Source organism: Poecilia latipinna, unplaced genomic scaffold (genome assembly GCF_001443285.1).
Source record: "Poecilia latipinna isolate Pla-1442-1.1 unplaced genomic scaffold, P_latipinna-1.0 Scaffold111, whole genome shotgun sequence".
Taxonomy (NCBI): domain Eukaryota; kingdom Metazoa; phylum Chordata; class Actinopteri; order Cyprinodontiformes; family Poeciliidae; genus Poecilia; species Poecilia latipinna.
Window position 1 is genome coordinate 88,934 of NW_015112727.1, and position 70,113 is coordinate 159,046.

The 70,113-nt window shown below is 41.1% G+C and overlaps 6 protein-coding genes across 8 annotated transcripts in view; 3 read left to right on the forward strand and 3 right to left on the reverse strand.

The window, feature by feature from the left end:
* Window positions 1–1,613, reverse strand: part of tesk1b (testis associated actin remodelling kinase 1b) — a 27,995-nt gene extending 26,382 nt beyond the window's left edge. The window contains exons 1-2 of the mRNA XM_015027936.1: window positions 1,381–1,613; window positions 114–766 (exon numbers count right to left, since the gene is read on the reverse strand). Of these exons, the coding sequence (XP_014883422.1) occupies window positions 114–305 (192 nt within the window). The 5' untranslated portion in view covers window positions 306–766; window positions 1,381–1,613. The remainder of the gene's footprint in view (window positions 1–113; window positions 767–1,380) is intronic.
* A 9,890-nt stretch (window positions 1,614–11,503) lies between these two features.
* Window positions 11,504–20,234, forward strand: faah2b (fatty acid amide hydrolase 2b). Of its 2 annotated transcripts, none has more exons than XM_015027939.1 (11): window positions 11,504–11,808; window positions 12,409–12,491; window positions 13,710–13,846; window positions 13,956–14,165; window positions 14,266–14,385; window positions 15,079–15,214; window positions 16,054–16,171; window positions 16,285–16,404; window positions 17,843–17,954; window positions 18,056–18,244; window positions 19,589–20,234. In XM_015027939.1, the coding sequence occupies exons 1-11, from the start codon at window positions 11,626–11,628 to the stop codon at window positions 19,762–19,764; spliced, it is 1,584 nt and encodes a 527-aa protein (XP_014883425.1). In that variant the 5' UTR covers window positions 11,504–11,625; the 3' UTR covers window positions 19,765–20,234. The 2 variants fall into 2 exon arrangements, with proteins under 2 accessions (XP_014883425.1, XP_014883426.1); XM_015027940.1 differs by having other exon boundaries at window positions 13,974–14,165.
* Window positions 20,235–22,842: 2,608 nt separating this feature from the next.
* On the reverse strand, window positions 22,843–28,153 carry nelfa (negative elongation factor complex member A). The gene is made up of 11 exons (XM_015027938.1): window positions 26,935–28,153; window positions 25,224–25,395; window positions 24,954–25,115; window positions 24,749–24,838; window positions 24,520–24,647; window positions 24,272–24,341; window positions 24,087–24,175; window positions 23,875–23,983; window positions 23,450–23,778; window positions 23,261–23,360; window positions 22,843–23,079 (listed from the first exon to the last, which is right to left on the reverse strand). Exons 1-11 carry the CDS (start codon window positions 27,142–27,144, stop codon window positions 22,895–22,897), a joined length of 1,644 nt encoding a protein of 547 aa, XP_014883424.1. The 5' UTR covers window positions 27,145–28,153; the 3' UTR covers window positions 22,843–22,894.
* A 443-nt stretch (window positions 28,154–28,596) lies between these two features.
* nicol1 (NELL2 interacting cell ontogeny regulator 1) lies at window positions 28,597–32,961 on the forward strand. The gene is made up of 4 exons (XM_015027941.1): window positions 28,597–28,709; window positions 28,934–29,069; window positions 29,578–29,666; window positions 32,003–32,961. The coding sequence occupies exons 2-4, from the start codon at window positions 28,955–28,957 to the stop codon at window positions 32,072–32,074; spliced, it is 276 nt and encodes a 91-aa protein (XP_014883427.1). The 5' UTR covers window positions 28,597–28,709; window positions 28,934–28,954; the 3' UTR covers window positions 32,075–32,961.
* A 7,100-nt stretch (window positions 32,962–40,061) lies between these two features.
* nat8l (N-acetyltransferase 8-like) lies at window positions 40,062–52,792 on the forward strand. Its single transcript, XM_015027942.1, has 3 exons — window positions 40,062–40,740; window positions 41,979–42,143; window positions 51,560–52,792. Exons 1-3 carry the CDS (start codon window positions 40,431–40,433, stop codon window positions 51,925–51,927), a joined length of 843 nt encoding a protein of 280 aa, XP_014883428.1. The 5' UTR covers window positions 40,062–40,430; the 3' UTR covers window positions 51,928–52,792.
* A 9,129-nt stretch (window positions 52,793–61,921) lies between these two features.
* The window catches only part of poln (polymerase (DNA directed) nu), a 50,611-nt gene continuing 42,419 nt past the window's right edge, over window positions 61,922–70,113 (reverse strand). Inside the window, exons 23-28 of one of the 2 annotated variants that reach the window (XM_015027944.1) lie at window positions 69,282–69,413; window positions 65,798–65,908; window positions 65,505–65,583; window positions 65,021–65,088; window positions 63,781–63,842; window positions 61,922–63,406 (exon numbers count right to left, since the gene is read on the reverse strand). In XM_015027944.1, coding sequence (XP_014883430.1) covers window positions 63,326–63,406; window positions 63,781–63,842; window positions 65,021–65,088; window positions 65,505–65,583; window positions 65,798–65,908; window positions 69,282–69,413 — 533 coding nt within the window. In that variant the 3' untranslated portion in view covers window positions 61,922–63,325. Of the gene's footprint in view, window positions 63,407–63,780; window positions 63,843–65,020; window positions 65,089–65,504; window positions 65,584–65,797; window positions 65,909–69,281; window positions 69,414–70,113 lie in introns of those variants that run through there. The other variant, XM_015027945.1, reaches the window with a different exon arrangement.

The following is a 70,113-nucleotide window of genomic DNA, read 5'->3' on the forward strand; positions in this document are numbered from 1 at the left end:
TTAAAGAGGTAAACATTGAGTGCATTATGTCTATAAAGCTTAGTTTTAATGAGGATGTGAGGTGAAAACCGCCCTGATTCTCAGGAAAAAGGGTGCGCTCTCCTCTCGCTCACCTTGAACACCTCGGAGAAGAAGCCAGCCCCGATCTTCTCGCAGCTGAAGTCGTCCAGGCGGGCCAAGGTGGACACGGCGCTGCGCAGGGCCCGGTACGAGGACGGCCGGATCCGGTTGGTTCCGTGGACGCTGTGCATGGGCGGCTCGGCGTCTCCCTCCCGCTCCTCCGGGTCGACCCTCTCCGTCTCCATCTCTGACGGAGGAGGTGTGACCGAGTGCGTGGTTTAAAATCCAGCCCGACTTGTGTTTACATTTCCACAGCGAGCCAGCCGAGGGGCCGCGGCGTGCGCTCCCCCTCCGTCCCCCGAAGTAGGAATGGCGACGACAAGTCCTGGAAACGCGCCGCCGCTGTGGTCAGCGACCGGTCGGACCGAATTCCTCTCCTCTCTCTCCGTCAAATTCCTGCAGCGTGTCCGCCTTCAGCGAGCGGCGCAGCTGCAGCGGTGCATGTTGCAGAGCCAGTCCCACATGCCGTGCAGCAGAGCAGGCCCTCCGATGCTGCAGATAGTGCTGCTGCTGCTGCTGCTGCTGCTTCCTCTGTCGGGTTTCCTGCGGTGGAAAAGGCCGGGGCTCCCTCTCTGGTTCCACCAATTGAATTTCCAGCGTGCAACCGTCCGAGCCGCCTCGCTGGCGCTGCTGCAGCCTATTCGCGCTGAAGAGGGGGGCGGACACACACACGCATACACACACACACGCACACACACGAGGCGTTAATTCACTAAATCATGTAGTGATGCGAGCAGGCTGTCAGCAAAAACTCCAACCCATCCCTGCAGGGTGATGAGCTCCATCTCAATAGAAACATGGGCAAGAAAATCATTAAAAACAAAGAAAAGGTTTGCATGCAAATAAGCGCAACTCCAAAATTAGAGAGAAAGAAAGAAGCTGATAAGGAGACCAATATAATCCTTTTATCATTGCTCGTACTTTAACCCTGCTCCACTCAATTTGACTAATGGTTTTAACAAGTCAATCACTTTACGTGGAGGTTTCAACGTGTCTGCAGCCCCCCAAGGCAAAACTGCCCCCCCTCCCACCTCCAACCCCCTAAGCATGACTGCAGCTTGTAAATTATGGACGCCAGAGTGGAGCGGACTTCGAGGGCTCGTCTGTCACGCAGTCCACGCACGCCCTTCAGAGTCTATAATCTAAGCAGAGCAGAAAAAAAGAAAAAGAATCAAAAAAAAAAAAAACCCGCTGACGCACGACTACCCTGACACGGAGCGGAGACACGCGTGGCTGCCCGCAGAGGAAGAGCCGACTTACCTGGCTGTCCTTCTCTACAGAGAAATGTCCTCCCGAGTCCGTCCGCTGAGTCCCGGTTCGGGCTTCTTGGTTCAGCTTTGCGTTACTAATTTATGTTGTCGCCGGAGCGCCTTCTGCACGCACGCAGGACCCGCTGGTTTCGTTTTACGTCCGCTCTCCGTCGCTCTGCCGCGTCGGCCCTCTCCGTGTGGGGCTGACTGGTCGGTGGAAGCGGAGCGACGACTTTTGCTGCGTTTTAATGGAGGGCGGCGGGGCGGGGCGTGTCCACACGTGATCACCACAAAAATGCACCTGTGGGGCCGGTCTCGAGTACTAGCTGCAAACACTGTGCATCTGCTGGGTGACTTTAGCAAATAATATTCGAAAAAAAGATCAGTTTCATAGTTTTGGATAGGTTTTATTTAATATCCCTCTGACTTTTAAGCAGAGCCAAGTAATGTGCTGTAAATGCGGCTTCTTCGAGCCCAAAGGACACCTGACATAACATTGTACTAGTTGTAAACTGCTATTAAGTATCTGGGGAGGTCAACTTTAAGGCGGTATTGCTCTTGGTGTTGCTCACCTAGCTTTAGCAGCTACATTGTATCTTCTCCGAAACTAATTGAGGTTTTCTTTGAATGTGTGTTGGGATGCTTTTTTGTCTTCCTGGAAAATCCACCCTCAGTTTCTCAAACTGATAGTGATTGCTCATTGTTAAAAAAAAAAAAAAATCATGACCTGCCACATTTCAAGAGTTTAGCTTGAAATGTTAAACTCTGTTGGGTTATCCACATGTTCTGCAGCTTCAAACTATAAATGAGCTCCAAGCTTGGCTTTCCTTCAGCAGTGGAGTCTTTGTGCAGTGAGTGTGAAGAGGTTTGAGTGAATTACTGTGTTCATGGAAAATGTTTTCTACTTCTCTCCAGAACTTTATGGAAGAGCTATGAACAATTCTCCTGAATATATATTTTTTAATTCTACTATCACATGTCTTTCCAAAGGCGCTCGGTGGTGATTGGTTTATGGTGAAATAATTCCCCCCCCCCCACCTCAGTGGTGCTAATGGCAACATTAATAAAAGTAGAAATACATTTGCAGCCAATGCCATGAGTGGATTTTGCTAAACAAACTCTATGTAGGTCTGAACCAGCTGATGATAAGGGGGAATGACTTTGAGCAGAAATGCTCAATCCACAGATTTAATTGATTTGTATGCCTTTAAATGCGTCTTTTATTTATATGTTCAATAAATAATGTTTTTCCCTACTTTGTTACAGTTAGCTTGTTTTATAGACACATTTGTGTTGATTTCTTCACATATGTGACTTACATATGTGAAGAAATTTATTGTGAATTTTATGCAAAACATATGACTCTTAAGAGTAAAACATTGATATTAATTCTCCCATCTGTATGAAAGATAGTGACCGCTCATTGACCTCTCGACCGAAGCTTAAAACCCTGAACGTTCTCTTTAAGGAATCCGTCGTTTAATTGGATGTTTCCATCAACTAACCCGGCATTTGTTCCGTTGCGCTTATTGTGAAATCCGAATTAAAAACGCTGGTAACGATCTGGGGACCAGCGGTGAAAAACAACACACTTCAAAAACATATTTTGTTTAAAAGAAAAAGGAAAAAGAAAAAAAAGTGTTGCAATCTTCAAACAATACCCAAAGATCTTTGAACCATCAGAGATTAAAAGAATATGAGCGTTTCATCATGTCCTGTTAAAAAGATGAAAAGGCTCTGTGTGTGGCGTGGACAAAAGGAGAGACCTGAACCGAGCTGCTGGGATCTGTAACAAGTAGAGGAAATTCACTTCAGCTTCACCGATCTGCATCGCGCCGAATCCCTGCAGAAAGTTCTCTGATGCTACTTTGCATGAAGACAAACAGATCCGGCTCCAATCCAATCACACTCAGTCTCTAATCAACATTCAGTCCACTAACAATGAAGTCCAGCCTGATCCAATCACTCTACAAATCATCGGCGCTCGCTCGGGTTGTTTTTAGAGGCAGTTCAGACTCAGATGGAAGTGCAAAAAAAAAGAAAAAAAAAAGTGCAAAATGTGAGTTTTGCATAAAGATGGTCAGATATTATGTTTTTATCAAGCAGGAAGTGATAAACAATTCAATGTTTTCTTTGAGTGGTTGTTCATACTACTAAATGTGACTGTAATCGGACTTTAGTGTGAACACTTTACAGCTCACAAAGCCAATGACATCATAATCTTGTCTTTCCAAATTTGCTTAAAGTCACGCTAATCTCACATTTCTTAATTTTGATGTCATTTAGCATTTAGATAATAATTATGGTAATCTGAAACGAGGAAAGCGTTCAGTTGATCTCAGCTTTATTTATTTTCCCCCCAAACATGTCTCATCTCAAAGTAGTTTATGACACAAACACTCGACCGATTCATATTGGAAATCAATTAAAATCCTTCCAGACTTCCATACACACCAATGCAATCGTAGTTATAATGCAGTTCAACAATCTATTTAAACAAAAAAACAAAAACAAAAAAAAAACGAAAGGCTGCATCAAATCAAATCAAGCTGTCATTTTGGAGAAGCACAGGGGGATAGTGGAGAGGAAACACTTGTTTTCAACAGGGGGAAAAACCTCCAGCAGAACCAGAAGTGAAGCGGTTGGTATCTGGAAAAAGAACGAAACAAATGGCAACAAATACCAGCAGACAAAACCGAAATGAGAGGATGGTTCCATCTGGAGGTGACGGATGCCTCTGAGCCATAAAAAAAAAGAAAAGAAAGAAAGTTAAACAACAAGGCGCCGCCTAACGCCTCCCAGACAAATACTGCGAGCGTTTGACACATTGGGCTGGAGGAGTGCGACTCCCAGGACCAGGTTCATGTCGGTCACTGCTGGATCTGTCCAGAAGCCAGAGGAGGGAAAAAAAAAAAAAAACGCCCCAGAGGTGACCGATAATAATCATTGCTATTTATTATTTAGAGGCGATGATCACTTATTCATCATGCGGAGCGTTGTGTGTGTTGTGAGTTCACCCGGGGTCTCTCTGGCAGGATTATGAGCAGGAAGTCATGCATGACGGCGACCTTGGCTGACCTGTCTGTGCCGCTGTCATTCATGACTGTAATGAAGAAAACATAACAAAACTTTGAGAAGGCATTCATAACTCTTTGATGTTTTAATATATTTTGTTGCATTTTTAACTTCAATAGATTTGGTTGAGATTGAGAAAGCTTTCTGGTCAAATGAGACCAGAATTTGACTTTTCGGCCAAAATATGTGGTGGAAACCTATCCAAACATGGCGGCTATGGCAGCATCAAGCTGAGGGGAGGAAGATTTTCTGCAGCAGAAGGAGGAGAAGTTGGTCAAAGTTTATGGTAAAAGTAGAAAAACAAAATCTATTAGAAGCTGAAAACATCTTAACTCTTGGATGGAAGAGTTACGGTTGTCTAGTCAAAGTCCAGGCGTAAATCCCATTGAGAATCTGTTCAAAGACTTGTCTTTCCTTTCGTTGGGGGAACAATTTCAGTGTCTAAATGTACAACACTGGTAAAGACACCTCCAAACATCTTGCATCTGAAAAATTCATGACCTATGAAGTATTTATTCAGAAAGCTGATTACAAAGGCCGACTGACCTTTGCTATATTTCCTTCCTCGTCACAATTCTGCACATTTTTGGTCAGATGTGTCGCCTGGAGTTCCAGTGAAACACATTAAAGTTTGTGACATCGATACATTTGCAAGTTGCTGTTTTCATTTGGTCTTTTGCTAACGTTTATCTTTGGGGCGTTTCCTTTTCCTTCCTCGGATTGCTTTAGCAGAAATCTAATGGGGCGGAGGTGTTTTAAACGGAGTCGTGTCACTTTAATCTCCTCCGCTTGAGTTCAGGTCCTTCAGGGTAAATTTTTCCATCACCCACCATTAACCTCTCAGTAATCAGCCAAGCCTTCTTTGACGCTCAACAAAATCTCCATCCTGATGAATGAACTGGGAGTCCTGTCAATAAAACCGATCAAGGACCGGGGTCGATATGTATATAATCTGCGTTCGTCGTGGTTTGTGGGTTGAGGACACGACAACCAGCTAACTCAACTGGTAAAATATTTGTTTGCAGACGGAAACAAATCCAGCAGAAAAGACTCTAATTATTGCGGAATCGATTTTTATTCGCCGTCGTGAATTGCGGTGATAAACGAGGCTGGCTCCTGCCTCGGCGACCCCCTGCTGGGAGATCTGAGGAGTTTTTTCTATAGGAGGAGGAGGATCAATAAGCTCCGTCCTGCTGCTTCCACCTGAGACACTCAGGTCGTCCTCATGGGAGAGATCAACCTCCGAAAGAGGAATGCGTTAAACACGAAAGCTTTGCTTTCATTCCACTCAACATTAACCCTCCTACTGATAAGCTAATCCCACTTCTTCTAGGCTGATGGCCCACTCTCACAAGACAATGCCCATTTCGGATTACATCAAGATATTTTTCAGGAGGTGTTTGCCTTGAATTCTGAGTCGCTGAGTGTAAATAAAACATGCAACACCGGTCTGACCTTCTGAAATTGCCAATTTTCACCTCAGCAGCCAGCTCCTCCTCTGATGGTGCCCCCATCAAAGCTCGACTGGGGGTCCTAACGATCACACCCGGCCTTACAGGCTGCCAGGTGGGGGGCGCCAGGGTCGTAATAATTGGCTTCTTGCAGCACACCAGCTGTTATTATGTGCCTGCACTCAGGTCCCTGAAGCACAAGGAGACGGGGAGTGGAGGAGGGATACAGGGGTCACCAAATGGGACACTACACCCCCTGCAGCCCCCAGCCCTCCTCAGTCTCTCTCTCTCCTTCTGAAACTCAATCAAATCCGGCTGTCAGAAAATAGAAACGGGTCACGGAGTGTTTTTTATTTATTTATTTTTTGTTATGACGTTTTCATTAAGCATAATAACGACTGTAGGCAAAGAAAGAACATGTGCAATAAATGGAGAATAAACACGTGGCCGTTTTTATCAAAATGTTTCAAAAGGTGAGGAAAATAAAAGATTTTACAAAACAAGAAGAGAAATATGTTTTTTTTTTAATACTTATCAGCTAAAATAAATAAGTAAAAGAAGAAAGTTAAACTAATTGATCAAATTATTGTCACGTTTTTTGGGGCTGTAGTTTCTTAAAAGATAAACATTAATACTATTATATTAATATACATTATTATTATTATTATTATTATTTATATTAGTCCTGAAGTAAAATAGTTAGTCTATCATATGTGCTCACAGGCAGAAATTTAATTTTTTTTTTTTTTTTTTTTTTTCAGAGAATATGGACGGCAATACAAAAACTTTTCTTCCACTCTTGGTTAGTGCTCTGGTGAAGCCATTTATCATCAGTGTTGATAAATAGATCACCCTTGATCTATTTGATCTATTTATCAGCCTTAATGATAAATAGATCACCCTTGAGGAAGGGTGATGACGATGATGAATAGATGATGATCTATTCATCATCGTCATGATGAATAGATCATTCATCGTCAGGGGTGATCTATTTATCATCAAGGCCGATTAGTAGATCACCCTTGACGATGAATAGATTATCGTCAAGAGGGGACGATGATGTATTCATCGTCAAGGGTGACGTCATAATGACGGTCTAAAGTTTACAAAGTTCAGTTCCTGATATTGCTCAACATCAGCTTGAAGTCTTTTGTTGTATTTGTGGATTAGACAGTTTATTTTCTCACATTTCTACCAGTTCTGGCAAAGAAAGCCTCCAAATTCCTGTAGTTTCTTGGGTTGTTTCACATCAACCGCAGCAAATTACACTTATCTCACTGTCAGTTCTGATCTTGTTCTCTGTGCCTTTGGTGTTCACAGTTCCCCAAACCATCAATGATCCACCTTCATGTTTCACAGTAGAAATATTGCACTTTTTTTTTTTTTTTTTTAATCACCCGAGATACTGACTCAAATTTAACGTTTATGGTTGAGGCTAGCCTTAAAACTTCATCTAGTTTTGAGACTTGTCTCTGCGCGGTCTGCTGCACTGCAAGTGGCTGTTACGCGGCATCGGCATAGCAACAGATTTCTTTTGGCCGAAACCATCACCTTCCCCTTCTCAAATGGAGTTTGAACACTGCTGACGGGCAATTCCAATCACTTGGATGTCTATTATTACATAAAACTGCAAATTTGATAATCATTCCGCCTTCTCTGCCTCTCTGAATCCAGCAACACCATCAATCAGAACCAGAAAGAAAAGGCAGGAGTCTCACAAACTCACATCAATTGAAAGCAAACAGATCACAGATGATAACACTGTGTAGCTTCATGTGTATCAACTTGTTGCTATGAGTGCAGACCAAAACTTATATGTCATAAAAACCTTAGATCACAGTAATTTTAGCGGCTTTTATTGTCATTATGACTCACCATGCAGCCTTAATTACAACCACAACTACAGCCTTAATTATTTTTGCTGTCTGCTAAACCTTTACGCTGAAGCTGATGTGTTTGTTTCTTTCGGATACTAAATTTCTTCATCATCTTCTATTACACGTTACATCTGTTAATTGAGTTTAGCATTGGGTTAAAGACATCTACATTAACCTTTAAACTAAAAAGCATCATAAATTCATAAAACTACATTTTAGGATGTATTTGAGGACACTACAGAATGATCCTGAATGACCCTGGAGACCCACAAGTCAGTCTGCCTGGGCCTCTGGGGGAAAGACTGAAGGTGCTGTAAAGTGGATGAAAGGGAAATTTAAGCTCCAAACAAACAGTAAAACTAAATTACGGCCCACTCAGAGGGAAGTAGGAGACAGAGGGGGTGTGGATGTTGAACTCATTTGGTAAATTAAATGTGTGGTTAATGCTGCACGTAAGGTTATATAGATATATATATATAAAAATATATCATCAGCCATGTTATTAATTGCGCTGCAACATGTCGAACATGTTTGTGCTGCAGACGTCAAAGCGTCACAACGTTGGGTGTGTGTGCAGTGTCCATCAGCAGACGGGCAGCAAGGCAGAAATCAATACAGAAGTGCCTGAAGTCATTCTGCTGTTGTTCGCTGATCCTATATCATTCTGACCTGAGGGCACGCATTCATAAAGCTTTCAATGATTCATGCACGCAGCACCCCGTGCAAAACGCAGCGCAGCCTGCAACGAGGAGGAGTCGGAGCACAGCGGCGTTTTCTGTTGCAGCTCCAGGACATAAACCCTGCAGATTGAGTGTTTCCTCCACTTTCCCCTCTTGTCTCAACACGCTCGGCAGACGTGCGAGTCTCAGGTTTCGCCTTACAGGTGATCAGAGTGTTTTTCTTCACCCGGCTGGGATCGGGACATGTTTGTGTTGTGCTTTTTTTTTTTTTTTTTTAGACTGGGGCGTTTCCCTCTGGCAGAGCATTTATCTTTTGGTTCTCTCAGCAACACTTGAACACTTTTTTTTTTTTGTCTTTTATTTACCCAAGTAAAGCCTCTCAGGTATGCACTAATGGGACAGGATGGTTGCAGCTCTTGAAGCGTGCCTCATATTTACAATGTCTTGCAAAAGTATTAATGCCGCTTGGACTTGTTCCCATTTTCTCACACAATACAACCAATGTACTTTAACAAGGTTTTGTGGCAAACAAATAATTGTGAAATGGAAGGAAAATTACAAGTTTTTTTTTTAATGTTTAAGAAATAAAAAATGTAGTTTGCATTTGTTTTTAGCTGTGCTGAGTCAACATTCCTTAGCACCAGTTTTTTTTGGGGAGGGAATGCCCATCAGCTTAAAACATATAGCGTCTTATAAATTTCCTCGTTCTTCTTTTCAAACTTTACAAAATATTGTTTCATGTAATCATTTTAACTGTAGCTCTCCTGAGTTCGCCAACAGTCTTCATACAGTTTTGTAGCATTCTTTTCTGGCTAGCTCTGACCAGCTTCCTGTCCATCCTGAAGAAATTCATTCCAACAGCATGATGCTGCCTCCACTATGTTTCACCATAAGGATGGTGTGTTCAGGGTGATGTGGGCTTGCGACTTTACCACCACATGCAGCACTCTGGATGTAGGACAAAAATAATAAACCTGCTTTCATGCCGTCTGTGTGATATGTGCCTGCAGACAGGAATTGTTTTGTCCTCCTTTCAAAATTTTAACAATATTTCTGCTGTTCCTTAAGAGTCAAATTTGTGAAGTGCACAACAAATGCCTGTCCTGTCAACACATCATCGAACAATATTCAATAATGTACTAAATAAAAATCCTACAAAAGTAGATTAAAGTTTAAACGCGATAAAGTGCGGAAAGAGTCAATGGATGCGAGAACATTTCTAACATCTGTTTCTGAGGCGTCATTCCCAAACTATCACCGAAATGAAGCTCATTCTGAGAAATGAGCGTCAATAACAAAAACTCAACTGAAATGATCACAATCTTCTATTATTCACACAATCAAGCAAAAAACAAACAAACAAACAAAAAAAAAAACTAAACAAAAAACAAAACAAAAACAGAGGATGTTCTTTGTGTACACACCCTTTTCTCACTGCTGGAACCACAATAACTGAAGAAACCAAAAAATTACTAAAATATTTTAATGCACATAAAGTCACCAAAAAGTGTTGCTACAAGAAAGAGGGTGAGATATTTCTAACTTAGTGAGCAGTCAGCATAAAGCTGAACATAAAGTTTAATTGAAGTGAAATTAAATGAAATTAAATTATGTACTATAAAACAAGGCTTTTAATAATAAAGCTCACGTTTAAATATGCTCAACTCTAAATTCTAAAATAAATTTATTGTTTAAGATTCATTCTTAAATCTACCTAAATCTGTAGAAAACAAAATCTAGCGTTGAGGCGGTTTCCGTGAGACGTAGTAACAAAGAAATAAATTATTTTCTTATTGCAGTAGATAGAGGACCAGAGTTAAAGTGTGACCCTCCAATGATTTGCCCCAAAGGCTTTTATTTTGGTAAGTGTGACTCAAAAACAAAGTGTGTTGAGGAAAAATGAGCAGAATCAGCAGGTCTGTCCGAAACAAAACACAGTATGGATTCTCCACTAAAACCAACCTGCAATGCAGTGGTTCTTCTTTGTCTCAATAGTTTTCATTTCAGAGCCCAGAGTGGTTGAAGTTTTCTCTGCAGTGCTTCCCTCTAGCGGTCACGCATAGTTACTGCACTATAAAACCATTTTCTTGTCGAGTCAAGAGTCCTACATGTATGGAGATATAACCTCACTCTGCTCATTTCAGTCGCTCTGTTTCGGCAGCCATGTGCTTTAATTTAATGTTGCATCAGATGATAAAGGCGCTGCTGATCGATTTATTGATCACTTAAAATGCGCATGTGCATCTGCAGAACGTAAAGGGATGAATACTCAGTGCACAAATAGAACTTCACTTTTTTAAAAAGTGCTTCCTATTGGATATTTACTACGGAGCACAATTGCACATTAATTGAGACGATCTTTTAATCGGGGTAGGTCAATAAATACAAGCCTTGTCGGAAAGAAAATAATGACTTTGCTGTTTAATGATTGTGCTAAGAGTTTTGCTGTTTTTCATTAGTGACTATTTATGTGGTTATATTGTTTTATTATCACTACCGTGCTTTTGATGAAAACAAAACACAATTTTAATCAAGCTCGGCTTTTATTTTCTGATATATATATATATATATATATATATATATATATATATATATATATATATATATATATATATATATATATATATATATATTAAAGAAAAACTAATACACCAACATGCAGCTGTATTAAATTGAAATATCAAATAACACAAAGCAAAAGCGTTTTCAATTCAACTTTTACATTTGATGTTTGTGATTGAGGTTCAGATTAGGAAAACCACTTGTATGCTACACATTTTCCGGAATGGATTTTCAAAGTATGATCGTCTTCATTCGTCGACTGAAACCAACTTTTTACGGCTTTTTACAGCTCTCCTTCACTTACAGTAATATTTTTTTCCTTTGAATTAACATGTCTGTTGATTAAAGCCAGAAAATTTCAACTCATAACTATGAACATTTTTATACAAAAATAATAATAATAAAAAAAACTGGTTTAACCAATTTGAAGAGTAGCAAAAACAACTCAGTTTGATCTTATTTTGAAATCTTCCACCCTACATCCGGTTGGTTCCTCCAGCCTCTCTAAGCTGCGCCATCTTGACCAGCAGGAACAGGTACTCTACATCAGGAGCGGCTCACCGCGGTCGAGCAGCCGTTGACCTTCCGTCCTCCAACTCGCTGTGGAAACATGGCTCTGAGCCGCCTGGAAAAGGTTCAGGCGTGGCTCTTCAGAGCTGTCACGTCCTTCTTCTTCATGATTTTCCAGCTCCTCTCCAGCCCCGCTGCCTCCTCGAGGAAGTTGCCGCCCGTCAGCAACCCGCTGCTGCTCCAGTCTGCGACGCAGCTCGCTAAGAAGATCCGGAGAAAAGAGGTGTGCACCCAACTTAGCCAGGCCGGACACCAGTTCATTTATCCCTCTGTCTTTACAGAAATGTTGTAAAGCTAGCATTGACTTGGCCTCACTTATATTTAGCTTTCTTTATTACCTCAGGAATGAGCTCAACGGTTATAGAGCCGTAACGTTTCATTATAATTAAAGCGGCAGTGCTGCGACTTGAACAGGCGAAGTAGTTTAAGTGACACCACGGCACCTGTTGAATAACAACACACCTCTGTCACTGTTTGTACAAGAGAAATATGATTAGTTTGTCTTTAGTGACAGAGAGCATGGAGGTGTTGCTTTCTGTTGTTTGTAAACTACACATTCAGGTCATTTTTACACTCAGAGGCCAGGTAATACTGGTTGTCGGTCATCAAAACGCTCAGGGGATATTACCCAGACGTTAGAGGTTGTTTTTTTTTTTTTTTTTTACATGTTTATAACATACATATTTGTAGCTTAAACTGCAACACTGAACTGGTTTAAAATGCGATTAAAAACTCTTTACTTGCATACATGTCCTGTTCTTAATGTGTTCTTGACTCGTCTTCACACAAACTCTTTAATGGTCTAAATGTTGTGTATCTGCAGGTATCCAGTGTGGAGGTGGTGCAGGCTTACATTGACAGGATCCAGGAAGTTAACCCTTTTGTGAATGCTGTTGTGAAAGACAGGTGAGAAAGAAGAACATTATCGAACGTTTTGTTATATGCACTCTTGATGTCAGACTGAATGTTGTGGCTAATGGTGGGCGATATGAGCCTGGGGTCTTATTGTGATATTTTGTGGTACTATTGTGATAACATAACGTTAAAAAAATTATGATTAACAACTACTTATTACTTTTTTTTAGGTCTCTATGTGGCTATGACTGTATGGCACTGCATTCATAGCACCAAAAACACAAATACTGTTCATAACATTCCTATTTGAAACATATATAAATGATAATTTTTGAATGTACTGATATTTATTGATGCTCTTGTGAAACAAGCAGCGGAGAAGATGGTAAAAATAACATTTCTGATGATTCTGCAAGATTTTACCCAGAAAAGCCTGGTGGTTGGGTGTTAGAGCAGTCATTCATCCAGCGGTCTGTCATGTTTTTGAGTTAAAAAAGGTTTAAATTTGAAGACATCACTTGAAATTTATGTGAAGATTAACACCTGAACACAAACTATAAAGTCTTAAAAAATGCAAACATTTAAAAAAAAAAAAGACTTAAATAAACAAGCAATGCTTAGCCTGGCAGGGGCACAAGTAAAGCCTGGTGACCCACCAGGCTTATAATACACTGAAGGAAACCCTGGTGTTTAGTTTAGTTTAGTTTTTTATTTATTTAACATCATTAATTGAAATTTATTGAGAACATGAAAATCGAAATTCTTATAAAAACACTTGCATGATAAATGATAAACGTGTCTGTGTCTTTTCCAGTTAAATAACTTTCTTCTTGTTATTTAATGAATGGTGCTACATATTTATTTAAAACATTTTTGTCACATTACATCTGCAAACCTATGTAGGATTTAGCTCCATCAACTCTGAGCAGCTCATTCGAGGGAAAACATCACCACAGTATGATGCTGCCACCACCATGTTTCACCATGGGGACAGTGTGTTCCAGGTGTTGTGTATTTTGCCTGTAGATGGACATTACTTACACGAATTGGACTAAAAAGGAGGTGGATACAAACGCAGGCCACACTCTTCAGTTTTGCATCGGTTGAAAACAAACACTATTGGCACTATTTTTACGCTGGCCTCCCACTAAATTTCAATAATAATACATTAAAATTCTTGTCAGTCAAAAGATTTGATGTATAACCAATAAAGCCAAACTTACCACCTTAACATGAATCGCATGAGGACATTGGCTTGTTTCCCTTCAGGTTTGCGGCGGCCCTCCAGGAGGCGGCGCAGGTTGATAAGCTAATAGAGGAGGAGACGGGCGGAGAAGACGTTCTGGAGGACAGACTTCCTCTTCTGGGCGTCCCACTGTCCGTCAAAGAGTCCTATTCCCTGCAGGGTAAATGCTCCGCTTAACATCCACACCCACATTCCTGCGACATGATGCAGCTACTTCTGACCAACCAGCCAGTGTTTTTTATTTATTTATTTTTTTTCCCCTTCGACAGGCATGCCCTTATCCACAGGGTTGCTATCCAGGCGGGGGGTCATCGCCTCCGTCGACGCTCCCCCCGTGGCGCTGCTGAAGAGAGCCGGCGCCGTCCCTCTGGGCGTCACCAACACCAGCGAGCTGTGCATGTGGCTGGAGTCCCACAACCACCTGTACGGAATCACTTGCAACCCGTACGACCTGGAGAGGATAGCGGGAGGAAGCTCAGGTCCTTGAAACGTTTCATCTCGTGGTCAGGTCGCCACCTCCTCTGCTTCCAGGAATGATCTCATCACATGTGGGAGTGTCCTTTGTCTTTGTGTCCTCAGGAGGGGAGGGCAGCATTCTGGGAGCAGCAGGAGCGGTCATCGGCGTGGGCTCGGACATTGGCGGCAGCATCCGCATACCTTGTTTCTTCAACGGCGTGTTTGGCCACAAAACCACTCCAGGTAAAAGAAGCTGCCTGATGCATTTCGTACTCCTAAATCTTCACTTTATGTGGATTTCCAAATAAGAATGTGTGTAAAAAGACTCGCACCTGCTGGGATTTATAACCTGAATTAGCGGCTATGTCGCTCAAAGGTGTATTGGAATTGACTGGTGCAGTTTTTAAAGTACGTTTTGCTAAAAAACTGTTTGACTTTTCATCTGTTGACTCATCTATCTTTGGATGTAATGCGATAATTAAAAGAAAAGTCAGATTTTAATCGATTTTCTTTCTTTTCTAAAATAAAAAAAACAAGTGATTGGAAATATTTTCAAAAAGTGACTTTTGTTTCAGTCATCCCTTCTACGAGTCGTATAATTGAGTCATTACGGCCAGGCTATGATAATTGTTGTCTAATTACAAGAATATAGTCATAATATTAGCTGAACAAAGACACGATTTTAATTACAAAAATGTTGTTTCAATGAAGAAAAAGCTCAGAGTTATCAGGATCTGAAGCTACCAGCTCAGTTCATGTCGTTCCTCCTCTGAAATAGTCTCAGCTGTTTGCACAATCGTTTCGAAGTTTCTCTACCGTAAAACCTGGACCTTTAACTTTTCTGATTCTTCTTCAAAGGCAGGAAATCGTTAAGGTGAAACGGTGAAACGGTGTGTGTTTCTGGGGGAGCTCAGAGTTGTCGGTGGTGTGTTTCAGGTGTGGTGTCCTGTGAGAACCAGTACCCTCCCACCTCTGGCACACAGCACGAGTACCTGAGCTCTGGGCCCATGTGCCGCTACGCTGAAGACCTGCTGCCCATGCTCAAGATCATGGCAGGACCCAACGCTCACAAGTAAGACATCTGCAACATTTCACTTAACTCTTTTTTTTTTTTTTTACCAGTGTGTGTTGGTGTGAAACACAAATGAGTGTTAGGATGACATTTCTCCATGTGCTGCTCTCTGTAAAGTCACATAGGAAGAATTATGTTGAGCTAAATTCAGTTGCGAGTCATGATGTGACCCTAATCACAGAGTGGGGATGTGTCAGGGTATAAATTATAACATTTTAATACTGTGTGTATATTCAAATTACTGCGGTCAGAGGCTAATGCATGTGGATAATTATTACAGCTATCAGCTTTCCTTGTAAAAAAAGACAAACAAAAAAAACCCCACACACAGCTGCCTCTGTCTTGGATGTTTCTGTTCATTATCTCTGCAAATGTTCTGTAAACTGCTGTTTTTTTTTATATCTTCCTGTTTTTCCTCCACTGATTAGATAAGGTAGGAAGACCTGCAGCACTTGGAGCTGGAGAGGAAAAAAGAAAAGCTCTTGATGTTTGACTGCATAAAGTTTGATACAACTCCGGAGAAAATTAAGAGACCACTTAAAAATAATCAGTTTCTCTGATTGTACTTTTTATAGGTTTATGTTTGAGTTAAAATGAACATTGTTCTTTTATTCTATGAACTACTGATTTTCGCAGTGCACTGTGTTCTTTCCCATATAAAAGAGCGAGAGCGACTCTCTTTACAGCGACTCAGCTCAGCTTAGTTTAGCTCCTGAGCTAACAAGCAGACACTGCCAGAGCCTGGAGGGTTTTCCCAAACAGTGATTTTTTTTTTTTTTTTTTTTTTTTTCTTTTGTTTTTATCAGCGCGCTTTAATCAGCTTGCATGTGTCCGATCAGGCTGTCCTTAAATGCAGCTGTGGACCTGAAGAAGCTGCGGTTCTTCTCCGTCCCTCACGACGGCGGCTCCCCCTACTCGTACCCCGTCAGCAAGGAGCTGCTGGATGCTCAGGAGAAGGTCTGCGCAAAAATAAAATAAAATAAATGAAACACCTACAGATAAGCAACACACATACACACACCAAAAGCCGGGGAAGTTTCTCTCTGATTTCTAGATGTGACGTCCTGCAGGTGGTGAAGCGTCTGGAGGCTGACCTCGGGGTCAAAGTGCAGGAGGTATGCCTTCCTGAGCTGCGCTACAGCTTCCAGATCTGGGACACATACATGAGTCTGCCTGATGAAGAAGGCAAGGTACGAACGTCTGATGGAGCGAGCGTGCTAAAATAAACTCACCTAGCACTCGCAGCTGCGCCGATCACATGGAAATCACTTTAAAATTTTACTGCGAAGTGGGACTCTTTAAAACAAGCTTGTAAAATGGTTTTGTAGAATTTAATTGCTTTTTAAGCTTCACTAAACACTTAAACACTGAATTTAAAGAAGGATAAACGGTTATGATTTTTATAGTAACCAAAAAAATGACCAATTACATCCTTTAGTGCCTGTTTTGACAGTTATAAAGACAATTTCTTCTTTTTTATTTTTTTAATCTGACTTTTAGGTTTTGAGATCCTTGTTCAAGTTCTTTTGTCCAGCTTAACACAAGCGTACCTTTTCCTGAACTGGTTTCTGAATTAGTAAATCGGTAAGATTAAGAAACAATAATGTAGCTGCTGCACTGATGAGCGAGATGAGAAGAGAGTAAAGTGTTTTCGTCCAGCCGCAGAACGTTCTGCACCGCGCTGTGAGCCGGATCAATCCTCCAGCTGTTCATGTTTACAGTGAAGAGCAACTCTTGAGTCATTGAAATGTTTAGCTTATTTAAACTAATCTATAGATATAGATTGAACTTGTCAGTATGAAAGGGAAATAAGCAGAAAGACACATAAATACTTTGTGGATGGAGAGAAGGAAAAAGTTTTTATGTAAATTTAGAGAAACTTTCAGCGACAGTGGAGTTTTAAGAGAGAGAGCAAAGAAAAAAAGAAAAGGAAACAGAATATGAAAATGTATTTTCCAACTTTTTCGTCCATGTTTGTAAATGCAAAGGATTGGATGTGGAGATGAACAACAAGTAGCATCCCTGTTCCCCTAAAACTGTCTTTAACTTTAGAACTGAGTCCACCATGGGGATGTTTTGGTTTGAATTTGTCACAAACATACGAAGGTTTATGTATCAGAGCGTCAGAAAGCTTTGTGAGAATTAGCCACAGCACCTATTGTAGTCTGCAGCCCAGAAATGCAGCTAATCTGTTTAGTTGGCGGCAGACTGCATACCACAACTGAACCTGGACTCATTTCAACATCGCCGCGACGTCGACCCGACGTCCTACACCAATCACCGCTTCAGCATTTCAATTTGACTTATTTAATGCAACCAGAGTTGAGTCTTCACTGTCCAAACGGTTTACACGCCCTTCTCTGTGGAGTTCACAGTGCATCTGATAATCTGATAAGTTATTAAGTCCATACCATAACTCATTTACAACCTCACTGTTTGCAGCACATAAAGCAGCATCTTATTGGTTCCCTTTGTGAGTTTAAAGTGTGTGTTTTAAGAACAACATTAAAACCTGCATGGGATTTTGAGGGATTGAGGGTTTTGTAGAAATCCAGAGCTAAGGAAATATAAAACCAAATCTCCGCTATGATTTTAAAAACAGGAGCAAATGTTTTCCTCCCCCTCCAGCCTCCTTTGGCCTTCGCGGAGCTGATGGGGGAGCCGGGTCGACCGGCGTGGGCGTTCTGGGAGCTGCTCAAACGGATGGTGGGAAAATCCGAGCACACCATACCTGCTATCTGTAAGAAGAGGACAGATGGGGAAAAAAAAGGCCTGGCACTCATTTACATCACTGTTATCATGGTTCATGAGAAATGTGTGCATTGTGCAATCGGGTTTTAGTGCTGGCCCTCTTCGAGAAGACCCACCTGTCCATGTCGTCGCCTTTCATCATCCAGCAGAAGGAGGCGCTGCAGAAGAAGATGGAAGAGCTGCTGGGCACCGATGGGGTGTTGCTTTACCCGCCTCACCCCCGAGTGGCACCCAAGCACCACCACCCGCTCTTCAGACCCTTTGACTTTGCCTACACGGGTCAGTGATCGAGCCGATCCCTCAGAATCGACCAGTGCCGATTTAAGGTTTGGTTGCAGCAAATAAAGCTAACGCTGCTGTCTCTATGTTATCTGAAAACACGTCACCTAGATTTGAGGAAATGAAGTGTGGAACATCAAGTCTTGTTTTTTTAAAGTATGTGTCAGGCTCAATGTACAACTGCTGTGTATTGAGTGTGTGTGTCGGGATTAAGGGTGTAAAGTTCAGCGTTCAGCCGGTCAGGATAAGACGCATTACTTTTGCTCTGATGCTTTATTCTTCTTGTTCTTAAGGATCAAATGACAGTGAGGAGCTCAGAAGTTTAATTTAGAAGGAAATGATTATCGTCTGAATTAATCAGAAAGCTGAGTGAATCTTCATCAGTGCAGACCGAGCCCCTGTATGGCTTAGCAGGAGATACGTTAATGTTATCATTGGGTCATTTAACACGTGTGTGGAATTAGGTTGGTCACAATAACAAATTTTGCCGGACGATAAATTGTTCCAGTAATTATTGCGATAAATGGTAATGTTGTTATTTTGATTCCATTGTCAAGTACTGCATTGATAATGCGACCAGTTAATTTAAATATTTTTAGAGAGCACTTAACACTGTAACTGGAATAGCCCCCCCACTTACAAACAAAACCATAAACAAAATGGATTATGTCTCTGTATACAAAATTGCCCTTCAAGAAGTACTATGTGAATGGAAATAATCAAGCTCATGTTAATTTATCATGCAATTAATTGCTTATTGTGACAGGAACTCACTATTGTGAGTCTCAAAGTTGTAACTCATTTTATCTAAAAAACAAAAATGGACGAGTCGTGTGATTAAATGGTATAATTGGAACAAATGCATTATAATTTTCAAATTTGCTTGAAAAACATGAATTTTAGAAATTTCTGTATTCTTACTTTGATGCTGTTTTTACAATAGATTCGGTAAGAAAATCACTTATTTTTGTGCTCATCATGTGAATTTTTTTAACACCATTCCACTTCTCATAAAAAAAAGAACTTCTTACTGAATTCTAAAAATTGAGTTCTGGTCCAAACTATTGAATACTTGCACAATGCTCAGTAGTAATTAGCAGCCAATCGGATCCAGATCCTCCTATAAACATCGGCCGCTCCTTTCTACACAAAGACAATAAAGTCACAGTTTACAGCTGCAGGTCACTTCCTGATAGGTAAATGTTGCAGAGAGCTTTGCATGTTAAGTTCAAAGCTGTTAATATCATCAGCAAAACTCTGGAAGGATTTGGCCATGTGTTTTTTTTTTTTTTTCATTTCAAACACGTAACCCATTAATCGTTATGTCCGACTGTCTATCTCCAGGTATCCTGAACATCCTGGGGCTGCCGGTTACCCAGTGTCCTCTGGGGCTTGGTGAGGAGGGCCTTCCTCTGGGCGTGCAGGTCGTGGCCGGGAAGCTGCAGGACCACCTGACCCTGGCTGTGGCCCTCTACCTGGAGAAGGCCTTCGGAGGATGGAGGGACCCCGGAGCGAAGTGAAGCCCCTCCTGCCTACGGACTGACGGTGCGTTGATGAGAGAGCTGCCGTCTCCTCGTTCTGCCTCGTCGCACCGCTGCAGCACGCGACCGACCGCACACGACCTGTGTGCTAGACGAGCAAGTCTGGTACTAATAAGGAAAAACTCGTTTCAGTTTGATGTTTTTTATCTCGGACGCGTCGGATCATTCACATTTTCACCGGGGACCAGTTTTTTTTTGTCACATCTGGCTTGTTTTTATAAGAGCAGCTTGTACGGTCGATACTACGAAATCCTCATTCTAGGGTCTAAACAGCTTAGACATAAAATTCAATTCTATCGAAACAGTAACTTCATCATTGACCAAAGTGCATTATAGAGATTAAACTGGAGGATCTAACGAACCAGAGGAATGAAATGCAGATGTTGATGTATGTTGGTGAAGGTGATGCTAATTAAGTGTTAACATGAGAAACTAAAAAAAAAAAACAAGCAGAAAGCAGAGAAATAATAATAGCACAATCTTCATCAGATGAGAAAGTTTCTCGTTTTAGTGAATTAAAACTAGAGCATTTTTCTCTCTAGTTTTGACTAGAAGGTTTGACTGAAATACTTTAAATCTGATGCTGATTCTTATTCCCCATCTAAAACTGAGTTATTACTATCATGAATATTCAAGGTGCCGCTTCATGCTGACGTTTACAACACAGGGATAAAAAGTCCTCGGATCACTAAGTGTCAGCACTAACGTTGGTTTTTTTTTCTATTGGCTGAATGAAGTTTTAAAAACAAAAATTACTTCCACAAGTTTGACTTGATTGTGAGATTTCCTCTAATTTACTAAATTAAACATACAGGCTCAAATATATTGGCAATGTGCATAATAATATTTCATTGAGAGAAACTATGTGCTTTCTGTAGCATCAACAAGCTCCTGTCATAATTCTGCTTGGATATTTGATCCCAAAATTGATGTAAGAAGTTTGATGGGTTTTTTTTTTTATGATTGAATCCCCAATTTTATTTGCTTTTTTTTTTAAAACCATCTACTGATGAGAAGTTGGTTTTTTGTATGTTTCTGAGCCTGTATGGAGAACTTTGTACTTTGATTTTAGAAAAGCCACAGTAAATTAAAACAATTTTTTTGCAGTTCTTTTGTTTTTCAATTGCCCTGACAAGCACAGCCCTAAAAACAAAACAAAAATAACATTAATTATATTAATGTTCACATTGAGTGCCCATAAACTATCTACTGGAATCGTAACAATGAGCCTTAATATGGTCCTGACTGTGGTCTACGGTCACTAAACTGTAATTAAAACCATATTTCTGATATTTAATTCCTAAAAACAACATTTACGCTCTAAGCCTTTAGAGTGAGAAGGAAGCTGTGGCTGACTGCAGCCGGTTCAAGCATCGACATCATCGCACGGCCTCAGACCAAATCATGTTTTAACAGTGAAGCCTGTTCAGGTCTTGTAGCAACTTTTGAGGCAATTTCCCTTTTCAGACCAAGTTCTAGGTGAGTGGAAACACTGTTGGAGTGTTGAGCTGTAGCACTGTGCAGACTTTGCTTTTCACCACCGCTGTGTTAATAAATCTTCCACTAATTTATATATATAAATCTAAATAAAGCTCAACTACAAACAGTTGATGGTTACCTTGACTGGAGTTGTGTGACTGTAGATTTAATATAAATCCATCCTTTTCCTCCTGAGCCACCACAGCCGACTGCTTTAAAAGAAGAGCTCTTGTTCTTTCTATCGAAACTATGAATCAGACCTGGGAAAGATTGGTAAACGAATGCTTCGCTTTTTGGTTTCGCTCCTTCATTTAACTCGATCCGTCTGATCACGGCAAGATGCTTCAACTTCTCAGTTTCCCCAGATCCAGAAAAAAAATGACTCATTTATGTGTAGCTGCTTCATAAGGAAGCGTCTCTTAAAGGTCGACACTCCGCTAAAGCGTCAAAGTTCGTGGTGCAAAAGAAACGAGACTGTGATGAATTATTTAAAACTTGTTCCACCTTTAATGTGACATGAATACAGTACAGTTCAACCAAAAAAATAAAAAATTCAATCACAGAGAAGGAAAAATATTTAAGAAGCTGGCTGCATACATTTTCTACTCTAGTAATTTCTTAAAGCACCTTTTAAATCAGTTTCAGCATCAAACATTGATCTGGATAATCCAAAGGTCTCTAAATCAAAACTGAAGGTTTTGGAAGTAATTTTAACTTTAATATGAAGTTAAAATTACTTCCAAAATGGCACCACCACCACAGTTTTTCTTCATGGTGCAAATCACCAGTGAGTCAGCTGAACTGTTTTTATGGTTCATTACGTATGAACTCAAGCAGGCACTTCAGTAAAACTTCCAGTTTTAAAGTTGTACCTATTAATGCAACCAATGGATTGAAGGTTATTTTATTTCACTCTTGTTTTCTAGTTGACTTGTACAGGATAGATGTCACATTATGTGTAAAAAAAAACCTTAAAACCACAAAATGTCATTTTACGCTTCAACACTGCGGAGAGCCGCTGACGTGATTCAGTTTAGAACCAGATCAAAAAAAAAAAATCATTTTGACAACTTGGACTGAATCGATGGATAAGTAATGATGAAAGATGCTCTCAACATGGAGTCTGTTGTATCTTTATTTTCTTCTCTTCCTTTGAAAAAGGCTGAAAAATAATTAACACCAACCAGAAGGCTCCTAACACAACTTGACAATATTGAGAGGCATTTACCCTCCTGAAGTTTTTTTTTTTCTTTTTTGCGTCGCCTGCAATGAGGACGTCTCCGTTTAGTGAAAAACATTCAATCTTGAAGGGCTGAAGCTGAAAATTATTTTTTTTATACAGAATACAGACCGTTTTTGCCTCGGCGCTCAAAGGTGCCAGCCGTAACGTCGCCCATCCTGAACCGGCATCGTTCAACAACTGTAGCAGACTTAAAAACAAACAATAAAAGAGGGAAGGAAAAAGGAAGGTCTCCATTTTGGTAAAAGGGAGGATTCTTTCTCTCCTTGACAACCTGTTCGAGCTTGATTTGGCCCAAATGTTTGTGTACATAAATGTGTTGTTTTTTTGTGTGTGAAGTGTGTGTGTGTGAAATTTGGGGTGTGGGGATTTTGAGCGTGTTGGGTCCCTTCAGGAAGTGTTGGTGATGGGTTTGTATTTCTTGAGGCGGGTCCACTGTCCTGTCGAATAGTTCATTTCGAAGACCGTGTCGACCAGCATGGTCGTGCTGCCGGTGCCGTCGGCTTTGGGCAGAACCTCCGTGTGCTCGCTCAGCTTGATCTGGATGATGTCCCCCTGCTCTGGGCACGGGTTCTCTGTACGGGCATCCAGACAGAAAACGGGTCACATTCAGCCCCGAACAGGAAGTACAAGAGCTCAGGAATTAAATTATGACTCAAGGCTGATGCAGTTATGGCGCCAAGGCTCATCTTCAAAGGCCTCAGCAATATTTGATGCGAATGGTCTTAAAAAGACAGGTGGAGCTGGTCGTCTTACCTCTGGATCCAGCCATGAACCCCAGAATGAGAGCCTTCTCTGGCCTGGTGACCTTGTTTGCGGTCTTGAACATCTCCTGAGCAGCGTACATCTGGTCTCTCTGAGGAGCGGAAACAGAAGAGATTCAGCAACACGTCTTCCTAAATCATTCCGACTCTAAACCTCCAGGGTCCCACCCCTTCTCCATACCGTGAGTGAGAGGTTCTTTTTGGGTTGGGGTTGTGCTGGCGTAGGTGCTGGTGTCGGCGTAGGGGTCTGAGGGGTGGTGGGGGGCTGGGTGGGCGTCTCTGGCTGGCTTGCGGTTGCGGCCGCTGGCGGCCCGTTGTTGGCCGGCGTGGAGGTGGGCGTGCTGGGGGACGTGGGCGTGGCGGGGTTCGCCGTGGAGCCGGCGTTGTACATGGGTGTCCGCTGCTTGTACTGGTTGGGTAAGGTGGAGCCGGCGCCGGCCGCTGCTGTGGTGGACTCCTCTGGCTGGCGAGCTGCCTGCAGCGTGTCCCGTCCAGAACCACCGGCGTTGGCTGTGGAGGGGTGGGGGGGGATTGGAAAACGTTTTTGTTACAAATCACTCTGGGAGTCGGCGACATGGGGGGGGGGGAGAGAGCCGATTCACCAACCTGGCTGCACCTCGGAGCTGGGAATGTAAGAGGAGGAGGGAACCATGCTGGGCGTGGCCGGCAGGTAGCTGGTAGAGGGCAGGGGATTCTCGTTTAGCGCTCCAAGTTTCTGAAAAAAAGAACAAAAGATGTTTGATTCTAGAGAAGTGAAAGCTGACAAAGATGGATGTAGGTGTTTTATGCGGTGGAAACCGGATCTGTGTGTGGAATACCTGAGCAGAGACGAGGCCAGCAGCGTAATCTGGTGTGGTGTTCTCCACCACCGACTCCTCTTTGGCTGCTTTTTCTCCAGCTTCTGGTTCTGTGGTCAGGAAAACACATCGTCCAGCCCATCAACACGCGAAGAAATCTACAGCCTGCAACTAATACAGGAGGGGAAACGTGAGAAGACGCTCACCCAAAGTCTTTCTTCTCCTCTTCGCCTCTCTTCCAGCTCCAACCATGTCCAACTCTGAAATGTCTAAAAGCTAAAGAAAAGACAACTTTAATTTTTTTTTAACACAGAGTAGCCCCAAAATCATTTTATACCAGAATCAAGTAATCAACATCCAGTGCTGAGAAAAAGTGACAAAACAGCAAAAACTGGAGGAACCAGACTGCGTGTGAATAAGTTTTTGCAGCTCTGCGTTGTCATGAGTTACCAACCTTGACCCCTCTCTCCTTCCGCAGAGGAGTCCGTGGGGGGGCGATGGGCGTGCGGTTACTGGGAGGGCTGAATAAACTGGGAGCAGTGGGGCTGCGAAACGGGGCCTTGGGGATTCCTTTGAGAGGAGCTGCGACGCAAACAGAAAGGCTTTAGTAACCAAAACGTAAAAAAAAAAAAACGAATTTGAAAAGGCTGAAACGAACTGAAGTTGGTGATTTCATGACTCACTTGTCGTGTCAATCTTTTTGACCAGTCCTCTCCCTTTGGCGTGAAAAGGCACTCCAGCTGTCTTCTTCAGCTGCTGCGCCGTTTCTGTTGCTGCAAGAGAAACTGAACTCGTCAAGACGTTTCCGTGTCGCTACTACAGACGTTTTCACAACGGGGCAAAGATTTTATTTCTCGTCAGATCTTGGGGAAATCCTGGTTGACGTACATTTCTGAAGCAGTTCTGCCCTCAGCGTCGCACTCTTTGGCTTCCTCTTGAGCTGGAAATGTTTGACGGGTGGAGTGAGTGGTCCTACTAGAGTGGTCAGCGCGTTCTTGTTCAGGTACTGGCACTCCAGAGGGAGCATGGCGGATGCCTCGCACTCGCCCACTGGAGAGAGAGAGAGTGGTGTGTGTTTGTGACTACTGACGGGAGCAAACGGCTTCATTCATTTGGTTAAAACAGTTTGGGTCAAACGAAGGCAAACGGTTCCCGAACCTTTCTCCCTGAGTTCACCGAGAATGTCCTGCACATTCGGATTCTGCTCCTCCAAGTCCAGGTTGAGAGATCCGGTCTCCGGGAAGGACTTGAGGATATCGGCCACCATCAGCACCCAGGGCTCTGAATCCACCGTGGCCAGCTGGATTATCTCAGACAGAGCCTCCTTCATCTGCCGGGACAGGAGGGAGCGGTCAGTCGCTGACTGTTTACCGCAGCTGGGGCTCAATTCAAATCGATTTCGAATGAATTTGATGAGGGCTGTGTGGATATTGATCGATTCAGCAGAAACTATACAGCTGCTGCATTCAAAGAGAAGGAAGTTATAATAATAAGTCACTACTGATGGCAACTGTCAGAATTTTAATTTCATGTTGATTAAATATGCTGGTCTACTTGTCCTGGTGTGCAGAAAGTAAAGTTTAGAAGATGATGAAGAACACGCAAACATGGAGGGGAGGAGCAACAAATGGATGCTTCAGTCGTCAAAGATGCTAAAAGATAAAGAATGGTTTTTGGTGTGTAGTCGATTGATTTTTCCTTTCTGACAAGTAATACTGCTCTGTTACAGAGCTGTGACAATACTTGAGTCACCTCTCATTTCTTTATATTCCTCCTCAGAGAAACTGACAAACTAATGGGAAATATTGGTCAAAAACACAATCAATAATTGCATTAAGACATAAAAACTCTTAAGCTTGAGGAACGAGACATTGTTGTACATTTCTTTTGGCAAAGTATAGATTTTAATTGCAATCAGCAGGTTGTCACGAAGGTATTTGAATCAATGAATTTTTTTTTAACTCTTTAAAACATTAAATGTTCTAACATAAACAAGGTGATTTCCAAATTGCAAGCAGATTAAAATATGAAACCCTACAAACAATGCTAGTTTAGCCAAAATAATTTGAGTGTGAATGTAATTTATTGTCATTAATACCACGATCTACTTAACTTAATTTCATTTAACCAATTAATATTGGTATTCATTTATTTAACTTATTGATAAAATTATTTACGTTTTAAAAATTCATTTTTCAAATGTATTGTAAAGCTTGGTAATGTTATTTTAGTGATTACTTTTAACTTTGTGACCTTTAGCATCGTTTCTTGCTCGTCTTAAACTGTAGACCCAACTAGAGTTGGCATCTAGACAAATGAGGCATAAAGAACTAATAAAAGCAGGTTCTGGTTCGGGGCTTCTGCGTGTCTAACAAGATGACCTAAAGCTGCATTCTGCGCAGCTGAAAGCTGATATGTCGGGCCGGGATTTGGTACCGCCCTCCAGCGCAGCCAGATCCTGCGTCTGCCCCTCATCCACCACAATGTCTGCAGGAAGCCGCCAGGCTAATGTTGCCCGCGTAAGCTGCAGAGTTTCTGCGGAGAAATCCAGACTTTCTGCGTAGCTAATTTGGTCACGGAGCAGCCCGCCGTTCGCGTTGTTTTAATATTACATGGGAACGGCGGTAGAAACGCCTCGGTGATTTGCATAAAGAATCAGTCTGCTGCTTCGAAAGTTAGCTCGACCTGTTAGCGGTTAACAACAGTTTTAGCTTTAGCTCTCAATTAGAAAGCAAACTCCTCCGCCGCGTTGTGATTTGGGTTCAGCCATCTGCGAACGGAGCTCCTCTCCTGGATATAAACGGGTTTTTACCTGCGCCCCTCACTTCTACGCCGTCGAGAGTAAGTTAACTGAAGCTCCGCGACCCACCTCGTCAACGGTCCGCCTGGGAAGATGCAGCATCCCGAGCAGCAGTTTGAGCTTCACCGGCGGCGACAGGCTCGAAAAACATAACCGTATATTGTCGATTACTGACACGGTGAGAAGGGAGGCGATGCTCGGAGGCGTCCACAGCTCGTCCGTGGATCCTAGTTTGTTGTGAAGCCACAGGCCGGTGTCGCTGTCCTTCATCGACGCCATCTTGGAAAAAGAAGTGTTTTGAGTTCGGGCATTTTAACAGGCTACCTAAGAAAAACAGCAGTCAGGACCCCGCCCACTCCAGTCCGGGCGACGTATATAAACAAAACTATGAAAAGTAGGAAGGAAAGCAGTTTATCCCTGCTGTCTTTTTCTTTGCGTTTTAAAAGGTCAGTTTTAATTGGCTTTTTGAATTCTACGTTTGCACAACTTGGTGGTTCGACAAAGGGGAGCGAAATACAAAAGTATACTGTACACTGCGTGCGGGCAAGTTTTAGTTTGGACCATATCTTCATTTTTATGCAAACTCCAAGCGGTATACACTTGAATGCTTACTGAAAATAAACATATCGGCTGATGTGTATTTGTTTAATGAGGGAAGGCGGGGCCTAAGGAGATCAACACCCTATATCAAGGTGTGCATAATTATTAGGCAGCTCCACTTCGCGTCAGACACCAGCATGGTGGAGGCGGGGTATTGGTATGGGCGAGCATTACAAAAGATGAGCTAGTTGGGCCTTTTCAGGTTGAAGATGGACTCAAAATCAACTCCCAAAAACTGCTGCCAGTTTTTAGAAGACACTTTTTTTTTTTTAGAAAAAAATTTTATGCAGGACGATATGGAGGACTGCAAAGCCCAAGCCTTGAAGATGAAAGAATAATGAAGTTGATAGTCAACAGAAACCGACAGACTCCATGAATGGAAGTCTGTCGGTTTATTGTTTTTTTTTTAATGAATAAACCGACAGATTTTTTTTTTTAAATGTCAGAAATGTTTGTCAATTTAAAGTTGTATGTCTATTATTCTCACTTTAATGGATGACGATAAACAAGTGAGATGGGAACATTTTCAGTTTGAATACAGTTGCATAACAATTCTTCACACCAATAGTTCCCCAATAATCGTGCACACATAGATGTTGTTCTAAAAAAGCCTAACTCTAACTTTAACTTTCTTATATGTTCAGGTTTGAGAGGTGGGTTGACCGAGACCGCTGTAGTTGTTCAACAATAAAATGAATTCTGAAAACTTCAACTTGCGTAATAATTGTGCACATTTTAGATATTTTTTTTGCAAATATTTAAAAATATATCAATGAATAGTTTTCTTTATACTGTGATTTTATGTCGGTTTGTAACAAAATACCAATATATATTTATATAGCACCTTTCAAGTTATAAATCACTAAGTGTTTTAGAACAAGGCACAAAAGCAAAACTCAAATTCTATCTAAATTTAGAATTTGTTATAATTATAGTATACATTATGATATATTAATTATATATAGCTATAATTTTATTTGTATATAATTAATATATAAGAATAAGTAGAATTTCACAAATGTATAATTTGATTTGACTGATGCACAACATATTTCCCTATTTTTTCCCCCCTAAGGCTTTATTTTGAATGCTGCCACCGGAAGTTTTAACTCTGTTCTGCAAAAGCTGTTTTCAGGTATCCATCGGCGCATGCGCACTTCGCTGATCTATATAAATCATTGCTCGGTAGGCATTTTAAGGCTGATCAAGTGGGTAAAAAAAAAAGCATCCTCGGCTCATTGAAGGTAATTCAATATAAAAACTCCGGAGTAAGCCGCAATAATTCTGTATATAGCGCATTTATAAAGGCGGTGTTCTGCGAACTGAACGCGTAAAATTTGATCAACAAAGCCCGTAATATTTTTGTGATTTAATTTACTGGCGGCCTTTTTTTTTTATTACGCTCTCCGTAGCTTTTTCATCTGAAATGATTTTTTTTTCCTTCCACCCTGTAATCTATAAATAACAGGAGGCTGACCGGACCTTCGCCATGGCGTCCAGTGGATCATATGTGCAGGTAGCGCTGGTTCTGCTGGCGGTCCAGCTCGTCTGTGTCGGAGCCGCTGAGGCGGATCAGGAGACGGGGACCGTGATCCCTGCCGAAAGTAGGTGGATTAAAAAAAAAATTAAATAAAACGTGAAACGCTGAAAGAGGTGGAAATATGTCTGCCTTCGTGATGTTTTTCACCCGCTAATGATTCCGCATCCCACGGACAGTGTAAATTATGGGTCATTCTTTGTAATGAATGCGATCATTTTGTCTCCCGAGGGTTTAAAAATAAAACCAAAGATGACAAAAAAACAAACAAACATACAATTGTAACTCCGCGTGAAGATGGAAACTGAATTCAAGACAAAGGCTGAACACTTTTAGTGACAACTAACCAATATTTTCGAACCAGTTTTATTCAGTACAATTTAAAATTTGTGTCCATTTTCCGTTAAATTTGCCTCTTGTTGCAGTTTATTAGATCACTGCTTTGTCTCATATTGGACCTGCTGACCTTATTCTGTACTAACATTACTTACGCCTGTTGATGTAGATAAATAAATAATAATAATAATAAAAAAAAAGCTAAACTTGTTCCATTTCTTAACACTTTGTGCTTGCAGGTCGTCCATGCGTTGACTGCCATGCCTTTGAGTTCATGCAGAGGGCGCTGCAAGATCTGAAGAAGACGGCTTTTAACCTTGATGCCAGGGTCAGGGGAACTTTTAATCCGCTCAGAATATTACAGCATGAACATCATCTTTTTGTAAATCTTTTTGCTTTACCTTGTGGGTGTTGTAAGTAGAGCGCTTGACTGAATTCCTGCTGAAAGTTTTACATTTTAACAACGGTCTGAAGAGTTTATAGGGTCAGTTTATGAATCAAAATAAGGCACAAAAACGGTTTTTCGTCTTAAAGATTTATCGTGCTTTTGCTCGTCAAGCTGATTTTAATATCATAATTGCAAATTTAATTTACTTTGGTTCACAAATTTTTGAGATCCTTTAAGCCTGCTTCATGTTGTCAGATGAGTTCTAAGTGATTACTTGGTTTTACCTGTCAGATCTGGGTGTTGACAGGTTTAACCAAAACTGTGTCTGTTCACAGTTAATTAACACAAGGAAGGCAATTATATTTTCACAAAAGGCCAGTTTGGATTGGGGAGCTTTTTTTCCTCTCTCTTAATAAATGAAATCATTATTTAAAAGTGGCTTTTTGTGTCTACTCAGATGATCCAAAACATTTACGTTTGACAAAAAAAATAATAATAATAAAGGTGTGCTTCATGTCAGCTACAAGAGAGATAATATTGATCTTTAAAATAAATGAATGAGACATTATAACATAGGTACAACCAGTGGAGCTGCTGCCACTTTTCAGTGAGTAGAAAACAAACATTTAAAGCTTCATGTCTGAGATTGTTAGAATATATTTAATGCAGCAAATACTGAAACTAGACGACATATCAAGTCATTAAAAGCCCAACTAAATGATCACTCTTCCCTCTTGAGTTTGATGAGTCCAACCTGACTTTCATATCATTTATCTTTTATTGAGATGAATTTCTTGATAATTTTGATTTATCATTCTCATACAATTAATTATGCTTAAAAAAACTGTCCATATTAGTTAATTTTGTTATTTTTTTTTTACTATTTTCTCCATTGTTTGTTCAATGAAAGCACCAAAAAATACCAATAAATTTGAAATTATGATCAAATGCAGTTAGAATGTGCCGTTTAGTGATTTAAGTCACACTTTTTTATCCATCTGGTGTCATAAAGAACCGTATTAATCATGTTTTTCAAGAGCAGGATTTGTGCTTGTGGTGCTATATTTGTTGTGTCATGCAGTCACAACCATGTAGTTACCGTATTTTTCGCACAGGCCCACCTAAAAACCTTCAATTTCCTCAAAAGCCGACAGTGCGCCTTATAATCCGGTGCGCCTTATATATGGACCAATATTGAGCCACAGCAGGTCTAGCAACTACGGTAAGCAGCTGCCGACTTCATTTTCGCCCGTAGAAGAAACGCGCGGTGCATGCTGGGATAGCTGTCAGAACGCTGGTTTGTTAATAAAGTTTGACTGACCTGTCTACCTACCGACCGTCTATAATCAGGTCGTCTGCAGGTCATTTAGCACCACATTCTCCACGAACATGCTGTGTGCGAACGGAGAAGGGTGACCATCGTCCGGCCACGCCCCGGTGCAGAAGGCTCTCCTCGCTGACCGGAGTCGGAGTGTTTTGTTGACATTCTTTATGTCAACAAAGTGGCTTTAGACATTCATCCGGGGTGCTTCGACTAGGGTTACCAAGGGACCAGCCCCTATACATTTAAAGCCGGGGGGGAAGAGAGACAGAGACTGCAGCGGCAGCGTGTCGGTGTTACCCAGAAAGCAGTTGGGCACAATATCACAACACCAACACCGTGAGTGAAACAATGACTGGGGCAGCCTACTATATAAATTACTCTGGGACCTCTTCTTTATTATTACACATCCACATTTGTAGAGTACGGAACAAATCACAACATAGGTTCAATACGGGTGGCAACCCTAACTGTAGCGTCTATTCTGTGCGCCTTATATATGGATAAAGTTTTAAAATAGGTCATTCATTGAAGGTGCGCACTTATATATAGTGTGAAAAATACGGTAATTAAAAGGGAAGCAATAACTAGATCTTATTGTCACTTTTGTTATCACAATACTACAAAATGTGATAAAACTTAAAGTCCATATTGCTCATCCCTACTTAGTTGTTAGAACTCAAATCAGAAAATATCCATTATTCTTGGCTTTTTAATGTTGCACCTTTGCAGATTAATAATCAATCCACTGCTGGAAAATTGGAATCGCATTATTAAAATGTCCAAATTAGGACGAAGACTAATTCAGATAATGAGTTTATGGAAACTTCTCACCAGAACTGTTTTTCTTTGGGCAGTCACCATCCAAACAATCGTATTAAGGCATCTCACAGATGTCGTCTGAAGGCAAATCGGATATCTGACGTCTCTCACACTGGACTGCTTCCTGTTGCAGACGGAGACTCTGGTGCTGCGGGCCGAGAGGAGGGCTCTGTGCGACTGCATGCCCACCACCACGCTGCGCTGAGCCGCGCTGACAACGATCCGTCTCCAACCTCTACACGTGTACAGAAACTCCCATCTGAACTTCTCTGAACGACAGGCACTTTATATGATTTGTTTTCATCTCATTTGGATGCAGCTCTGATTTCCACCACAGGGGGCGTCATTGTTTCTTTGTTTGTTTTTTGCCTCATTTAAGACGCTGACAGCAACGTTTGCGAATCCCCACATCTCTGAATTTCCCTCGTCGAAGCATAAACACGTTTTTTCTACTTTCTAGTAACTGACTGTAAAACGTAGACGCAGTAGGATGCATCTGTATATGATTGTGTTGTATGAGGTCACTGTTTACACTTCGAACTGTAGCATCAGAGTTTATTTAACTGCTCACAATAATGGCAGTTTGACATAGTAATTTAAGACAACGAGAACAATCTGACTGTAATTTAAATAATTGTAATTAGCCGACTCAGAGCCTGTGGGAGCGGATGGGTCACTTACAAAGGAAAGTTCTGTTTCCTCCACGGTCAGCCGTGGAGACGTTTTTGTTTCTGTGAAGGTACTTTTAGCAAGAACACTCGTAGGTCTTGGTTTAGCACAGCACTGTAGCATGAATTTATAGCACTTTCGTTTCACGTGGTAAAGGTTGGTGTGTGTAAACGGTGTGAACGCGCTTCGGCGTACGTCTGCGGCGCTCGGCCCCGATTTCGAGGCGTCTGCAGGAAAAAGTGATGAGGCGGGCGGGATCGGATGAGCTGCGGCGTCAGCAGGGAGGCGGAGGAGGGGATGAAGAGAACTGCAGCAGGGAACAGAAAACCATCTTACCGTTTCATTAACAATGTACTTTGCAAGTCACGAGAGGCTCCACTTACAGTGTTAATGTTGTACCTATAAATAAATTCACCAAACAACCGTCTTTGCTCCTTTTTCTTTGTCTTCTTGTGGGAGGCGAGGGCTGACCTGTAATAAAAGAGAGAAAATATAGATTTGTGACTGCTTTCATGAATAAACGCAACAATTTATGTTAGTGCCACTGGAAAAGGAAGCAGCTGTGGTGCAGCAAATGCTTAAAACCAACAAAAAGTATGATTATATGGTGAAATAAACCAAAAGCTTTTTGCTGTTCATCAAGTATTTCCTGCAGTAAGCATCACCAAATTTCAGTTATTCATTAATACATGAGGATAAAAGTAAATTCACTGCAATTAGTCATCACACACAGAATGATGCGTTTTAAGACTTTATTCCTGTTAATTAATCAGGACAAACCCAAAATGTTTCTCTGAAGGTCTGAATATTCCAAACTATCGATACAAAATGTGATCTCAGGAAAAAGTTGTGGCCTACTCAAACCTGGAGAAGACGGTCGCTGACACCTTTTAGAATCAGAGTGCTTTTTTTCAAGCATCTTAATAGAAAGTTGAGAGGAAGGAAAAAGGTACAAGCAATATAAATAACTGCAGCTTTGAGAGCCACGTTGATGTTTGTGTGGGAACATAGTTTTATATCCAGGATTAACTTCTTCTCGACCAGAAGACGTTACAATAACTAAGGAAGAGGAAACAGAAACGCTCACACTGGGTTTTATTTAGGGGTATCGGGGTAGAGATGGTTCCAAACATTTGAATGTCACACATTTCTAATTTATAATTATGACCCACTTCATGTTAGTACCACATAACTCTAGTTAATTGCATTGACGTTTGTGGTTGTAACATGAAAAATAAGTCAAAGGAACAATGTGAAGAAAGTTGAGGATTTCTTTTGCCATTCCGCCAAACAAATAAAAAAAATGTTTTAGAACGTTCTGAACCCTGGCGCCTCTTTAGATCTGGGTTTATTTGTCCTGTGAGGCAACAAAAGTAAACTTAACGCTGGTTCTGCTTACCTCATGTCTTCCTAGACACACATACAAACATCTTTTAAAAAAAAAAATATTATTTACAGCCGTGATTACCACCAGGAGGAAAAGGAAAACAGAAAACACAATCCATCACGGCTGTTAGGCTCTTATCTGCACCAGCAGGAGGCGCTCCGAGTCCAGGCAGGCGGGCAGCTGTGTCGCAGCACTGCGCCACTCTCTTGCTTCCTGGTGTGTGGAAGCTGGCTCCGAAAGCAGCCAGGGCGAGACTCTGTATACAGACACAGGCAGGGAAACGCCGAGGAGCCCCGGTGAGGAGCCTGCAGTGACCTGGCAGGCTCCTCTGCTGCTCCTGTTGAGGCAGCTCCAACCTGCCGGGGCAGGTGGGGGTTTAAACTCGGTAACTTCTTCCCCCAGTCCAACTTCTCTTTCATATTCTCCTGGAGAATCTGACTGCATCGACAACCAGCTGTCAGAAAGTCTCCGGAGCAAAATTCTCAATACTTCCAGTCCCTTTTAATCCACCCTTCATCTCAGTTCAGGACGGCTCTCACCGAACCACAGAGGCGTCCACTCATTGTTCTGTTGCAGAGCTTCTCACAGCAAATCCCAGGGAAACCCAGGCAGAGTCGCTGAGCGGGACAAACCGAGTTGTTAAGCTCACAATATAACTGCAGAAATGGTCATTAGAAAGCGCTTTAAGGGCATCATTATTTAGATTTCAACTAATTATTTAAGTAAGACCAAGTTTAAGGCACTTCCCCAGGGCGTCAAAGCGTCAGGGGGCGGTCTGAAAGCTAAACGACAATAAAAAAAACAATCAGCTGCACCCCAATTAAGTTTTTTATTTTTATTTTTTACATTTCCTTCCAGCCCAAGTTATAAAAAACTGATAAATGAAAGAAACTATGAGTGTACACCACAACCGGGTGATGATCCTGAACTGTGTCACCAAATATAGATTATCACTTTAGTGTTAAAGCTGTGACTCTTGCATCCGTCCGGTGCTCTCTCCCTAAACAACTCTCACACACCTTGGGCCGGCTCTGCCCTCCAGTTTAAACAGTATGTTCACAACTGAGCCGCAGGCAGCCATTTATTTTGTCCGTTCCCACACGCCAGGGGCATCTTTGATAAAAACCCGCTCTGTGGGGGGCGCTGACATCTCGAAGGGCAGATCTAAGATATGGGATTGCCACTGGTTGCAGAATGTCAGCTTTGTATTTTCCTCTGCACTTCAATCAAGACGACGAGGCTATAAGGGAAATACCATCACACATCGTCGTCGTTCTTCGTGAGCACAACCAACCTGCTCAACTTTTCACATTTTCAACCCTCAGATGTGTTTTCCTTGTAGATGTGGCGAATAAATGGATAAATTAATTAACACTATGAGGCATTGTCGCAAGAAAGATGGAAAACAGCCAAAACATATTTTCTTGGTACACTCTGAACAGGACAGCAGTCTATTACAGGGCTTACGCACAGGCATGCACACACTCAAACTCTGAAGCGGTTTTAAATCTCTGTTTAATAAAACCATCAACCTCTACAGCCGTCCTGAGTGGAGACGCTGTGTGTGTTTGGTTCCTTCAGCAGCTTCCCCAACTACATCCACTCATCTTACCAGCATCATTATTCAGTTCTTTTGGCTTTCACACAGCTGCTCTGCTAATTCATACACATTTTGGTGTCCATCTATCCCACTGGTTGTTTTCCACTAATCTGAGATTGGGTTGCTGAGGTAACGGATGCAGAAGAGAGGCCCAGATTTACTTCTAACCAGCCACACCCTTCATGGGGGATTCAATGGGCCATAAGGAGAGTAAAGTCCCTCCAAAGACTTCTGGGTCTTCCTCGGTCTCCTCTAAGTGAGACCGGCCAGGAGATTTTCTGGTCTGATATTTGAGCCACATCAACAGAGGAGCAGCAGCTCTACTCTCACCCCAACTTTCAGAGGAAACTAGTTTTTGTCGGTCTTGATCCAGAACATCATGACCACATGAGGGTTAGAACCTAGACAGGCCGGTAAATAGACAACTTCCATTTTTATCTCAACTTTCCTTCATCACAACAGACTGGAGTAGTGACAAATTACAGCCAACAAGAGTCCAAATGGTCCACCGATCTCCTCCATTCTGCCATTCCTCCTGAACAAGATGCAGAGATACTTACGTTCCTCGCCTTGAGCCAAAGACAGCAGACTCTCATCCCAGCTGTGAACAGAACTACATCATCTGCAAAAAGTAAAGCAGTTTATTTTTTTAACGGGTTTGAGACGATGGTCATATAAAACTCCTTAATTCGGATGTCTATGTTTACACTAAAAGAAAGCAGCTGAGAGTTTTCTCTGAGTTTTTTCATTAAAGAAGTTTGGAAAACATCCTATGCTGAGTGTAATTCACAACGCTCCTCTGAAAATCCCCACAACTTCCACTTCTAACATAAAGTTTTTCTGTCATCCTGAAATCAGTCGGCTGAGGAAACCCAAATATATCGTTAGCAGAGACCCCCACTTTGCTTGAGCTTAAATGATTCACAACCTGCTAAGCTTTTGCATCAGATCTCTGTAACTTCCTGTGAAATACGTCACCTAAATGTCGGCTGAATCAGTGGCATCCCAACTTCATCTTCCGACTCGCGACTAACAGGGACTCAAACAAGCCCAAAGTACGGCTGTCGCACGACAAGCCACGGCACGCATTGTAGGATTTATATTTTTAACTTATTGCTACAAATATGGTAAAAAAAAAAAGAAGGAAAAAAAAATTCAAAAAAATCCATGAATTCTTAATATTTTCTCTTCAGGAGAAAAGCACTGATCAGACGGCTTGAATCCATCAGAGATCTAAGATCAGAGTTTATAGAAGACGCTTCCAAAACCTTCAAGATATGAAGGCAAACTGTGGGTCAAAATGGGTCAGGAGCTCACCTGAGTCATTTGTAAAACTAGTTCTTCCAAACAGGAGATGTCTTAAAGCTATCAGCACAAACTTTCCTACCAAGTATTGAAAAAACTTACATTCAAAACTTATTTAATATCTTCCCTTGTTATTCCAGGTAACTGAAGGATTATTTTTCCATTCCTGTGTATGCATGGATTACCTGGATTATAACAGACATGTGGGGCGAATTACATGTAAACAGATGTGTCCAAAACTTACTTTCCCTGCTGTGAATAACTGGCAGGATATTTGCTGATTTAAACGTTTTGGTTTGACATCAAAAACCGACTTTAATCTCAAAGAATAAAGTCGATTTTAAGGGGAAAGGGAATATTTCTTTCTCCCTGCAATCAAGGCATACAGCTGGAGTGAGTGGCAAAAATTACAGTTATGAAATTAAATGTAACATTTATTGCCTGGTTTTTGTGTCATCACTAGGAGTGTTTACAACCTTCCCATCCATCATGCACACTAGCCTCGTGTTGCTACATTACTGGCAGCACATAAAAGCTCCACTCTAACCGGGCAGGCACCACTGAGCATGCTCAGAGCGTCCTGCAGCCGGTCGAATCTGCTGTAGATGATGTACCGATCTAATGGAAAAAAAAAAGAAAAAAAGAACATCTTCTTAGGTATTTTTTAGAGGAGAAAATGTTCACGCTGAGTCAACGGTATGAGGATTTCTGCAGGATGTCTGCCTGAGCCTTCTCCTCCTCTTCCTCCTGCTGCTCACTGAGGAGGAGGAGGGAGAGGAGGAGAGGAGGAGGGAGAAGAGAAAGAGGCGGAGAGAAAGATGCAGCCTCATCAATAGAAAACTAGTTCTGATCCAGTTCAAACTAGTTCTGCTTTATTAGCCTGCGAGGAGATCTGCAGTTCCACTTTAAATGCTGCAGACAGAGGGCAGAATCGCACAGGGAGAGATCTGCACTTTGACTTTACGCAAACCAGCAAGCCTTTCGGTTTTCCAGTCCTCTTCCTTCCTTCCTTCCTTAATCTCTGTGCGTGCGTCATAAATTGATGTAAATGTGAATTCAGATCAATAAACAACTTCAGTAATCGAACAACAATCAATGCAATATTAATGATTCGTCCGAGTGAGCTGCACCGGTAGCGGTTAAACACCGCCGAGCATGCGACAGGAGACAACAAAGAAGCAGCTCCGGCATCATCATCATCATCATCATCATCAACCCAACCCCCGTCCCCTCAAAAAAAAAAAAAAAAGAAAAAGAAAAAAAAGCTGTGGGTTATTAATTTGCAACCAATGTTCAATAGATACTAATGGATGGGGCAGCAAGGCGAAGATAATCTCCGTGTAGGGAGAGATTTCTGGCAGAAGCAGGGTGGCGCGGCGGGCTGGAGAGACGGAGGGATCACTGCAGTGCAGCAGAGCTGTCACTCACAGCCCCATTGTGAGTCTGGCTCGCACAGCCAGCCTCCTCGGGGCTCGTTCTGTGGACAACTCCTGCTCTGATATGGATTTAAAGAAATCACACAAGGGCAGCTGTGTGTAACACAAAACAAGAATATTTCATCTGTATTTCAGTTCCTCTAAAGAACGCTGACATTGTAAAACAATTCTTGTTTCGAATGGTCTGCAGTCGATCCGGCTGTGATGCAGCTCGCCTCCTGTCTGCATCACACAAAACGTCAGCCTCTGATTCCGCAGCGACGGGGCTTTACGCCCAGGGCAGAATGACCTGGGAGGGCGGCAGGAAGCAGAAACACCCAGGACTGAAGCAAAATCTCTGTTGGTCAAATCTGGGGTTAGTTATTCTGCTGTAAACTTAGATTCTGTAAAATAGCATCAATTGTGTTTAGAGAATCTAATATTTTCTGTCCATGTATTGATCAGTACTTCTTAAACTGATATTGACTTCTCCCCATTTCATAAAATAAATAACAGCTGCAAGAGGATGTCTTGCAAAAAAACTACATATATAAATACTGCAAAGCGTGTACTTTTCTAACTTAAATGCCAAGCATTTATTTAAAAAAAACATTGATAAATAAAGATTTACAAAATGTATAAAATACAAATGTATTTTTTTATTTATAAAAATATTTATTTTTGTAATTTAAAGTTAATTACTGAACCGTTTTATTCAGTTTTATATTAAACTGAATAAATATGGAAAAAATAAACATATTGATATATTTTTATATGAATATGTAAACTATTATTTAAGCTGTAATTTATTATGTGTTAAACTTACCATTTTATTTATTTATTTCATATTTTCTGATATGGTCCATCAGGAAATCATCAAAAGTGACAGTCTGTCTCATCAGACGGAGCCAAACATCTGATTGGTTGACCTGCACAGCAGTTTATCTGCAGACCAATCACATTGTCCACTGTAGTGTTAGACCCGCCCACTGATGAGTACAGCTGACAGATTAAATAAATCATGACTTTGAAAAGGTTTACATTTTTAATTAAAGACCTACAGTTAATTACTAAAGTAGTTTAGAAAATTGTTGACAATCATAGATAATATAGATGCATAAATCTATTAAATTAATTCAGGTATTGTCAAGTTTATTGAACATATATCAATATAATTATCAAGTAATTTGTGTATTGAATTATGGCACTAATACACTTGGTCCTTAATACTAATTATAAGGTATCATGTTATGACTTAAACACAATAAAAATTCAAGACTGAATTAATAATGTGCATATTTAATTATTTGAATATTCAATAAGTTGACACATTTATGCAAATATGTGGTATTTATTTGACATCTTTCTTAAAGAGTTGTCTAAAATTTTAGATAAACATTGCTTTTACAAATTATTTTTTCTTATTAGATTTGTTTGATTATGGCAGTTTTGATAAATTATTTCTAGTCAAAGTGATCCAAACATTTGATTGAACATTTTATTGGCTGCTATTGACATATTTTTACATCGTAAGGCTAAAAGACGAGATAAATTCAAGATGTGCTTTCACATGACTAATTATTTCAACACTGAAACAATGCATTTTAACTATATTTAACTTTTAACTAAAATTTTTCATTCGTAATTATTTGATTAGGGATTTAATTTTTTTTTTTTAAATTACTTAAGGATATAATGTATTTTAAATATTTATTTGATGACTAAAGACACCCCCAAGCCCCCCCTGGTGGCGCCTCTGAAGAAAAACCAGCCTCTCTGCGCATCACCATCTCACCCCTCCTCATGAGCCCACTTTCTCGAAATACATCCTTCGCGCAGCACACACCAGCTTGTTCTCGTCCCTCATCACCGCCCTCCTCCCTCGGCCGCCGGCATCCAATCTGAGTGGGCGGGAGGACCTCCCCAACCCCTGAACCCGCGTCTATACCCGCCCCTGCGCGCTTATAAAACCGGCCCGGATCGCGCCGGAAAGTCTTGGGTCTTCAGAATCGCTCAGGGTTGCAGCAGAACATCCCCCCTCCTCCGTCTTATCCCTCCCCTCTCCATCATCCTCTCACTGTTTTTAGGAGACTCTTTTTACGCATCATCCATCCTCACCCCATCCACCACCACCACCACCACACTCCACAACTGTAGCGGGACCGTCTTTCTGCAGGCCAGTTGCATGCATTGTTCGTCTCCCAAAATGGTTTGCGAGACTAAAATCGTTGCGGATGAACACGAGGCTATACCTGGGACCAAAAAAGAGCCGATGATGTGGGGCTCCACGGCGGCCCCCGGCGCGGCTCTGAGCCCCGCCGCCGAGCCCAAGGATGTGCGGAGGGACGGGGTGTTTATCCGCGAGTTCGAGCGGGAGGACCAGGAGGAGGTGCTGCGCATCTTCCACGAGGGCATCATGGAGCGGATACCCAACTCGGCGTTCAGGGGGATCTGGCAGCAGCCCCGGACCCAGTTCTTGTACGCCTTACTGACAGGTGAGCGGTCAAAGGAGCCCCTTCCGCCCCCCACTGTAAATCTATATGGTAGCTCCAATCTGATTTAATTATAGTCGCAATCCAGCACCACACAATGCGCAGTTAGTTACGCAGAAATCTGTTGCCGCTTTTAAACTTTGCCCACCGGCGCACCGGCGTTCTGCTCCACCACGCAGCCAACAAAAGGCATGCCAGGCGCATGGAGCATGTGTAGAGAGGCTGATGGTGCTGATGCTGTGGTCACATGCCGGCGTGACTTCAATGAATGAGGGAGTCAGTTTGACGATCGGCCCACAGGGTGCGCCCATCGCTCAGAAAATTAAAACAAAAGGACGGACAGAAAAAGAGAGGAGGAAGGAAAGAAAGAAACAAAGAAAGAAAGAAAGGGAATTAAATCCCCTCCATGCGCCACTGAATTTCTCTCTTTTGTTTATTCAAATTAAAACCTCGTGACTAGGCGAGGTGCCAGGAAGACATAACAGATTCCTACCGCTAAATCCTGTGAAAGTTATTAGAGAAAAAAAAATGTTTGCTTTAAACATTAAAAATGTTTCACTCTGCTGAGTAAATAGTTGCGTGCAGCTCAACGTGCGATGCGTCCCATCTATCACAATTGTCTGTGTTTCCCTTTGCGCCCCCTAGCGTCGCACCCGACTAATTTCCAATCACGTAAAAAAAAAAAAAAAATTGATTTGATGCAATCACACCTTACTAGCACGCTCCGCTCTGGAAAATTCAGAAAGAGGTAAAAATAACAATGAAATTTCTCTTGGTATTGCAGCTAAACTCGTTTGTCTTTCTCAACGATCCTATACATCCTTAATGTGAAAATTCAGGTGGTGATCAGTTACTGAGTATCAAGTTCACCATAAAATCAACTGGAAATGTTTGCGTAGAGGTCAGGCTTTCAATAAAAAAAAAAACTAGTTGGATGGATATAAAAATGGATGAATTTGTGGATGATGTAAATAATGAGGCAGGAATCGAAATCTAGAAGCAGCTAGTGGTTTCAGCTGGAAATGCCAAACTTCCCCGGAGTGTGTTGGAACGCTGGATACAGGATAACGCCACTCATCATCAACAAACTGTTCACGTTTCTCCACTGTGATGTCGCCATGCTGTCTAAGTTGAACCTTTGCTGTTCTGTGTCTGTTGTTGGATTCAAACCCTGCCAAAAATCAAACTTGTGATTCTCTCTTCTGACAGGTTTCGTTTACTTTTCTTCCATTTCTCCATAGTAATGTGCTTTTACGTGACCAAATCTGTCACGCTGACCTGCTGTGCACCGCTCATTCTCATGGGTGCGCGCTACTACTACAGCAGGAAAGTTATCCAGAATTATTTGGACTGTGCTCTGAACACGGACATGGCTGACATTGAGGCCTATTACATGAAACCCACAGGTAAGGAACCGCTTCTACTCGCTGACGTCCCATTGGTGTGTGTGTGTGTGTGTGTGATTTTGTCAGTAGGAGGCTCCATCCGCAGTGTTACGAAATAAATCCAAAGGACCGGTGAAGATTAGGCCTAATGCTCGCCTGGGCTCGCTTTACACAGCAGCTTTAAATTAGCAGAGGATGAAGCCAAATAAAAGTCAGTGTGACTGACAGAACACAGTTTAGTCCTCAGGCAGAGGAAAACAGTTAAATATGCCTTCCTTCCTCGTTGTTCTCACCCCTCCTCCCTGAGTGTTTTCTTGCTCCTTCCCCCCACCGGCTTCCTCTCCTTGCTGCTCTCGGCCTCTGAAGTGGGGGTAGAGGGCACCGCAAGGCCTATTGATCACACCGAGGAGACTGCTGATACTCTCTCTGCAGCGAGCTCGGTGTCGTCGAGCCTCATTTCCTCCACTAAGGTTTCTAATTAGAAAAGATCGATCGAACTATTTATCCTCCCCCGGCCACCTACAAATATGCGTCGGGTTTACCACATTCCCCTGCCTTGCCTTGGACGCACATGGCCGACACCGAAAACAGGTGAGAGTAAAGCCAGTCGATTGCCTTCCCATTGTGTGCCGCTCTCCAGCGCTGCGCCCGCTGGCCTGGTAATCCACAGCGCACAGTTGCAGTTTAGCATTCCCATTATTGCAGCAGAGCCGCGGCGGTTCAGAGGGGGTCAGGCGTCGCTGCTCCTGGACAATGCTAATGATTACAGCCGCGCAAGCCGAGCGGACCCAGAGGGACGAAACGCCGGGGTCCGATGGAGAGGCACGACTTAACGCTGCTGTCATTCGTTACACAAATTTGTGCTGCTTTTGCTACATTACAACCAAATACTTCAATCTTTTATAGGATAGAGCAACACAAAGTAGAGCACAGTTCAGATGGGAAAAGGACAATTGTTTTATAAATGGAGATAATATTCAGCCCCTTTTACAGCAATAACTTCAAGAAAAAGATCCAGCTCAACCAACTGTTTTAGCAAACACTAGCCACCTCTCTATAATTGCACAAATTGGATTAAATATATAATTATACAAATAAATTCACTTACTGGAAACAAGCCAATTAAAAAAAAAAAAAAAAAAAACTCAGATTTTTCGATAAAAAGTTTATGCAATAGGATGAGGTGGTTTTCCGGCTGCATCAAAATTATTTTGCAAAACTGCAATGCATCACACGAGTCATGTGATCAAAACATGATCACATGACATGAGTAGATGCTGCTACTGGCGGAAAAGACGGAGAAGACGACAGGAAGTGGTAGTAGGAGGACGGCGCAGCATTTTTTAAAACCGCTTGTCGTACAAACTTATTTACATGTGATTTTGATTGTGTTTCTTATTTAGTGGAAACACTGATGTTGTGTTTTTATGACATTAGGGAAATATCAGCCAAGTTTTGCTGGAAACTCAGCTGGTGTTTTTATTTATTTGATTTAAACTCAAGCATGAATCCAGCTGTTCTGTGAAGTTTTCAGAGATTTGTTAGAGAACATTAGAAAACAAGCAGCATCTTGGAGAAGGAGGAACACAGCAGGCAGGTCAGGGATAGAGAGCTGTGAAGACGTTTAAAGTCGGAATAATTTATAAAACAATCCATCGTCTTTCTGAACCGCCACTGCTCAGATGTCTCAAACGTAGAACCTGCCACACTATGACTGGTCCAAGTCTCTGTGAGCCTGTCCCCACCTCCAGATGAAATAAGCTCTGACCTCTAACCTGTTCATCTGTTCCAGTTCTTCTTCTGCTGAGCGTTTTAATGCAAACGCCTGCAGCGATTCCCATAAACACTGTGGCTTATTGATTCCTACCTGCTAACGTGCTAAAAGCTGCGCAGCGACATGACAGTTTAAACTGATTGTGGTGCAGTCGTGTGCTCAACTTTTCCTCCATCTTTATTAATGAACATGGGTGTGACGTTGGGGTAAACACCCTGAACAGGACGGCAGCAGATACGGCAGAGCTTGGCGAGACACGTCTTTATGCTATCAAGGCAAAAATAATCCCCTAGTCTGCAACAATCATTTACTGGAAATAGGATCTCTCTCTCTCTCTCTCTCTCTCTCTCTATATATATATATATATATATATATATATATATATAGAGATATATATATATATATATATATATATATATATATATATATATATATATATATACACACACACACACACATTTAATTTTACATTCAAAGTTATTGGTTTCTATCATCAAAAATCTATATTGCTGACTCTCTACTGCAGTTTTCTCAGTCAACATTTAGAAGGAGCTGGATTACTTAACCTTTTAAATTGGTCAATATGAGTTTTAGTCATTATGTATTCATGTTCATCTGCTTTTCTTATCTCACTTCAAATGAATCTCTTTAATGATTGAACCCATGGGGTTAACTGGTTTAAAACACGTGAAGCTGACTGAAAAAGCAACGAGCACAGGGTTACACCGTCAATACGTAACCCTGGAAATAAAAGCAAACTCTGTCCGACTCCAGCAACACCTGCTGTGTACCAACACTGGTGTGGTTTCATAACCACAAGATGAGACGACAGATTAGAGAAAACAAAAATAAAAGTGCTAGAAGGAGAGGCAGGATAGAAAGAGAGGCAATGAAAAGGATTAATGTTTATATGTATTAGGATAAAGACACCAGGAGCTTCCTGGTCACCAGCTAGATAAAGAGAGAGAATATCTCAGATTTAAAAGGCACACCTCCTCTAGCGCTTTCTGTCGTTGTATTTTGAACCACTGTGCTTCCTTTCTTCCACGTGATCCACGATCCGGACACAAAGGAAGTAATGTCTCCAGTGAAAAGCCGTCTAAAGTGTTGATTGGTAGGAGGATACAGATGTAGTTCCCTAATTTCAACAAAAAAATGTATGAAGAGTTTTAAGATATTTCTTTTAGATAAAAGAAAATGCAGATATAGAAAACATCAGAATGATTTGCATTTCTAAGTGTTGAAGATGGATAAGCTGAAGTAAATAATCCACAAGCATTGACTTTCTTCGCTCTACCACTTTGTAGCACAATGTGATCACCAGCTCACTTAGGCTCCCGCAGAGTTTTTTGGCAATGTTGAATAAAACCAGCAACATGAGCATCACAACTCTGAGTTGTAATATATATATACCACACATAAAAACAAATTTATTTGTACTGACTGCATAATAATGCTATTTAATCTCTTGTTAAGCTATGCAGTGGCTTTGTCTGCACTGATGAAGATTCATCAGTGCAGACATGCTGAAAGCCTGAAGTAGCTGACACAGCAGGGGGCCTGGCAACCTCTAAAGTAATTCAGCTAATTAGGGACAATCAAGAGGACAAATAAGTTTTCTGCTACAGATTATTTGGCTTCAGTTCAGAAAAAGAAACATAAGATAGCCATGCTATGGCCAAACTTTGTCCTGAACATAGCACAACCTATTTAGTACCTATTATTCACAGTTCTTAATTTCCCCATGTATGGAACATTATAAAATATATTCTTGGATACACAAACATAAATGGCAAGAGGATAAAGAAAATGTGACATTACAATTATGGAAAAAACATAGTGAATCAGTAGAAAAATTAAAAACTAATCAATTTCATTTTCAAGTTCTCTGAAACATCACACACACGTTGTGAGACTTTAAAGACGACAACACTGCAGAAATCTTTGCACTTCCTTCCATCCTTGATGCAGACGTGCGTCTGGTTTATCCAGTGTTTGTAAGAAGTGGTAATCATTAATAATGCACTGAAGTCTCACTATCCTTCTCTAGTGTTTTACGTTGCCATTAAATCAATACTTAACTGAGGCGCACATTGGAGAGACTAAATGGTGTGTCATCAGCAGCTTCATTAATTGTCATGTTGAGCTTTTTCTGAGGCGATAAATTGAAAGGATTAATCATTACATAAAAGCCTGTTGTTTTTATCTGACCGATTACTTGTCCCCTGTAAAGATTAAGAGTTTGCAGTTTAAGTCGAATAAATCTAGACATTGCACTGATGGGAAAAGTTAGTTTTTAGAGCCTTGGAAAAGCTCATGAACATTTTCCATGTTTGTGCTGTCACAACTACAAACGTCAATGTTTCTCATCAGGACATGTAGAACCAACATAAAGTTACTATGTGGTTGTGATGTGGAAGGAAAGTGATGCAAGGTTTTCAAATGTTTTCAATCCTTTGAGTCAGTACTTTACAAAACCAGCTTCTGATGCTGAGGCTGAAATTGTTGCCGTACTTTCAATAAAACTTCACTTAGACTTTAAATAATCGCAACACTTGACCCTACTTTAATCTGAAAACCACCACATTGTAGGTTTTATTGCATGTTTAGAGTCATTGTCCTGCTGGAACTTTCCTCTACTTTGGGATGTCTGTCACATAAAATGCCATTAAAGTACATTTTCGATCGCTATGAAAACTGATTCAGTGATGCATTTGTTGAGCTTTTTCCATTGTAAGTGATATTGTCTTGGTCTTACATGTAAGATTTAAGTTTAGTAACTTTTTGACGATTTTTGAACATTCGGATGAATGCATTAACATGAAAATAATGACCTGGACACAGCGAAGACTGGGTTTATGCAGGTTTCACCAACTCAAACTTTTAAGACCATTATGACAAACATCTGAGGCCAAAATCACTATATAATAATAAATGCATCAGCAGCTTGTTACCTGTAGGCGCAGTGAGCAAAAGCCTACATAGAATATATGAGTTTAAAAAATCCTGCCATGTCAAAATTTAAGACCTGTAATTACTTATTTAAAGGTAACTTACATCTTCTTGAATTAAGACATTTTAAGGCCTTAATTTTAGATTACGGATGCACTGGCACCCTGTAACAGTAGCATGTGTGAAAATTAAGGCACAAGTCATTCAACCTGCAAAGGTTGCATGCTGATGGGCAGCGAGGCTAAAACTGAAATGCACACAGCGAGAGCTCCTGATGGAGATTTCAAAGCAGAGCGAGAGAGAGAGAGCGAGAATGTCTGCAAAATGTCACATCAAGGCAGCAATCTTCTCTGCAGCGCAGTTCAGGCTGTGATGAAAACGACTTCTGTTTCAAATCCTCACTTCTCAACAAATGAATTATTTATTTACTGCGTTTCTGCACACGTGCACAACGTCTGACAGTCCGCTCTCATTTAACGGGGGGAGGAGAAAAACTGCTGATGCTTGAGTTCCCTGTGACAGGCGAATCCATTCCTGCAGCGTGAACTTTGACCTAAAGCGCGGGGCGTTTCTTAGAGAGCGCATCAAGGAGGCTGTTATGCATGGCTAGATAATTTTATTAATGTAAAAAAATAAAACAAATAGATGAAATAAAAGCAATGAAATTTATAAATTCATTCAGCTTCTTATTGTTGTGTCGTGGAATTAAAGAAGACTTGCAAATTAAAATCGCTTTCTCCAAAAATGACAGTAAGCAGAGACAAACAATGCGATGCAGAGAACGGTGCTCTCCTGTTCTGAGCGTGTTCACGCAGCGCTCGTCTCTTTGTGGAAGTGAAGCTGAGTCTAGACGAAACGCTTATCAACTGAATTAGCCCTGCAGGTTTCATCTGAAGGAAACAAGAATAATCCTGTTAGCGATCAGATCCAATCCCCAATGCGCTCCTCTGGGTGTGTGTGTGTGTGTGTGTGTGTGTGTGTGTGTGTGTGTGTGTGTGTGCGCACAATTTGGGGGGATTTCATACAGGCTTCCAGTCAGAGTATCACTGAGTGTTTGACACTCCCACACTGATGCCAGTTCAGTGCAGTAATCTGATTTTTTTCTGCATGTAGGATGCATTACAAAGGATCTCCCCACTGCTCTTCCTCTTTTTCTTGCCTTCGTGTATTTCATCTGTTGACGTCCCCTCCCCTGCAGATTATTCATCATTCTTTGCTCCCCTCTTTGTGCTTGGATGTCCTTTAGGGATCATCACTATTACCGTCAACACAGAAGCCCCTCTAGTTCTACTTCTTCTTATCCAAGAGACATGAATAATTTCTTCTTTTTTTGTCCCTCTTTCCTTTCCTCCCCTCTTCCATGTCTTTTTTTCCCCGAGTGAGTAAGCTCATTCATTCGACTTGCACACAAACACTAAACCACTGGTGGTTAACTATAGCAATGCTGTCCCGAGCTCCTGCAGCTGCCAAGCTGCATCAACAGGGACCTCAATGCCTCAATGAAAAAAAAAAAGAGCTGTCCCTTCACATGCCTGTGTAGACAGTCTCCTGGCTTCACAAACTGCACGGCTTGCCTTTTTACCTTCTGCACACACTAATGAGCAGAAGCAAAAATAAATTCAGACCCAAAAACTACACGTAACCTCTGACTAAACAGTTACAGCTTCAGCTGAAACATCTATAAAAAAAAATGCAACATTTGTATCAACTGATCTCTGTTTAAATATTCCCATAAATGCCTCAAAATCATTGTGAGGAGTGAAAATGACGAATATGCATGGGCCGGTGTAAACCAAAGTCAACATGCCACCATGTTCTTTCAGCAAAATTATAAACACCTGCTATATTTAGCGGTTCTTTCCAAATGCTGACAGGGCAGAATATCACATCTTTTTGTCATTCTGTTCTTCATAGAGCAACGCAACAAGCTGATGTCAGACCGTCATGCTGTCTGCTCAAATACAACCTGCCGTCCACACGTTAACGTAACACACACATACTTTTATTAAACGCTTGAAAACGGTGATGGGTTAGAAAGAATCACAAGCGGATGCTTTATTTTGCATCACCTGTAAACATGTTCTCAGCTGCAGTCGATATGTCTCTCTAACTTCTTTTACAAAACAAAATAAGAGATGTAGTTGGGGCAGGAAAAAAAAAAGGGATATTTCAAGCAGTTTTCAGGTTTCCAGTGCAGCTCTCTGTCCCACACGTTGTCTGTGGGACAGAGACAGTAATGTGCGCCGTCCTGTGAGCAGAGAGTCAGAGCGCCGCTTGCTGTCCTCAGGCCTGGCACAGGCTCAGCTCAGACAGATGGTCAGGAGGGCTTCATGAAGGCACAGCGTAAAGGAGTCGACGCTGCAGCTTTGACTGCTGCTCAGGATAAACTTTCAGCTCACGATACGAGTCGACAACATCAACTCACGTTAACGTGCTGTCATTAACTTAAAATGTTCTTTGTTCTGAATTGAATCAAACTGCTTAGGCTCCCAAGAGAAAGGAAGAATTAATTTAGATTTAAAATATGAATGGACAGAAATAAAAAGGCAAATCAGTGAGGAAACAGGAAGGAAGGCTGGAGTGAGTGAGCTACACCAACTTTTTATTCGCACAAAACTAATACAACTTGTTTTCTTCTGTGACCGATTCTTTTATAAATCAATTGTATTTATTGCACCACATAACTAATTAATGGTGGGAATAAAGAAATTAAAAAAAGAAGACAGGAAGGAAGGAAAAAGCCTGTAGCGAGGACAACTGGCTGTACATAACCTGCCATTTATTAAAGTCTATAATTGAGGTAAATTTTATGATTATTCAACTTCTTCTATCTGATTTTTTTATTTTTAAACTGTTCTCCATTGAAGCTGCTTTCATTTTAAACTTGAGCTGAGGATGTTTATCACGTTTATGTAGAAATCCCACCTTCAGCGACACGGAGCCATTAGCGAACCAGTGTTTGCACGGAGGGAACATGGGACCGCCTGCTGCTAGCCGCGCCTTGCACATCACAGAGGTTTTGTTCCGCAACAGAGGCGTCCGGATGGGCTTAACACGGGCCTGCAGAGGCATCCAAATCCCTGCTAACACCTGGGACTCCAGCGCAGGCCGGTGTCATTATCAGCTGTTTCTGTGTGTGACGGCGTGAGATGCTCAGCTGAAACAAACAAACAAACAGACAGAGGAGTTGTGTAAAGGCAGAGAGAGAGAGAGGCTGGATTTAGAGGTAATCGACTGCAGGTCAGAGGTCAGGCTCAGCCCGTCATGGAATCGTCTGAGTTAGTTTATCTGTAGCAAACAGATGGGATTTTGGCAGGAAAGCTTGTAACTGCGGCCAACAACGTGTGGCTTTAGTCAAAAGGGCGTTTCAGCATAGTTACAGAAAACTGTTTTAAAAATAAAGAAAGTAACGATTATAACAAAGATCTTATGAAAGTTCTTACTGTATGCCAGTCTAATGCGTGTTATTATCTTTGAAAAGGAAAATTAGCTCACTATTGCCCAGCTGAACACATCAGAAGTGGCATCTTGGATGACATGAAAGTTGATATTTGTGGTTCTCATGGTGGAGCTGCATAATCTTCTGACAGGTTGCCCTAACCTTGGACCTGTGTGTGTGTGTGTGTGTGTCTGACAAAGTCTTTTTTGTCTCTGTGTTTCATTTACAGTGCAAGCTGATCTAAAAGACTGAATCTTTGTGTTTCACTTTGTAGTTTTTTTTTATTATTATTATTTGACAAATATGATTTAAATGCAACTGATAAACTGCAGCCAACAGGTCAGAAACGGTTTAATTTATTTCAGTTTCTTTGCTTTTCCACTTAGCTTCTGAGTCCATATTGACCATCTGTAATCCCAGAGCTTTTAATTAGTGGAGTCTTAATGAATAGCTAATGCCATTAGACACCAGAGACTGGTCATTAATCAAATCCCTGTACGCCTCACTCTGGTTTTCTATGTTTTGGTGTTTTAAGCAGATTCAACCCAGTGCTGTCTAAATGCAGCAGCAGGATGTTCTGATCGCTTACCTTTGGATTTCTGTCAGAGAAAATAAAGTCAGATATTTTACAGTGTAGTTTGGTAGCAATATGCTATTAGCTGCAGTTTAGGCATCTCTTCCCCACAATGTAATTTAAGATGAAACATTTTGTCTGTACCGATTTGATACTAAGTTAAAGTGATTGAAATCCATGGAGTTCAGTAAAATACATGCAATCAGTGTTACATGATCTACATTAGCCTGATTGCATCCTGGATAGTATCTGCATTCACTGCAGCCTCATGTTTGACTTATTAATATAAATGGAGCCATAAATATAAAAGGTAAAAGTTTAAACAATTTAATGCCAAACGGTTAGTGTTTGATTTTTATCTAGGCACCAAATCTTTGAGATTAAATAAAATAGCGCGTTTATCTTAAAGGAATAATTCAACATTTTTAAAGCATTTTTAGAGTTTTTGTAAATTGTTAAACTACAAACAGCAGATAGAGGCTAGTTTTACAGAAGAAACAGTCTAACCTTGTACAAATTGGTTACTTTCTCATGAAGCTAACAAGCTAAGCTACAGGTTCTGGGTTGCTCCAGTGACATAGGTTTTTACTTTTTAAGACTTTTAAATCATTTCATTTGTCTTTAATAGCTTTAAGAATTGTAAAGGCCACATATTCAGCGAGTGTAATCTCTAAGCTTTTCCTCTTAACCCCCACCAGGCTCCTGCTTCTGGGTGGCGGTTCTGGACGGGCGCGTTGTGGGCATCGTGGCAGCGCAGGGCCACGAGGACGACAACACCGTGGAGCTGCGGCGCATGTCAGTGGACTCTCGCTACCGGGGCAAAGGCATCGCGAAGGCCCTGGGCCGCCGCGTTCTGGAGTACGCCGTGCGCAACAACTACGCCGCCGTGGTCCTCGGGACGACCGCCGTCAAGTTGGCCGCCCACAAGCTGTACGAGTCGCTGGGCTTCTGCAGGACGAGCCAGAGCGAGGACTACAGGCTACCCGGGATGAGCCGCTCGCCGCTGGAGAGGCTCTTCTTTCAGATCCGCCACAGCCGCTACCGCCTGCAGCTCCGTGAGGAGTGAGAGGTGACGGAGAGAGAGAGAGATGGAGGAGGGGGAGACGGAGGGAGAGAGGGACAGAGAGAGCAAACACCCTCCTTCACCTTTGAACCCCAACTGCATCCTCTCCTCTGACAGTTTTTATTTATTTTGAGTCGTAGTTATGTTTGAGTAACCCTTTTGCTATTTCATGGTGAAGTCACTAATGTTTTTTATCGTTACACTTTTCTTGCTATAGTTTTTGTATTTTAAGTTTACACACTCTGAGTATATATATTTTTAAGTTTCATTAACCTAACTTTTTGGCATTCTTGTCCCTCCCTCTCCATCGGAGAAATAAAACTACGTATTAGACATTTAGCTGGCATCCAAACCAATCACTGTCCGGCCTTTGACCCCAGATTATGTGGGGCAGATCAAACCCACCGGAGGGTCGGATGCGACGAGGTGGTTGAGATACGGTTTTCTTGAGAGGTGAAGAAGTTTAATAATTATTAGCAGCCCTGGTAAAAAAGTGTACAAAAGACAAATCTTTAAAGTAAGTGGTTCTCGTTTTATCTTTCACGTTTCTCTAAAAACGTTGCCATACAAAGAGAAACAATGGAAAAAAGTAAGACCTACTTCCGTCGTTACTTCATAATAAGAGTCCAAACACATTTTCCCCACTAATTTCCTGATTTATTTACGTTCTCTTGTTTTTCCCATTCTGAAGACCGGCTAAGAGAAACGGGCCTCAGTGGCTGCGTTTCCATTGGCTACATAATTCGGCAAATTGAATCCAAAATAGATTTGCTTAATGGCAATGAAAAAAAAAAAAAAAAAAAAAAAAAAAAAGTTTTTGCGCTAGAATGAGGTTGTTTTTCAACCTCAATGAAATTAGTGTATTTCACAAAACTGCTGCGGAAACATTTTCTGCCAACAACCGGATGTTACTACTGGCAGAAACGATGAAGAAAACGACAGGAAGTGGTGGAAGGATCTTGGCGAACAATCTTTTTCACGTGATCTGACTACGTTAAAGGAAGCAGCAAAACTGCGAAATTGTGTTTTTTTCTACATTAACGTGATATTAACAAAAACACAGGCCGTGTTACTTTATTTAACACCTCAGGAAAGAGGACGTCACGGATTACAAATTAAAAGCTTCAAACGCACTTACAAACTAAAAAAAAAAGGGTAGAAACTGCAAAACGTTTCAGTTAAATTGATGTAATAGGAATTATTTTTATTGACAATAATTAAGTGGTGATTTTGCTGACTAATTATTACATTTTAAGATTTCTTTTACACATCTCTACCAGGGGTGCACAGGTACTTTGTGTGTGCATTGTGATGTTTAATGTAACACAGAGGGAACTCGTTTGACAGCTGGCCTCCGTCTCAAAAAACCATATTGGAGCACAGCGAGAGCCGAGTCCCGCAGTGAGGTTTAAGGACGACAGGATGGCCACCAGAATATGCTCAGTGCGTCCTGTACACACTCAGCAACGCAGTGAATCCTCCTTAAACACTCGTCTCTATTGTCCTTTAAACCAACTACTAAACTTCTTCTCTTCTTGTTTTTAACTTATTTAATCGATGAACCGCTCGTTTTATCTCTCCGGAGCTGTGGATGGGTTTCTGGTTTTAAGGTGGAGGAAGGGTGGAGCTCAGAGCCTGAGTGTGTGTGTGTGTGATAACTGAGAGCTTGTCATGGCGTTTGTATGCGGATTCACGACGAGGCGAGTGTGGTTGACGTGACACCGAGCCTCGAGAGTGTGTGAGGAACCGTTTTCTTTGGCTAAAAGTCAAGTGTTATCTAACTTAAATTACTTTATACGTGTGTTTATAAATTGTTTACTGATTGAATCAAGTTAAAGTCTAACATTTTGAATATGTTAACAGCCTAACTGGAAAATTTGTAATTTTCTAACTTTAACAAAGTTCCACGTTTAAATATGCAAATTTTACTGTCAAAACTACGACAATGACTAAGTAGCTGCAGTCTACGTTTAACAAACATTCAGGTTATTGGGTAAAACACGACTAACTAGCAATACTTTGAAATGTACAGTACATGACTGAGCACAAATTACAACCCAGTATTAGAACCCATGTATTGGCATGACCATCATCCCTTCTGTTCTGTGTTCCTGCTGTGTATAGAGCTGAAAACTCATGTAGCAAACGCCGAAGTTTCTCTCGTACCTGCTTACTCCGACCAAACAACCAGCAGCAGATTCAGCAATCCATGACTCTGAGCCTAAGTTGTGTCATCAAACCATTTTATAAAGTTAGATGTACAGCAAAACATAAAAAAAAGCACATAATGGAAAAAAAAAATGGAACATCATCGTCACAAATCAGCACCACCCTCACTTTCCTTTACCCTCCTCCCTATTCATGAATCTGACTGCAACCCTGGGCTGGACCAAACAGCCAGTGTCCACCCATAACCTTCCACGACCTTCTGCATGTGCCCCCAACCCCAGAGCCTTGCTGCAAAGCTTTAATTACTTCATTTCAAACTGGTTGGACCAGTCCAAGACCCGGTCCCCGGTCAGAGATCGATGCGACGCCGCCTCTGCAGCGAGGGGACCGACTAGCGTCAGGTTGCACATGATGTACGGTTGCGTGTGTGCACGGGCGTGATGCGGAGGAGGCGGGCGCACAGGGCCGTGTGCGCGCTTGTGCAGCTGAGAGTTGGTGCAGATGTACAGATCATGCTTACCGACTGCGGCGCTGCCTGGACGACGTTATGCCCGCCAGCTCACCAACTGTAGAATGCAAACAGTAATGCAAGTGTGGCATGCCTCTGTACCCAGTGTGTGTCCGGTGCCTGCCCTGGAAATGCATAGGAGAAAAAAAAAACAAACATATGTACTATATAAAAGATATATATATATCTATATACATATATAAAATAAGAGAAAATACGCTTTTTTAAGACAAACATATGGGATAAATGTGTTTCTTTAAAAAAAGAAAAGAATAATTGTACCATCTGCATGAAATGTGTCTTTGAATGCAAATATAACTTTAAGGAGAGGAACTCTGACCACATGGCTACAGAAAACACTTGTTTACATTACTTTGAATGGACAAAATGATCTGTGATAATTATTACCAGCCACAAGTCAGTACTACAAATCTTTATGAGGACAAAACTCATCTAACAGCTGCAAGTTATTCAGAGTAAATCCATCAATGACTGAGGGAGAAGAAAGTTTGTTTCTTTCGTTGTCTTCTGTTAGACCAGCTTTGAAACGTTTGGAAGGCATTGGATCGAGGTGCAAAAAGCACAAATTACAAAATCCTATAGGTGTTTACAAAACTACATGCACCAGCGGACCAAAGTAAAAGCTGAACTTCAAGTTTAGTGTATTTAAATATCTAAAACACTGTTTACTCTAGGCATGGGCCGGTGGGAGGTTCTCAGGGTGTAATCTTCAGTATGTTTTCACTGCATCACATTGTTTACGCAAAAAAAAAAAAAAATTAACATAATTTATTGGCTTTATTTAACTCAGAAAGGCAACTGTGATTTTTCCTGCTGCAGAAATAGTCTGATACATATATATTACATGTACAATTACAGTAATCAGGTGTATTATAATAATGTTGCTGATAACATTTATTTATGACTTGATATGTTGACCTTTGAAAAAAATGCAGAATAAACACCTGCTACTTTTAGGAGCAGTTTTCCAGTGCTTATTAGCGTTGATGTCAGCTGGTCAATTAGTCAGGTTATTTGCTCCGGTAGAGAAGACAGTCAGCTGCTTAACAAAACCTCCTTCTGCGGCTTTGAAACAGTATCACTACTGATGGTTTCCATGTTAACTCTGTCCAGAAATGTTTCTAAACAACTTTCTATAACTTGTCAGTGAAGGAAAAGAAGAGGGTAAAAGATTCATAAAGCTGACCAGCAGTGCTCAAATTTAAGTCGCTATAATGATGGAAAATGTGATTTTAAAATCTGACTTTTAAAATACATCTTGGCACACCCTAGATATCTGTAACTGGCCCATGCCTACATTTCAGCTAGTTTTGAATTCCACAGCAATGATTTTTGTTTGCATTAAACCAACAGACATAAAAAGCTAACCTCAGTTTGCTCTCAAAACACACATTTTATATCTCAGAAGCTAAAGGAGCCTCTTTTTTGTTTAAGCCGTGTGAAACAAAACACTCATCTTACACAACCACTTTGTTTCCTCACACTCTTTTGAGCAATACTTTCCTGATTTCACACTGAACTCCAAATCCACTAAACTAGCTACAGTGATAGGCAACATGTTAGCATCACAATAATTGGACCGTGCCATTTTACGCCAGATCCAACTCTGGTGTCACAACAGCGAGAAGTCAGTGGCGCTGACAGACGAGACTTTGGAGCAGAAACATGTCAGACGACTTACTTTGGTGCAGATGAGACGGTCTTTCTGATCGCTGTGGGAAGAAGGAGAAACGCGTCAGCTCTGCTGCTGTCATTTTCCCAGCTTTAAGATTGAAAAGCTCTTTCACACATTTGGAGAGAAATCATTCATGCTGACAAGCATAATTAGGTAACATCATTCAAAACGCTTTTGCCAAGGCCTTTATACACAGGAATCAAACATGTGGACTGCATGGTTTAAACTAGTCTAAGGGCAAATTTTTGACTCCTAAAGACGAAGTGCACTGACTATACTATAATGCATTTACTTATGGTCTGAGCAATGTATGTTTTCTACTTCACGTGAATGCTTTGCCGTGTGAATCTTACCTCTTTTGAAGACTTGGTCTTGCATATCTAATGTTAGAATGTAGTGACTTGTATTGAACATCAGTGTTAGCTGGCATATGCTGTACATTTAGTTATGCTCCATTCTTTTTAAATATTCTGCTGATGTACAATCCGAACAATGAGTTTATGTTGTATTTTTCTGTCTGAGGGAGAGAGTACGCTTTCTTTACGACGCTGATGTTTGATGGGCTTAGGGGAGGATCTCCTTTGATTGTTCTGCTTTTTGAAGCGGCCACATTACGTTTAAAAATGTGATCAGTTTTCTTTCAGTTTATGACTGAGGAAAGAAGCTCATGTTATTAAAAACTGCACAAATGTATGGACTCTGGGTGAGGCGTTCTTAAGCAGCAGCATTAAGAACGAACGCTCGCTGGTATGAATGTAAACTGCCAACCTTTTTCCTTATTTTTTTTTTCTTTAATTGCTGGTTGCAATTTATTTTTTACTTTCTGAATGAACAAGACCTTTTGCAAAAGGTTTCGAGCACCTGATGGTTTCCAATAATTAAATCAGCCACCCTATTAATGATCTAGCATTTCGAGTGATTGTAAATAGCTGTATCTCTACCGACTGCTTTTTTATTCTTAGTTACCTGTCAGCCTTGCTGGTTTGGACGGATCCTGATGAGTTTGTATTTGTGTCGCCGGGGAACGCTCCGCCTGATGAAGAGGACGATGAGGGAGGAATGTGCCAACACTGGCAGTCAAAAAGAGGGGGCTTGGCGGGATTCAGCGCTGACTCCCTCTCTCTCTCTCTCTCTGATGCTGTTGCTGGACTCTGGACCGAGGTCACACGTTCCAAGAACGCCTAAGCACTTGTAGCACAACTGTGTCCTGTTTTGCTATTACTGTACAGAGTACTGATTGTTCTGCTTTTTCTCTTTGGTCTTAACATTTCCCATCAAGATTGTGGATGCTGTTTCCCTTTCTCCTGTATTATCAGCTGTATGTATGATAAGCAGATATACACAGGGTTACACAGGCTGTTGCTTTGTTGTGGAGGTAAAAATTTGCCAAAGGTGACAGTACTGTGACGTACAAAATGTATTAATACTCCTTGAACTTTCCTAGATTTTGTCACTTTAAAAAAAAAATCTATTTTTGTTGTACTTCATGTGATAGAGACCCACAAAGAAGAAGATAAAGGGAGGATAATTTTTTTTTTTTTTCACAAATCATTGTGCTGTCCATCCAGTCCCCTCAGTCAACACCTTGTCTTTTTATGGTAATTACCAACGTCTCTACTAGCCTTGCAAGTATACAGTTTGAATTTTCCCCTCAAAATTTGCAGTACCGTATTTCTGCCACACTTTGCGCTACCTGAAAAATCCCAACGGTTTCTGAAAGGGGAGACGTTGCGCTTTCCAGACAATATCAGGTTACTACACCCCCGCTGTAGCAGGAAGTGAAATTAATCTGAGGGGCTCTCTTTCAATAGACGGTAAATTGTGAAAATAACTTGCTGGATATTGAAAGTTCCAGTTGTTCTGGATAAATGGGCAACTATATTTACTCACAGGACATTTAAAGAACTGCGTACAATTAAAATAAGCAAACATATCCGTTTAAATTTAGGACACAAAGGGTCACATATGGAGGATATGTAACACGTTTTTCCCACTCGATATTGTCTGCTGGTTAGCTCCATTAAGTTGCCTGCTGAAGAAAAGCATCCCCACAGCATGATGCTGCCACCACTAAGTTCAGCAGAGACCACAGAATCTTGTGTTTTGGTTTTCTTCTGCAGCTGTGACTACAGCTGTCGCTTTGTCTTCACGATGCTATTCATTTACGAATGCTCTCGCACAACCCTCAGCTGGATTTATGCTGAGATTAAATTAAACACAAGGCAGACCACGTTAATCAATAATGTGGTATCGGCACTGAATTTAATTTGTAGGTTTCAGAGCAAAACGGGCAGAATACAAATCCACATCACACTTTTCAGAGTGTTGGTCTATCGCATGAAATCCCAATAACACAGATTGAAGTTTGGGATTCAGAAGTGGCAAAATGTAAAAAAGTTCCAGGGGTGTGAATATCTTTGTGAGGCATTGTAAGTGTTGCTTATTTCCCCCTTGACATTATACATCTTTTGTCATACTCTCTTAAAAATATTGGTTGTTTTTGTTTTTTCTTTTGGAAAGAACTCCTGCCCACGTGCCATCTAATTAAGCAATAAGTACAACCAGACAAAACATGAAAGTAACGATCCCCTACGCAGATTTTCCTGGAAAAGATGAGACGCTGCATTCACATCACACCCCTTTTATGGCACCTACTGCAGTGGCACAGATGCCAGCAGACTATTGGCAATGACTTCTCATTAAATCAGCCTGAAGGGGAGACTGTAAAGTGTTTTTCTTGTTTTGTATTTTTTTTTTTTTACTCAGAACTGAAGTGCACAGGTGTACCTCTGAATAATTGTAAAGATGCCAAAAAGAAATGACAGAAGAGGGATGACGGATGCTAAACAACACACAGTTCAAGCAGACACGAGGAAGAAACGGTGCAGCTGCTCTGAAAGCGTTTTCGGCTGTAATCGCCTCTCAACTCAGCTCCTAGACTCCCGGTTAATTTTCTCCGCCAAGACAACTGAACATGTTAATCATGCAGATGTTTTACTACAAGTGAGACTGACAGCATTTCTTTAAATCTCCTTGTTAGTAACTGTAAAACTGTAAAGTATATTTCAATGTAAATAGCACTTTGGGTCATTTTTACACCTTTTATAACTGTGAATATGGATTTAAAATTTATATTAAAAATTATATTTACAAATGGTCTCAGAGCCTCAACAGTGGTGCAGGTGCTACCTCACCGCAAACCCACCATGAGTGGCAGCAAACCCTTTCAGAGGCAGCGGCGTGCGCCATCTTAGCCCTGGTTCCTGTGACCCAGTCTTTGTCCCGCAGTGACGGGTTCGGCCACGGCCTTTTCTCTTCATGCCTGTCTGCTTGAACTCTGCAGACGAGTGTCAAAGCGCTGGAGGCAGCAGCTTTGTGAGCTTGTAGCTCAGGACCGAGCCTGTGTAGCTACATGGAGCTGCTGTGATGCAAATGCACTCTGTGCCCCGGAGCGCTGTCGTGGCTATTGTCTGTTACCAGGAAACCGAGCCACACAAAAAGCACAGCGGGGGGACAGACACACAGCCACGCTGTGGGGAGGCAGACTGGTCAGACAGGACGCCATGATGGAGGGACGGACGGACGGAGGGATGTGGGATGTCAGAAGTTGCCACAAGGGGAAACCTTAACAACTGTTTCAAAGTTTAAAACACAAAAAGAAAGGAAGGGAATAGCACTGGCTGAGAAAAGTAAGGTGTAAACTGTTGTAAACACAGGTCAAGCTTTGCACATTTAGGATGTTTTCACACCTGGTAGACTCCGTTCGATTGGGGAACAAAACTCGCAAAATTTGTCATATTGTCAACTGCTGTGGTTCGCTTTCACTCTGCACTGTCAAGGATCCAAACCCTTTAAAAAAAACCTTCGCTTGTGGTGGCGTTGTACCAAGAGCCACCGAAGGAAACGACACAAAAACCTCAGAAGAAGACATGAGCTTACTTCCTTCTTCACAAAATGTAAACAGATTTTAGCAGTTGCAGGATTTGTCTTTTGTCTTTGGTAAAAGACTGCGGGTCATTTCCTGCTAACGCTAGACTTTCGCGTTTGTTTTGGCTGTATTTACCCAGAATGCCCTGCTTCTGAAGCAGTCTCCAGGTCGCTTGGCATTCACATATGCATTTGAAACGTTCCAGAGTTCACTTCAACCGAACTGAGACCTAGGTTTGTAGTTCGCTTTCTTGGTCCACATCAGAGTTTGATTGTGGATTCAGACTTCCCCAAACGAACCAGACTTGTTCAGCAAACAGACCAGAATTCAACTGAAGTGGACTAAACAGGGCTGGTGTGAACACACCCTTAGTGATCTCCAACTGGGAATAAAACTGAGTAGGCAGTAAAACACCATGAAGGGATGGCAGGTTCAATCAGTCTGCCCCATCCTCAGTGAGGCTGCACTGGAAAGCTGTCTGTTAGGCTTCCGCTCCCTTTGTGTCATTCCTTTGACAGAATGCTGTATTATCACACCAGGATTGCTATTATTATTGTGACTTTACCCCATTTCTTTTATACTGACAACTGGGACATTGTATAGCTGTAAAGATTGACTGAAAGATGACATGGTGTACATATGCTGTATCGATTAAAGACAATGCATTGAGCTTTTACATGCTTGAAATAGTCAATTGTGTTTTTTTTTATTCCAAAGATAAAGCCAAGAGGAGGGTTTCAGTGCTGTCAATCAATCTTGTGTACATGCTGTTGGTTATCTCAATGGTGGAGAAACAACTTATCGCTACAGAAAAACTGTTTATTCACGATCATGCTAACTAGCCTGAGAATACGTGGTGAGGTTGATTGACAGCGCTAAGACCCGCCTCCTTGCTCTGATTAGTTGTTTCTACTTAGCACTGGGAGAAGGCAGAGCAGCTTGGTTATCTGTCTCATACTGTACTGTCATGAAATGGTGATTGTTTTAACAAATATGTAAGAATATGTAAAAAAAAAAAGAAAAGTAATTTTAATAGAAGCTGCATACAGTAGCTTTAAAAGTCAAATAGTTAATTATCCAGTTAAAAAAATTATTTAAGCTGTGCTGTGGTTAATCACGATTAAGCACCCAATCTAAATATAAATTACAAATAAAGCGAATTATTTAAAATCCATTTCTTATTATCTACATAACAAAATAAGGATTCTTTTCAATAGTTATCTGGAACTTGCAGAAATTATAAAAGCAACATTTTCAGACTTTGAAGACTATTTAGGAACCTTATACAAATAAAAATACAAGGTACACACTACCCTGCAGATATATTCAAACTTTTTGTCCATGTTTTGCAATGTTACAACCACAAACTTGTTGCAGTTATCCCAAAGTCGAAATAAACAAATGATTATGTCTGGTGGACATGCCATCCCTGCAGTGACACATAGAGGGGGCGGCATTATGCTTTGAGATGCTTTTATTTTAGGAACAGTAAAGCCGGTCAGAGTTGATGGTAAGTCGGTTTTAGTAAATGTTGCTTTTTAATTCAATCTTGGAAAAAACAAACAAACAAACAAACAAACAAAAAAAAAACCTTTAAAATGCTAAAAGACTTGAGATTAGTGTGGAGTAACATCTACAAAATGTAGCCGTTACCCTTTTCCTGTATTAAAGAGAATAAAAAAACTGGATAACAGTGTCTGCAATGAACTCCAAGAACCTTTAATTCCCATTGAAAACAGCTTTATCAGTATTTATTTTACTGAATAAAATCCCCGTTTCCACAAGTGCCTACATGCACATACCAGTCTCACGCCTCCCTTTCAATAGAGGCAGGCTGGGGGGCTTGCACACTTAACCCACCAAACAATGAAAGAATAGAGGGCCAAATTTCCATAACACTATCCTCTGCTCTTGCTATGAAGGACTTGTGATTAAAGTTTTTCTTATGTCAGTAAATTCAGAGCGCATTTTTCACATTACAAGACGAACGGACCATTAAAAATGACTAAAAACGTCTACAATTGGCTTAAATTGCATGAATATGTTGGGTTCTGCCAATTTATTTCCAAGGCTAATTGAGGGGCCAGTAGGAAAATAGGGAGATATAAAAAGGGAGTCTTGCTGTGGATGTCAGACAAAAAGAAATTCGGTCAGTGTGCCAGAGAGCAGCTGAATGTGTGAGCATTTGTGGAATGTGTGAGAGTGAAAGAGAGAAAGGCAATACAATACAAAAAGGGTGAGTGGGTTTGAGCCAAGTGAGCAGATAAAAGCCGAGCCAGAGAGAGCAAAGAAATGGATGCTCAAAGATGAGCAAAAATTAGATCAGCTGCTTTAAATCATGTTAGCGCATGCAACGAAAGGTAAAGTTTACTGGAAACTGAATGAAACCAAGATTTCATGGAGTCTATTGGCTCCCTGGGCTCAAATTTCTCTTGTGAATAATCCATTATGGACTACACTTCTTTTATCAGAACATCAAATATGGGAATAATAAAAGATGGTTTTTAAATTAGCTTAAAAAATTTACTTGGGGTGGAAATCTGGCGTGTTTAAGTAGATCCAAAAGTCTCAGCATCAAAAACATATTAACGATAGAGACTAAAGAATATTTGGTTTTATCTAGAAGCTCAACTAACAACCAATTTTAGGAACCAATGAACATCGAGCCCTCTTTAAAACATGAAACTTCACATTGGTAACGAGGCAGAGGAAACATTTTTAGTCCTAACGAGATGTTTGTGTGTGTGAGTGAAAATGAGTGGGAGAACAGGAGGAGGTGGACAAGACAGAGAGCGAGAGACACACACAGAGAGAGAGAGCAGAACTGGTCCAATCCAGTCAGCGGTTGCCCCCAGAAACAGAAAGAGTGGAGGCAAGAACCACGAGCTGCAGCTGCCTGGTTTCCATAGCAACGTGGATGCTGGACGAGTGAAGGAGGAGGCAGAAACTGGAAGCTGAGGGAGATGAACAGCATAAGAGACCAAGTAAGGGTCAAAAGATGAGTATGCAGCCAGCAGAAGGGTCAATGGAAAAAAGCTCGGGCCACGAGAAAGGAGGAGATTAGATCATTTATCTTGGTGTCGGAGGTGCAGAGGAAGATTCAGGAGACAGAAGGCGGAGTGTGAAGCTCTGACATGGATCCCCACGACTTGCCAACGGAGACCGCCACCTTCAGGGGTACCTGGGAAACACGCAGAGGGGAAATGATGGCGTCACGTCACAAATACTCACCCAACACAAAGTATTTATATCAACTGAGTGTTTTTCTAAAAAATATTTTCTATTTGTACAAAAAGTTTCCATTCACCACAGTCAGCGCTACGCGTAAGCCTGTAACACAGATTCCTAACAGAAGTTTGAGTAAAGTCACAAAATCTGAGGAAGTTCAAGGAGGTGTGAAAACTTTTTCATTAAACTCATTTAGCCACAAGATAGATCCACTTCATCTGAAACAACTAAAGGAAACGTGTTTCTGATGAGTTTGTTCTCAAGGCGACAACAAAAAGTAACATTTTTACTTCATCAAAATGTTAGCAGTCTTTCCACTTCCCTCACCTTCAGATGGACTCCCAGATGGTGGATGTGCTGAAGGGACTCCATGGTGCTTCTCACCAGAGCTGCACAAAATAAAACACATGCAGATGCAAGTCCAGAAGAACAGATAACAATACAAGTTTAGACTGTATTAATGTCTCTAAACACCTGGACTAAAGAACCTGTCTAAAAATATTATGGATAAAGGGAAGGTGAACTAAGCACTGCTTCAGTCGACAACTTTTCATTAACTTTGGGTTTGTGTTTATGATTAGACTGTTTGTTTTTCAAGTCTTTATTGCAAATTAATTAAATAAATCTATGGAAATAAAAATAAAAAAGGTAACCAAACAATAAACATAGCATGAGACTGTATTGAAATAAAATCTATTAATCAATCAATCAATCTAGTTAATTTGTAAAGCACATTTCAGCAACAAGGACGTTCAAAGTGCCTTACATCATAAAAACGGAAAAAACAACATCATAAAAGACTAAACACAGTCAACAATTGAGAAAAACAGTAACAAACGTTATATTTTAATAAATGCCATCATCAAAATCATCAATATATGCGCACTAACTCCGGGCGTAGTTCTTTTCTGAATAGATATTTAAAGCTATATTATGTGTAGCTTCACAACAAACATCTCAAGGAAGTCTACAAACAGATTCAGTTCATGTACAGAAATAAAAATGTAACTAGATCCAATCATAAAGACAGACACAAAGTCAGTTATTTTCCCAAATTGATCTTAGTTTCAAAGCAAAGCACTGAAATTCAGTTTGTTATGACCACTGGTAAATAGTGTTATTTCTAAGGAAGTTTCAACTTGTTTTTTTATTTTTTTATTTATTAAGTATAATGTTGAATGTGAAAACCACTGGAAGTAAAAGAGATGATTCAGCAAGTTTAGAAGAAATGTAATATGTGTTTAAATGATTTTTTCCCCCCTCAGATGTAGCTGCAGCCACAGACTTCAGTAAACCTCCATCTGGCTTTCAACGGATTGAATCGCATCAGCCTCCCAATATTATAATGACAAGCATTTAGTCTCAATGTTTTACATGTCAATATATTTTTGATATTTTTTACAATATTGCAGTAATAAATTTTTGAGAGGGATAAATAAAGTAAATTCAATTCAATCATGTCTAACACACACATAACAAAAAGAGGGGCCAATAATAAAGTTTATTTGTTTTTTTTAATAGGATGTTTTTCTAATTAGTGTGTCTTGTTTAGGTGAAACTGGTATACCTGCAAACTTCTCCACCTGAGAGTCTTCCACTTCATAAAGAAGCTCATCATGAAGCTGAGCTAAAAGCCTGCAGTAACATAAAACAATCAGAAGCACATAAAATACTATTTGCTAATGAACAGCTACTGATGACAGCGGAGCAGTCTTTGTCAAATAAACCAGAGTGAGTGTGTCAGTGCAGCCATGTTTACTTTGCACATTGCTATGCTAACACATGATCAGACTGATAAATTTGGCGAATGCTTCAAGTGTGTTTACTCTAGCTGACTGCTTGGCAGCAGCAGTCAGTCTCAACTAATTTAGTTGGCTGGGGAGCCTGAGAGTGTTGTTTCTGTTCTGGTGTGAAAGACTCAGTCACTTCTCCAGTGAGACAACAAGACCACCTGGAGGCACACAAAGCTAAGATCCTATGTTCCTGTTGAGTCTTTTTATTTTCACAAATAAAAGAAAGCTAATACAGAGTTTCATTTTTACTGTTGGTACCTGGCAGAGAGCGAGCTGGAGGAGGAGACCAGGTTAAAGATGGTGATCATCGCCATCTTACAGAGATCTGCAGCAGAGCCTGGATTTAGATTTAAAAAAAAACACAAATACACCTGTCTATTCTCAAAATAAAGCAGCAAACATTCAATAATATTTTGGTTAATCGCACAAATGCATTTCAACTTTCTTTCAACACTTGTAGACTTTTTCAGACAGAATGTGAAACCTGCTGCCAACAGCTGGATCAGAGTGGAGCCGGTTCTGACCGGTGGTGAACGTTTCACAGCTCCTACCCTGAACCACAAAGTTGACGGCCTGCCTCTCAGCCTGCATGCGGAGCCCCCAGTCCGGGGAGCTGACGTTGGGAAGGAGACGCCGGCGTCCCATTAACGACACCACGTAACCTAAAAAACACAAAGCCAAATCAAAACACTTGCTATTTTAACAGAAATGCACAGATTAAACGTGGTGTTCCTCTGAGTGGCGAGTGATGTACATTATTCTTAAGGAAGACAATCAGTTTTATTAGAAAACTACCCATAAATCTAAATCCAATGGTTAACAAGAAGAAGTTTCTAACAAAATTCTTTAATGTTTGCTTGCACTTCCTTAATATTTTAGAGTTCCACAATAAAACATTTATTGCCTTGCAAAAATGTTAACGTCCACAGATTTTTAAAGATGTTTAAAAATGATCAAAAAAAAAAATAATAATAATAATAATAATAAAAAAAAAAATATATATATATATATATATATAATTTAAACATTTACAAAAGCAATATGAGCACAGTTGCAGGCACAATTATGCCCATAGCATAATGCTGCCACCATGTGTCACAGTGAGGATGGGATTTTCCATACAGGCAAAAAAGTTGCTATGCATAACACATGGACAGACACATTATTACATACAGGTTTGCAAAACCAACACATGCTGGTACACATGGGTGACTAGAACATTCTGGACAATGGATGAGGCTTTCCACCTAAAACCCTCCAGTAGCCCTTAGTGTCAGCTAAGCCACCCAGGACATGGAACCTGAATGACCTATCAACACAATCATCCTCACAAACATCCACTATCCAGTAAGAAATATGGTGCAAAACAGGGAGCAAAACCCACAAATCTGCTGCTCTGCTGACCTCTGGTGACCTTTCCCAAGGAATGTGATCTTTGTTATGGGGCCCAGTGAGTGTGATGTCTAGTGAGTGTTAGTAAAAGAACATCACAGGAAGTGTTTCTGTAGGCAGACAGGTGTGACCCGAGTCCTGCTGGAATGTGTTTTCAGCTCCAGATGTTTTTGCTAGGACAGAAATGTAACAAAAAAAAACAAAACATGTCTTTTCTTCTTTTTTTCTTTCTCCCATTAGGTTCTTTTGATGGTTTGAACGGGAGTATTAATATCTAATTACCTATCTATTCATCCACCCTGCTGTCTTTTTAAAGCTTGAGATAATGTAAAAGCTTTTTTTTTTCTAATTTCTTCAAAGTCCTGTTCAGCCATATGTTGAAATTGGTGTCAACATTTTAGCACCACCTATTAATAGTCAATATATAAAATAAATCCTTGCGCTGTATCTTTAAACTGAACAAGTTTAAGTTTTTTTTTTTTTCTTCACAATTGATCTGTTTGTCATAATCATGAAGCTGCTAAAATCTTTTAGGGCTGCTAAAAGCACACAAAAAGAGAGATTTGGTTGTTTCACAGCCTTCAGATGCCACCAATCTGTTTTTACGTGTTTACCACAAAGAGTTTGAAGATGCAAGCTGAAGTCTTTGGGACTTTAAAGAAAATGGAAAGAAAATCCTCCCTTTGAAAGTGATCTTTGGCATTCCTAGAGGTGATGCTGTAGCATTTATCCAAAGAGCTTTGATGAAATTTGCATGATATAAAGAGCAACAGTGATCTTATTCACAGTGGTGGCTTTAACTCACTTTAACATCAAGACAAAAAAAAAAAAAGTCAAAGAATTTAAAACATGACAACACAACAGCACAAAAAATGCACCTGAATGAAAATCAGCAAAACTCTTTTGATATTTTTTGTCACTGCTTTGCTTTCCTACCTTCTCTGTCAGCTGTTACAGCTGCATTGTGAGACCGGGCTCACCTTCACAACGCCCTTTAAAATATATTTTCACCAAATGTGACAGCAGCTGAGCCTGCACCGCTCCCCCTCATCTCCGCTTACCCTGCCATCATCCATCCTCCTAGACAAAATATTGCCCTATCAGGTGCCAACTATAAACGTGGCGCAGTGGCCGAAACGCGGCAGCACAAATTATCCTCAAGTCCAGACAATAAGACAGCCAGACAATTTGCTGTCAAGACTTTAATTCTTCCGCCAAGCAGAGGACCGTTTAATCTTCATTTTCAGGACGGGATCAGGCCGAGACAGGAAGTAGAATTTGAAAATCAGTGGCCAGTGAAGATAAAATAGAAATAGTGAAGATAAACCCAGCAGAGTTTCTGAAGCTGAAGGTTTGGTGAATCATCGTTCTTCACCTGAGAAGGCGCAGGACTCTCCGATCTGCGCGCAGCATTTTATTACAGCACATCGATTAGGGAGCTGCCTCCGGAGAAAGAGGACGTGTAGCGCGAGGAATCGGGGTGTGTCGCTGCTGACGGGCTGTGCTGGGCGATGCAGCACCGGTCTGCGTGTGACTGCAAAGCAGTGTTTGGGGGAAAAAAAAAAGTATAAAATGAAAAAAAGATGACTTGAAAAGTATCTAAAGCTTTGATGTTAGCCACAAAACTAGTTTTTTTTCCCCAATGCTTTTCAGAAGTCATTAACAATAGTGTTCCATTAAAACACTGTTACACAAATGCATCTTTATATTTTTAAACTTTACATTTTTTTCAGGAAGGCAAAAATAATCCACCCGGAGTATGAATAATAAACCTGAGCTGCTTGGCCACAGCTGTTAGAAATGAATTAAGGGGATCCAGTTTGGTGCATTGTGACATCACTGTGCTTCATGTCCAGTCTTGGCTGTGCTCAGTGAGGGTTTAAAGTGCAGACTTCACACTGTTTTGTGTGAGCATGTGCAAATCAGAGGTGTGCTGCGCTGGCAGTTCAGTCAGAATATATAAATAAAGTGTCCCGTCGGAACCATCAAACCCTTCCCGTCCGACCCCTCCTTCTTGAAGCACCCTTCAAGTATTGACCCGAGGCAGTTTGTCTCATTCCTGCCAATGCAAGCACATCCTCCTAGCTCTTTAGCCAAACACATTCCACAGAGATGTGCATGTGAGAAATTCAGAGAGCACCCCGACTGTCAACAGCGTGTTTAATCAACACGTATAAAGCTATTGGACGAAGACAGCTGCTGTCACTGTCACTACAGTCATAGGAAAAATCCAGCAGGATTCAGAGACTTGGACAACCATCTGTAGCAGAAATATCTTAAAGCAGCTATTGCTATCCTACTGTGAAATACGTTTGGTCCCATTTGTCCTTGCACAGCTCTGTTGGTGTCTCAAGAAGGCTGTGGTCCAGTTTTAACTGGATTTCTGCAGGTGTCACCAGCTCAAAACAAAATAGCAGATTACATTTAATATATAAATATATATGTGTACCGTATATATGTCTGATGTCTTTCCACTTTTAAGCAGAGATGTAAGATAAACTGTTGGTTTTTGATAAAGTGGTGTCTCTTGCTGATAAAGAGCGTATTTAATTTTGCAGCTCTACTCCGTATTACACATTAATTTCAGCATCAGTTTGTTTTCAGAGCACATATTTAATAACCCTGATGGTAAAACAGTCAGACCTTGCTTGTGGCTCTGCTGGATGGTTCTCTGGATGAACGCCTGGACTCCTCTGTAGGTCTGGAGGAAACTGTCCTGGAAACGACTAGCCTGCTCAACGTTCACCCCCAAAATCCCTGACAGACGTTCACGGCCTACACAAAGCAACATGATGTGGGATTAGAGCCGGCTATAGCAAAACACACAGTCTATTTGATGTACTCACTGTTAATAGATGCATAGCTTTGAAATAAACTACGCCATTTTCTCACACACTCAAATTACTAGTAGTGAATTCAGACTAAAAATCAAAAAGACTCAACTTATTTCTTTTGCCTGTTTCTTTTTTGGTGTGTTTGATCAGTCACTAAATATAGAAAGCACTGAGGTCCCGCTGGTGAAGTTTATACTGTCCTTTTCACAAGAGCAGCTTTAAGAGATGATAAAGAGTGGCTGGAATAATGCATTGTGATACATGTATTGCGTTGAGAATAAAGAAAAACCTTTAATGATTTAATTATTATTACGACTAGCTTAAGTGGATAAAGACGTGTTCTAAATGTATTGATTTATTTATTCGTATTGAGATATTATCCACTGTTATGCAACTTTGTTGTATTTAAAAAGGTGTTTGATGAGGTTAAATACAAAAGTGAGGTCTTTACTTGGGCCTGTTGTGTTATGCTTGCTCTTGTGTGTGTGCAGGGCCCCACATTCCTGCTGAATGAGGTCAGCACTGGGGTGAACTTTGACCTTCATTACCAATACCCTCTGTGCTGCTTGCTTTCACACCTCTAGCACAGCTTCATGTCTTCTTTCCTCCTTTCTTTCAACTTCCCTGCCTCTGTGTCTGGT

Excerpts from the sequence above, each read along its gene's own strand:
- nat8l (XM_015027942.1), top strand. The coding sequence starts at position 40,431 with ATGCATTGTTCGTCTCCCAAAATGGTTTGCGAGACTAAAATCGTTGCG. Across the intron at positions 40,741-41,978 it reads CTTGTACGCCTTACTGACAG|TAATGTGCTTTTACGTGACC; the intron begins GTGAGCGGTCAA and ends ATTTCTCCATAG. Across the intron at positions 42,144-51,559 it reads CTATTACATGAAACCCACAG|GCTCCTGCTTCTGGGTGGCG; the intron begins GTAAGGAACCGC and ends AACCCCCACCAG.
- faah2b (XM_015027939.1), top strand. The coding sequence starts at position 11,626 with ATGGCTCTGAGCCGCCTGGAAAAGGTTCAGGCGTGGCTCTTCAGAGCT. Across the intron at positions 14,166-14,265 it reads GATAGCGGGAGGAAGCTCAG|GAGGGGAGGGCAGCATTCTG; the intron begins GTCCTTGAAACG and ends TTGTGTCCTCAG. Across the intron at positions 16,172-16,284 it reads TGCTGGATGCTCAGGAGAAG|GTGGTGAAGCGTCTGGAGGC; the intron begins GTCTGCGCAAAA and ends GACGTCCTGCAG.
- nicol1 (XM_015027941.1), top strand. The coding sequence starts at position 28,955 with ATGGCGTCCAGTGGATCATATGTGCAGGTAGCGCTGGTTCTGCTGGCG. Across the intron at positions 29,070-29,577 it reads GACCGTGATCCCTGCCGAAA|GTCGTCCATGCGTTGACTGC; the intron begins GTAGGTGGATTA and ends TTGTGCTTGCAG. Across the intron at positions 29,667-32,002 it reads CTTTTAACCTTGATGCCAGG|ACGGAGACTCTGGTGCTGCG; the intron begins GTCAGGGGAACT and ends TTCCTGTTGCAG.
- nelfa (XM_015027938.1), bottom strand. The coding sequence starts at position 27,144 with ATGGCGTCGATGAAGGACAGCGACACCGGCCTGTGGCTTCACAACAAA. Across the intron at positions 24,648-24,748 it reads CAAAAAGATTGACACGACAA|CTCCTCTCAAAGGAATCCCC; the intron begins GTGAGTCATGAA and ends TTTGCGTCGCAG. Across the intron at positions 24,342-24,519 it reads GGAAGGAGAGAGGGGTCAAG|CTTTTAGACATTTCAGAGTT; the intron begins GTTGGTAACTCA and ends TCTTTTCTTTAG.